This window comes from Drosophila ananassae, chromosome 3R (genome assembly GCF_017639315.1).
Source record: "Drosophila ananassae strain 14024-0371.13 chromosome 3R, ASM1763931v2, whole genome shotgun sequence".
Taxonomy (NCBI): domain Eukaryota; kingdom Metazoa; phylum Arthropoda; class Insecta; order Diptera; family Drosophilidae; genus Drosophila; species Drosophila ananassae.
Genome location: NC_057930.1, coordinates 6,407,778 through 6,478,754, shown reverse-complemented (window position 1 = coordinate 6,478,754; position 70,977 = coordinate 6,407,778). Strand labels below are relative to the sequence as shown.

Sequence of the window (70,977 nt, the reverse complement as noted above, 5' to 3'; positions counted from 1 at the left end):
GTGCGCGAGGAAACTCTATATATAGCCGAAGAATTAAAAATTTTCTGTAGGCAACCGATCTAAATGAATTATATACCAATCGAAAGGTATTTTTGCAATTAGATAATTTTTGTCCAAACATATTCCAAAAGTTATTTGGTTTGGGAGAAATTAGGGTGAAAGTAAAAAAATTTGTAATCAATAAAGTGGTGGACATTTTAGTCCCTAGATAGAATTTATATATTCGCATTCTAGGGCTAAATACGCGTCGATTGGTACTTCAATCGATCCGACATTTTATTCAGAAGCTATTCGAAAAATTCGATTTTTTCTTCTTCTTCAAAATGAAGCCAGTTTGCGTCGGTTTGTCGGTTTGAAAATGTTTGTTACTATCATATGAGCAACTATTGTTCTACAACTTTTTGAAATACCTTAAGCTTACGTCAAAAAATTAAAAAAACTTTGTTAATGAAAAAATTCATAACTTAATAATTAAGAAAGATATTAAAAGAGCTTTACACCGTTGAAAGGGTTTTTTAAATATCTATTTCACTTTCCTTGAGACCAAACGTCTATATAGTACACAAAAAAAATACACTGAAAATAAACTTTTTTTTAAGAAAAAAAAATTATTTTTCAAAATTTGCTCGTTTGATCCTCGTGATTAAGTTTGCTCGTGAGATGATATATCGCTCATATCTGGCCAAATCCGTTAACTCAAGATATAGTCCTGTAAGTGCAGCTACCCATTTTGTACAGCCTCCTGTGAAGCTTGCATTTACTTATACATGTGTGTGTATTTGATTGGCAACTTTGCTTTATGGAGTCTGCATATATTTGGTCAATACCCTAAAAAATATGGAGTATATCTTTTCAGATTTTAGTTTATTTATTTAAAAATAAAATCCAAATAAAAAAGGGCTTCAAAAGTAAAACGTAAACATTGACTCAACTTGGACTCGAACCCAGGCCCTCCATGTTAGGAACCACGATGCTCTCCCTTCGGTCAACCTCGAACTTTGTTGCTTGATGGCTAATTTTGATGTAATTCTGCTTTGTGTTTCAGTGTCTCATGTCTTAATGAGAAGACTTACAAATGCACAATTTTACGATTAGAAAGCTTTATATGCATATGTTCCCCCAAAAACCAGGCAAACCAAATACTTTTCTAATATTCATTATATTATATCGCACACCCAAAATAAATTGTTACATTCAACATTAAATTGTTACATTAGTTTAACTAGAAAAACTGGAAAAACGTTCTTTTTTTTAAGTTTTATCTTTGCGCATTTATTTTAGATATAATACATGTTTATTATATGATTGATCGGATATGCCGTAACTTTGTTTTTTTTATAAGTTAGAAGGATGGGACTTTCTATGGATCTCACTTTGGCAAAAATTATCTGATCTGACAAATTTTATATAAGGATCGGCCGACTATATCCTTTAGCTGCCATATAACTGATTCATCGGAAATGCCATAGCATTGGTGTTTTTTAAGTTGGAGGGTTGCCCATCTTATGGGCAAAATTCATAAGGATCGGCCGACTATATCCTATAGCTGTCATATATTGATGCTGTGGCATGTTTTTATACCCTTGCAGAGGGTATTATAATTTTGATCAAAAGTGTGCAACGCAGTGAAGGAGACATCTCCGACCCTATAAAGTATATATATTCTTGATCAGGATCACCACCTGAGTCGATATAAGCATGTCCGTTTGTCTGTCTGTCCGTCTGTCTGTCGGTTTCAACGCAAACTAGTCTCTCAGTTTTAAAGCTTGTAGCGGCGACTGAAGAGTCATTTAAAAAAAAAAAAAAAAAAAAAAAAAAAAACCAACAACAAAATAATAATAAATAAAAAAACTAAAATTGTAAACAAATACAATCGATATACATATCGGCTTTGTAAATTGGGTTTTTTTACCGATAGTTAAAGCGAAGCTTTACTTCGGGAGTTGCCAAATTGTTAAGGCGCGGGATCAGCTGCAGCAGGGAGGCTTAGGAAAGCTGCAATATCAGCTGTTCTGCATTTCCGGTAACCTAAATGGAATGTAGGTTGTTCCATGCTCGGTCTTTTCATTCGAAACCACCCAGAAGTGCAGACGCCCAAATAGTATCTCTCTGCAAGTGTAAATTTTATCAGCGCAAGAGCAGCGCAAGTGCAGTGTTCATTTTTTTTTATTTATCAACTACCAAGTAAGTTGCAGATCATGCGTATGTTTTTTTTATTTACATGCATACGCTTATCTAGATTTGCAACGGTGATAAGGGCAGCCTAAGCCTGTGTTTGTGGGTTTTTTTGTTTTTGTTTCGCGGCTTTATAAAAGCGCGACCTCGTGGCGGCCTTATCAAAATTTATCAGGTGAATATAAAATATGTTTTCTAATACCTCCAGGGTACTTATTGTGGCCGTTTTAAAAATTCAGGCGGTCCACATCAAAGCACCCCGGGAGCGCTCCTGGTGGAGGCTCCCAGTTCAGGAGCGGCTTAACCTCGATCGGGTAATCCGTCTCCCCCCCTCATCTTCACCACCATCTTCATCATCATCTTCATCTCCTAATACATTGGTGCCGGGAAATTAACACTCAGTGGCCGGAAAATTAACCGTAGGGATGGTGTAAAGAGAATTTGCAGACCCAACGAATTCAAGACCCGTTAAGTGAAAGGCCGTTGACCCCACCTGCCATGGAATAAGGAGCAAAAGAGAAATTATTAAAACCGCTAGCCCAGCCGCCCAGCGCCAAACTCGTGGCGATCATTTTTTTCTCTCTTTTCTCATCTACATTTCATCCCCCAATTCACATGCGTTATAAAATGTTTTAATTTTATTTTCTTTTAGTCAATAGTTTTAGTTATAAATTTAAATTTAAATTAATTACAGGCTTTTAGTGAAGTGGAAAAAACGGAATTGGAAAATATGAAGATAATATTTATTTTTTTTTAAACTTTCGCGAACAAAATGGTTGTCAGTTTAATTTTAAATCGTTTAATTTTAATCCTCGTGCGAAAATAAGTTTGTTTTAAAATTCTATGGTGTGCAAAAGCCTCATTACACTCATTTACAGCAACCCAAAGCAGAGATCGATCTTTCGCCGATGGATTTACAGTGAGTGGATTATTTACCTTTTACATATACACTGGAAAAAAAATGTTTTGAGTCCCACTGAATTTTAATATTATATTTATTGCATTCCTCCTTCATCTTAACAAAAAAAAAAATATAACAAGAGCACGAATTTCATTTAAATGATTTAACTGATGACTAATGAATACCCTATCCTAATGAATTTTAAATATTATCATTTTTTCTAATACCCTTATTTTGAAATTTATTTATCCCAAAAAAAAAAAAAACGATATTTACTCATACCAAATTTTATTATATTATATATAAACCCACATTTCTTTAAACATTTACATTAATTTACATATTTTTTTTTTATCTTACTTATAAGCTTTCCTCCCGTATTATTAGACTATTTGTTCATGCAAGCAAACAATTAGGAATAATGTCGAACACCTCTTTAGCCTTAGCCAAATTTTTATTAGTTTTAATTTTGAATTAAATCCGTTTTATAATGAATTGAATACCTCCTGTTTGAACTGAGCTGATGACTCCGCGGTTGTAGGGTGTGAAAGGGGTCACTAAAGCAATGCTTTATCGGACTGTGACCAAAGGTAGGGTGGGCAGTACGCGAGCCTATTTACATCTATGGCATCGCAAACTTTCTACTTCTCTCCTCTCTCTCTCTTTCTAACTCCATCTCTTCCGCGTCGAATTAATTCTTCCGCTCTTCCGGTTTAGCATCTATCTGTCTATCTTGTCGCCAGCACGCTCAATTCTGGACTTTATTTAATATTAAATGTGGCCGTGTTAGGATTTGTACGAAGCAAGATCTCCATCCCCAAAGCCGACGAGCTAGAGCCGGACTCTATAGCGTGCCCTCGCAAGTACGAATCCTTCCTAAACAGCTCAGAATACCGTTACACGCTACAGTTATAATTAATTAATTATTAAATAAAGAAAAGTGGCGCCCAACGTGGGGCCTTAGTGGAATTGTTTTTTTTCATTAAGACTCCAGGATAAATTAATTCGATTTTTCAACCTTCTTTTTCTTTCTTTCTCAAAATTTCTCTTTGTGTATTAAATTTTTTGGAAAGCAGTTAAATGATTATTAGTGTTCGTCACTGACCAGGATTTAAAAAAAAAAAAAACAAACGAGAAATTTTTCTAAATTTGGCAGAAAGGTCCACAATGTGTTGGAACCTGAGGAAAACAGATATCGCGAGCTTAGGGTCGAGTTCTGGCCCGGGCTAAGACACAGTGTCACCAATCTATCAATCTCTATCATTCTAAAAGCGAAATGAATTTCACCGTACGGAATGTGGTGGTACTACTCCAGAGTAATGCCCCATCCAGAAGTTCATAAGCGTAGAATCCTTTTGGGATTACTTGAGGCTTCCGTTATGGTCTTTTGGAATACATATGAATCTGTCGGAAACAGGTCGATGGCCAAGACCAAACTAGAAGCTGGGAGAAGTAATCTCTCTAGTCCTTGAAAGAAAGGAGTAATGACCTTACTACTTCTAACTAACTATCTACTTTTATTTTCCTGAGAAGTCGAAGAAAACAAATACCTTACAATACGTGTGACATCTAGCATCAGTTCAAACACTCTTTTGATTAGATTTTTTTTCTCTTTTGTTGGTTTAGTTGCTGAAGGCAACGTATCCTTAAGTAAAATATTTTGTTTGCTAGCAACAAGCTGAGCAGCGAGATTTTGATAATTCTTTTTTATTCCTTTTGGTGATACCTTCGTTGTGGAAAAGTTAAGATTTTTGGGAAGATGGGGATAGACCGGTCTCCAGATAAAGGAGCTGCAAACAGTTCCAATTCCTGTTGTCCGATTTGTAACGCCGAGGTAAACGCTGCCGAGGTCTACGTAACGGCATGCCAGCATGAGTTTCATAGGAAGTGCATAGAAGCTCACTGGAAGAAGAGTTTACAATGTCCGGTTTGCAAGGCGGTATGCAGACCCAAAGGAGTTAAAGTAACGGAGGATCCGGAAAGACGAACTCGAAGTCAATCCAGGAATCAGCCCATCCCCGATAACGTCGGGAGACTAACGACAGACGACATAGCTACTACTTCAGGGTCCAATCCCATTAGCAGCAATGAAAGCAGCATTTCGGCGAACGCCACAACGCTACTAGCTATGGAGCGGAGATTGCTGGAGTCACTTTCAGGAAAGATGGCCGAGTTAATCCAAAACTCAGTAGCTGACGTTTTGACTAGGACATTAGCAACTCAGAATCACAGTTCGGGAATGAGTCACCCGTGTTTACCTCCATCAGAAGAAAGTCTGCAAAACAGGATAGACCTAGAAAATAGCAGAATACCTGGGAGAGATCACACATTAAGTCCGCGTTCCCAAAATTCTCAGGGAAGCAATACGTCGCATATCCTCAACGGGTGGAAAATTAAATATTCCGGAAAAGGAGTGTCTGTGGACAACTTCATATATAGAGTGGAAGCACTGACTAGGGAGACTTTAGGAAATAACTATACGGTACTTTGCAGAAATGCAAGCGTTCTTTTTGAGGGCAAGGCCAATGAATTTTATTGGCGATATCATAAAGCCCATGGCGAAGTCCAATGGGACAGTTTCTGTTCAGCTTTGCGGCTTCAGTTTCGTCAGGTTAGGGATGACGCCGTCACACTGAAGAAATTATAAGAAATACCAAACAAAAACCCAACGAATCGTTTGATTCATTTTACGACACCGTGTCAGGTCTGGTCGATCAGTTGGATCACCCGTGGACACAGCAGAAGCTAGTGAGAGTTATCAAAAATAACCTTCGTCCCGAGATAAGGCATGAGATTTTAAATCTCGATATCCAAACAGTCAGCGAGTTAAGAGGAGTTTGTCGCAGACGCGAAGCTTTTATGGATGAGGTAAAGAGATCTCAAGGATACTCTCGAAGCACGCCTTTCAAACGCGATATCTCTGAGTTTGGTGAAGGCTACGATGTTCCGGAAACGGAGCAATCCGATGATGAAGCAGGAATAGAAGCTTTCTCCCTGTTGTGCTGGAATTGCCGCAAGGAAGGTCATAGGTATCAGGATTGTATATCGGATAGGAGAGTTTTTTGTTACGGTTGTGGAGCTCCGAATACTTACAAACCAAACTGTAGTAAGTGTTCAAAAAACTTCCAAGCCGGCACGTCGAAGTCGCAGTTCAGACCGAAAGCTCCGAGTGCCGTAAGAAGTCAGGCCACAATGACCGAGAAATAGAAGAGGTAGTGTTGGCAACCTCAACCCCTTCCATCGACAAACAGTGCACTGATCCAGGTCCTTTGCTTCACAGCAAAATACTGAGGTTACAGGAGGAGAATATTTCAGGATTGTATCACAACCCAAACTTTAAAATGCAGCGGTCCCGAAGTTCAAGGCGGGTAAGTCAGTTTTGGGGGCGAGTAAAGGAGGTTAAACAGGGCCTTCAGTACATTAATTCCTTGCCAGCAGGATCAAGCGATCCGCGACCTTTTGTACCAGTCAAGTTTCTGAATCGTACTGTCTATGGATTATTAGATTCAGGAGCATCAATTAGTTGTGTTGGTGGTAATTTAGCTGAGGAAGTAAAAACTAGCATTAAATATAAAGTATTAGCATGTAGTGCCTCAACAGCTGATGGAAGAGCGCAGCAGATCATAGGATATTGTAAAGTTGAAGTAGAATACGGGGAAGTTAAAAAGTTAATGAAAATTTATATAGTACCCTCTTTAAAACAAGATTTATATTTAGGGATTGATTTTTGGAAACTCTACGATTTATTACCCCGAAAGTTAATGATATCTGAACTAGGGTCAACAGAAGTAAACCCAAAGCTCAACGTTGATCAGCATATTTTGTCTGAAGTGGATAAGGCCAAGTTGATGAATGTCATCAATTGTTTTCCGTCGTTCGCGCAAGAAGGACTGGGTAGGACGAATTTAATAACCCATACCATCGAGGTGGGTAAGGCTAAACCCATCAAGCAAAGACACTTTCCAGTTTCACCCGCGGTGGAAAAGGCCATGTACTCCGAAATTGATAGGATGTTAGAGTTAGGCGTTATAGAAGAGTCGGAAAGCTCTTGGTCATCCCCTATCGTTATGGTTACTAAACCAGGAAAAGTTCGAATTTGTCTTGACTGCAGAAAAGTCAACAGTTTTACAGAAAAGGATGCATATCCTCTTCCTCAGATTAGCGGTATTTTAAGTCGATTGCCGAACGCGGAATATATATCGAGCCTCGATTTAAAGGACGCGTATTGGCAGGTGCCTTTAGATGTCGCTTCTCGGGACAAAACAGCGTTTACGGTACCGGGAAGACCTCTCTATCAATTTAAAGTAATGCCATTCGGGCTTTGTAATGCTACAAGTACCATGTCTCGACTCATGGATAAAGTAGTACCAGCACACCTCAGGAACGAAGTTTTCGTCTATCTCGACGATTTGTTGATAGTTTCTTCAAGCTTTGACAGGCATCTTGAAGTCCTGAGGGAAATAGCTTTGCAAATTAGACGTGCCGGGTTAACTATTAACATTGGGAAAAGTCATTTTTGCATGCACCGGGTACGATATTTGGGGCATATCATTGGAGACGGTGGTATACGTACAGACCCCGAAAAGGTGGCAGCAATCATCAATTTTCCTGTTCCGAAAAGTTTGCGAAATTTAAGGAGCTTTATGGGACTATGTGGGTGGTATCGCAAATTTGTGCCAAATTTTGCGACTCTTGCTGCTCCGTTAACTGACTTAATGACAACCAAACGTAAGTTCAGTTTGACCGACGAAGCGCTGAAAGCCTTCGAGGATCTAAAACGATCATTATCCGAAGCGCCCGTTTTGTGTAGTCCCGATTTCGAAAAACCTTTCGAGATACACTGTGACGCCAGTAAGACAGGGGTAGGAGCTGTCTTAGTACAAGTATCTGAAGAAGGAGACGAGCGACCTATTTGCTTTATTTCAAAGAAGTTGAATAAGGCGCAACGGAACTATACAGTAACGGAACAAGAATGTTTGGCTGCAATAGTGGCACGAAAGAATTTTAGGGCTTATGTCGAAGGTCAGATCTTTAAAATTATTACAGATCATGCCTCATTAAAATGGCTGATGTCCAATCAGGATTTGAGTACACGCTTGGCTCGATGGGCGTTATCATTGCAAAGGTACAAGTTCAAGATTGAACATCGTAAGGGATCCCTCAATCTGGTTCCCGACGTGTTGTCTCGGGTTAATGAAGAAGTGATAGCCGCGTTGGACTTGCGAGACGGACTACTTTTGGATTTGAGCTCGGAGCATTTTAGATCGGGGGAATACACAGATTTAGTGAATAAAGTGAAGGCGAACGAAACTAATTTTCCTGACCTTAAGACTGAGGGAGGTTTCGTTTATCGTAAGGCCGAACACCTAACAGGAGATCGCATGCACGACGAATTCGCGTGGAAACTTTGGGTTCCAAAGGAGTTAGTTCCCGAAATACTAGCGAAAGCATACGACAGTCCTTTGTCGTCTCATGGGGGCATCCATAAGACCATCGAAAGAGTTAGGCGTTACTATTTTTGGCCTGGGCTAGTGCCTGATGTGAAGGCTTATGTGAATGCTTGCGAGGTATGCAGGACCACAAAGCCATCAAATTGCGTTTTACGACCGCCCTTAGGGAAAGCTCCAGAAAGCCATCGATTTTTCCAACGGTTATTTATGGATTTTCTCGGGCCTTATCCTAGATCGAGAAGCGGCCATGTAGGTATTTTCATTGTCTTGGACCATTTTTCGAAATACGTTTTCCTGAAACCTGTTAGGAAAATTGACACAAGTACTGTGGTTAAATATTTGGAAGAAGAATTGTTCTTAACGTATGGTGTGCCAGAAACCGTAGTGTCCGACAATGGCTCTCAGTTCCGTTCCCATGCGTTTGGCAAATTATTGGAACAGTATCGCGTAACTCACACCTTTACCGCGGTACATTCTCCCCAAGCCAACGCTTCCGAACGCGTAAATCGATCGGTGATATCGGCGATAAGAGCATACATACGGCCTGATCAGAGGGATTGGGACGAAAATTTAAGCAAAATTTGCTGCTCGTTGAGATCAGCAATGCATTCAAGTTTAGGGACCTCGCCTTACTATATGGTGTTCGGGCAACACATGATCACTTCCGGGACCACGTATTCTTTGTTAAGAAAGTTAAATTTGTTAGACGATCGAGCGCTGAAGTTAGACCGTCAGGATTCTTTGGAAGTTGCACGAGAAAATGCGAGTCAGCTAATGCAGAGAAAGCACGACGAAAACGAGAAGAGTTACAATTTGCGGTCTCGGAACGTGACTTTTAAGGAAGGACAAGAAGTGTATCGGAGAAATTTTAGGCAGAGCTGTTTCCAGTCTGGCTACAACGCTAAATTTGGACCGTCCTTCGTTAAGTGTAGGGTTCGAAAGAAGCTGGGAAGCGTGTATTACGAACTAGAGGATTTGCAAGGGAAATTGATAGGCACTTATCACGCGAAGGACATAAAACAATAGCGCCTCTTCACTCGGGATCAGTCTAGGGTACCAGGATTAGAATACCCTAGCCTGAATGTTTCGGGGGGGCTTTGTAGCGGCGACTGAAGAGTCATTTAAAAAAAAAAAAAAAAAAAAAAAACCAACAACAAAATAATAATAAATAAAAAAACTAAAATTGTAAACAAATACAATCGATATACATATCGGCTTTGTAAATTGGGTTTTTTTACCGATAGTTAAAGCGAAGCTTTACTTCGGGAGTTGCCAAATTGTTAAGGGGGCAGGATGGTTTGAGACTTCAAAAAAAATTTTTTTTCAGAAATTTTTTATATAATAGAACATTATCTTAGAAATATCCTGTGAAAGTTTCATGTCGATCGGACTAAAACTTGCTGAGATACCGATTTTCTAGTTTTTTTCTCTCCATATACTTTCCATTGCTTTTAAAACTTTAGACGCGTTTTGCTCAAAACAACTTTTTCAAGTCGGTGCGTAACGTAACTCAAAAAGTAATGCTCGGATCTTAATAAAATTTTGTACACATCTTTAATACAATAAATACTTGCGGATGAACGAACGCTTTTTTTTTTTTAAATTTTTTTTACTTTTTTTAGGGGCAAAAATGGGCGGATTTTTATGTAAAAATGGCACTTTTGACTTTGAAACCGCGCCAAAAATCCAAAATTGCATATTTTTCAAAATGGTTTCGTTCATCCGCACAAGAAACAAATATTTTAAGTAAATCAATTCAATTTTTTGATTTTAGATAACACTGTAAGGCCAGACTTTACGCACCGCAAGAGACCAATTTTTTGAAGCGACTCCGGCCGACTGCCGTCACGGAATAAATAATAATTATTTCTTAATAAAAAATATTCTTAAATACTCTACAAATATAGCCATTTATCGTGTAAAAAAATTGGATCATTTCATTCACTCAGAAATGAGAAAAAAAATCGCAAAAATGTGCTTTTTTTCAGCCCCTGAAACCATCCTGCCCCCTTAAGGCGCGGGATCAGCTGCAGCAGGGAGGCTTAGGAAAGCTGCAATATCAGCTGTTCTGCATTTCCGGTAACCTAAATGGAATGTAGGTTGTTCCATGCTCGGTCTTTTCATTCGAAACCACCCAGAAGTGCAGACGCCCAAATAGTATCTCTCTGCAAGTGTAAATTTTATCAGCGCAAGAGCAGCGCAAGTGCAGTGTTCATTTTTTTTTATTTATCAACTACCAAGTAAGTTGCAGATCATGCGTATGTTTTTTTTATTTACATGCATACGCTTATCTAGATTTGCAACGGTGATAAGGGCAGCCTAAGCCTGTGTTTGTGGGTTTTTTTGTTTTTGTTTCGCGGCTTTATAAAAGCGCGACCTCGTGGCGGCCTTATCAAAATTTATCAGGTGAATATAAAATATGTTTTCTAATACCTCCAGGGTACTTATTGTGGCCGTTTTAAAAATTCAGGCGGTCCACATCAAAGCACCCCGGGAGCGCTCCTGGTAGAGGCTCCCAGTTCAGGAGCGGCTTAACCTCGATCGGGTAATCCGTCTCCCCCCCTCATCTTCACCACCATCTTCATCATCATCTTCATCTCCTAATACATTGGTGCCGGGAAATTAACACTCAGTGGCCGGAAAATTAACCGTAGGGATGGTGTAAAGAGAATTTGCAGACCCAACGAATTCAAGACCCGTTAAGTGAAAGGCCGTTGACCCCACCTGCCATGGAATAAGGAGCAAAAGAGAAATTATTAAAACCGCTATTTTTTTCTCTCTTTTCTCATCTACATTTCATCCCCCAATTCACATGCGTTATAAAATGTTTTAATTTTATTTTCTTTTAGTCAATAGTTTTAGTTATAAATTTAAATTTAAATTAATTACAGGCTTTTAGTGAAGTGGAAAAAACGGAATTGGAAAATATGAAGATAATATTTATTTTTTTTTTAACTTTCGCGAACAAAATGGTTGTCAGTTTAATTTTAAATCGTTTAATTTTAATCCTCGTGCGAAAATAAGTTTGTTTTAAAATTCTATGGTGTGCAAAAGCCTCATTACACTCATTTACAGCAACCCAAAGCAGAGATCGATCTTTCGCCGATGGATTTACAGTGAGTGGATTATTTACCTTTTACATATACACTGGAAAACAAATTTTTTGAGTCCCACTGAATTTTAATATTATATTTATTGCATTCCTCCTTCATCTTAACAAAAAAAAAAATATAACAAGAGCACGAATTTCATTTAAATGATTTAACTGATGACTAATGAATACCCTATCCTAATGAATTTTAAATATTATCATTTTTTCTAATACCCTTATTTTGAAATTTATTTATCCCAAAAAAAAAAAAAAACGATATTTACTCATACCAAATTTTATTATATTATATATAAACCCACATTTCTTTAAACATTTACATTAATTTACATATTTTTTTTTATCTTACTTATAAGCTTTCCTCCCGTATTATTAGACTATTTGTTCATGCAAGCAAACAATTAGGAATAATGTCGAACACCTCTTTAGCCTTAGCCAAATTTTTATTAGTTTTAATTTTGAATTAAATCCGTTTTATAATGAATTGAATACCTCCTGTTTGAACTGAGCTGATGACTCCGCGGTTGTAGGGTGTGAAAGGGGTCACTAAAGCAATGCTTTATCGGACTGTGACCAAAGGTAGGGTGGGCAGTACGCGAGCCTATTTACATCTATGGCATCGCAAACTTTCTACTTCTCTCCTCTCTCTCTCTTTCTAACTCCATCTCTTCCGCGTCGAATTAATTCTTCCGCTCTTCCGGTTTAGCATCTATCTGTCTATCTTGTCGCCAGCACGCTCAATTCTGGACTTTATTTAATATTAAATGTGGCCGTGTTAGGATTTGTACGAAGCAAGATCTCCATCCCCAAAGCCGACGAGCTAGAGCCGGACTCTATAGCGTGCCCTCGCAAGTACGAATCCTTCCTAAACAGCTCAGAATACCGTTACACGCTACAAGCTATCGAGTTGAAACTTTGCACACATCCTTCTTTTCCTTGCAGGTAGTACATAAGTCGAACCGAGATCGGTCGAATATATACTATAGCTGCCATATAACTGATTGATCGGAAATGCCAGACCTTTGGTGTTTTTTAAGTTAGAGGGTTAAGACTTTTCACACATGTTATTTTTGACCAAAATATCTTGTGTACAAAATTTCATAAGGATCGGCCGACTATATCTTATAGCTGTCACAGAACGATCGGAATTGGCATAACTTTGTTGTTTTTTAAGTTAGAAATATGGGACTTGGTACAGATTCTATGTTGGACAAAATTATCTGATTTGCCAAATTTCATAAGGATCGGCCGACTATATGCGATCCGCTATATACATATCTAATAGTATAAGATGCGTGGCGCCACCTAGCGGACTGCGACTCAACTGCAAGGGTATATAAACTTCGGCTCCGCCCGAAGTTCCTTTCTTGTTGTAAATTACTCAAGGTTTCCTTCAAAAATTGAAGACTCTTAAACTTAAAAAACGCGTAACTTTACTACCAGTGCATCTAACTTTACATGCTATACTTCGACAGATAGGTTTTTTAAATATTTTATTATTTTATTTAAGGTCAAATTTCTAAATCGTAAAAAAAAATATCATGAAAAGAAATTTTCAATTTTTTTTTTCAAAATTGTGGGAGATAGTATTTCAGACAACGCAACTTTTGATATATTATTCATATCTGGGAAAGTTGTTTACTCAAGATGTAGTTCGATTAGTATAGCTGCCAATGGTGCTGGCTTTGGAGCTAAGGTACATATTCAAAGCATTACATAATCTTATTGGGTTGCAGATTTGCTTTTTTAGTTTGCGAACATAAAAAAAAATATATAAATAATTAATTAAATTTATTTTATTTAAATAAGAAGTTCTTTGTTAAAAACTGGCCCCTGGGCCGCGACCCGAATAATCCCAAAAAATTCAATAACAGCTGATGGCGCTTTGCACTGGCCGCTAGTGCAAAGCACCAAGAGCTGTTTGTGAATTGTTCCAACTCCGAAAAAAATATCCAAAGAAATTTGCAGTTTTTTTTCCCCCCGGAAGAGGGGCTTTTAGGCCGACACGAGCTTCTAACTAATATACATATGAATGAATGATTACATATGAAGCATATGAATGATATACATATGCTTGAATTATAACGCCCAAAGTGCCCAAAAAATTTAAGTTTTCCAATTTTTATGTTACTCTGTAAAAGTAACGCATAAATATTGATTACCAATTTTTAGCAATCGATTTTTTTTCCATAATAGTCAAACAGTAACACTCGGTAGCTATTTTAAATTCGAAATCGACAGGGGATATATAAATACCGCTCTTTTTTTTGCTGAGCTTGTACAATGTCAGGCCGCGATCAGCCAAAAAGAAGAAATAAAAGTATCAGGGACCGTAATCATTATGAGTTATATATTAAAAATCACAAAAATACACAATAATCGAAAATAATCATTTTTCTCTGTGGGCTATGTATTAACTTTTTTGGACATATTAGTGCATATCTCAAAAAATGCAATATATGTATAAAACAAGAAAGGAAAGCTAACTTCGGGCGGAGCCGAAGTTGATATACCGTTGCAGTTCAGTCGCAGTCCGCTAGGTGGCGCCACGCATCTTATATTATTAGATATATAGCGGATCGTATGTAGTCGGCCGATCCTTCCGAAAATTGGCAGATCAGATTGTTTTTCCCAAAATAGAATCTGTACCAAATCCCATCTTTCTAACTTAAAAAACACCAAAGTTATGCCAATTTCGATCGTTCTATGACAGCTATAGGATTTAGTCGGCCGATCCTTATGAAATTTTGTACATAAGATATTTTGGTCAAACATAACATGTGTGGATAGTCCCAACCCTCTAACTTAAAAAACACCAAAGTTATGGCATTTCCGATCAATCAGTTATATGGCAGCTATAGGATATAGTCGACCGATCCCGGCCGTTCCGACTTATATACTGCCTGCAAAGGAAAGAAGGATGTGTGCAAAGTTTGAACTCGATAGCTTTAAAACTGAGAGACTAGTTTGCGTAGAAACAGACAGACGGAAAGACGGACATGCTCATATCGACTAAGGAAGTGATCCTGATCAAGAATATATATACTTTATAGGGTCGGAGATGTCTCCTTCACTGCGTTGCACACTTTTGACCAAAATTATAAAACCCTCTGCAAGGGTATAAAAATTACATTTTAAAAATATTCTTATCCGGCGCGTGAAACAACAAAAATAAACCTTATAAACACGTGCAGCTAAAAAATTTTAATATGTAATTTTTTACACATATATTGAATTTTTTCGTCACGCGAGATTTTTAATTGAACTGTCTGATTGTCTAATTTTTCTGAACCACTTAAGACACATGTTTCCACTGACCACCAAAAGACCATTGTGGGATTTATGCCAGCATCAAATATCATAATTATTACTAATTAATTATCTCAATGTAACTAGCCGCAGCGGGCCACTAATTGCCCGTTATCAGCTGTTCCATATTCTTTGATTCTCCCAGATTCGCATTCGCTTTGTTCTTTTGTAGCGCATGCACTTTGGGAGCTTTGGTGGAGCTTCTGTGCAAGCTCTTAGGTTTTTATGCACTTGTTATTCGGCATTGTTTTGGATCGGCCGCGGAATTTGTTTTGGGGTTAAATTGACCAATAATAAATTGAAATGCAAATTAAACTTCGCCTTATTAATTCGGTCGCTATCAAAACGCTGATAGCTCACAACCACAAAAATACAATTTTTCAGAAATCATCTCTAAAAATTAATAAAATTATATTAATACAACCATATACACATTGAATTTTTATCTCTTTAATATTTTTGTGGCCCTGAAAAGGGCCCCTTCCAAGTAAAAAATAATGCTTGGAGGTGGTATTTTTAGTGACTAGATGGTTCCTTCACAGAAAGCCTTGGAAGAGTAGGTGCTTAAATGTGTGGATTTTCAGATAAATAGTGATTTATCTGAAAGTGCTTATTGTTGTTAGGCACCCATTCTTGATCCTTGCTTGAACTACTATTAATAAATAGTTTTATACACCCCTGCTACATCTCTTATGAGTCATATGAGTCACAAAAAGCCTCATATTCCAATCAGCTCAAATACGAGTGGGATATCTGATCGCTGTATCCGCTCCAAATCAATTTTAAGAATGGACCTGCCTCTATTTGCAGCCGGTTCTACGTTATCGTGTTAGTTACATTCCCTGCCATAATCAGAATTCCAGTTTTAAATGGCATAGCTTGCTTTTCTTCCACCTTTACTTATCGTTCTTGATTATGTTTTGTAATTTAATTTAAAAAATATATTAATATTTTTGTGTAAATGATTTAGGTTGAATCTAATTTAAGTAAACTTCTATTTGCTGTGCCAAATTTATAGTTTTTTTTTATTTTTGATTATTTGTTGACCAAAATTTAAACTTACTGAAACCAACTATACTAATTTTTGTTTATCCTAAAAGGTATAACTTTTGAATATAAAGAAAATTTTTGTTGACTAAACCCAGATTACACTTCCAAAATTAACACAACACTTGCGTCATTCCTTTATGCACTCGTCCAGATGGCAACAGTCAAAAATAAGATGCCATAGCATGTACTTGATCTGATTGCAATGTTGATTAACATATTCCTTCGACTCCTTGTCTATATAGACGGTAATTTCCATGTTAGTTATGTCGTTATATACCACTTTTGAGGCATAATCCGGGCTACAAGAACTTAACTTGTTTTTGCTAACAACACACCACTTTGAAGTGCTTAGGCCGGAGTTTTGGCATTCGAAAACGCTGAATATTCGACATAACGACTCTTTTACAACCATTGGCAATACGAAAGAGCATCGCACTAACTGGAAATGCTTAATAAATGTCGAACACCTGTAGGGCGGGCACATGGTGCTCATGGCTTGCAGAGTCCAGTTCTGAGTATCTAAATCGCGGCTTACAATCATTAAGGAGCAATCGAAGCCGACTGCTGGCGTACATTCCGAAAATTTTAGGCTATCTGCGTATTCGCAATTCTCAAATTGTTGCACCAAGAACTTCATGAGGCAATCGAAGTTGCAGTCTCCTGGATCATTGTCGTTGACAATTATAACTCCGAATCTCCGATCCTCTGGCAAGACAATTGAGTAGGGTGGTTCAGAATCCCTGATTTCATCGCAACATTTTACTTCACAAGGATCGTTACAACTGCTCTGATCAGAATTGTCTAATTCGGAATCGTTTACCATGAACGAACTGCCGTGAGTACTCGGCAGACTATCATTCAGTCCACCACTAGATCGCAAAGCACAAGTACTAAAGCTCCCAGAACCTTTTAAAGTTGCGAAGAACTTGTCCTGGCACTCGTCTCTGCTGTTAGTCTGCTCTGCCAGATCAAAACTATGCGATATGCAGATTTGGGGCGGTCCACAGGCTAGCTCCGCAAAGCACCTTAAGCTGCACATCATCTTATCTCCGAAATAAACTTTGATATCCGAGTCGCGACGATCACTCTCAAGTGTAAATCCTGTCTTGCTGAGTTCTCGCGAGACGGTAGAGAGCAAAAAGTCGTCTCCCAACAAGTTCCCTTTGAAGTAGGCATTCAGTTTGTCAACTGGCACTTGAGTTATCTGAGCAAGTCGCAACTTAAGATCCCACAATTTGTGGTCATCTCCATACTTGAGCAATGGAGCACGACCGGGTCCATGTGAAGAAGGCAAAAAGATTTTAAAATACATGACGAAAGAAAATTTGTAAAAATAAAAATGAAAAATTTATCAAAGTATTAAAGACGAAAAATTTTTCAGGGCACTATGAAAATAACTGAAAATTTTGTAAAACACGAATATATATATATTGAAATGAGAAAACTAGAAATGTATCGCAAAAATTTGTCACTGGAAATTTTTTTTGTTAACACTACAAACGATATGTGTAAACTAAAGTCAGAACGGATACAGCCTGGTAAGGTTGACATTTTAAAATATCAATCATAAGCCCGCTTGATTGAGTTTTGGAATATAAACAAAGGAAATAGGTCAAAAACAGGGATACAAACTTAAACGAAATGTGAAATTTTAATCGAACTCACCAAGAGTTAATTGATTAATATATGTCGTAATTTGTCCTTTATAATTTCAAGACTGACGGTCACTGCCTGTTGTTTTCCGTGGTTTATAGAACTGCGAATGCTTCACCGCTGGGACCAAAATGTATTCCACCCATCCTGGGGTCATTTCTATCGTTATCTTCATCATTAACATCAAACAACGTCATCGACTCCCATGTCCTTCTCGCAGGATTTGGCGCAATTTGTTGCTGCACTTCTTGCTCCCGCTTCTGCCGACGTCTAAGTGGGCGTGACTGTCTACCATATATGAGAACCGGAAATTAGCACACTGCTGACCCGCCCTCAGATTTCGAACCGCCCGAAATTGGGGGTGGAAATGGAATGAGTATGCAGTACTTTGGGAGTATACGCATTTGTCGTAAATTTGGTGTCGTTCCGAGATGGGAACAGGGCCTTAAATGCGCTATCCATCTGTCTACGTTAGCCCTACGTGGTTGCTGGATCTAAATTAACAAAACACCTCAAATTAAAGGCTAATAAGCCACTTTGTTCGCTGGACTCGGACCATGAGTTGGCTCCTCTTCATGTTTGCGGTCACAAATGGATTTATGATGCATGGCAAACAAACCCAAAACTACTTCAGAAACTTCTCGCACATTTCAATTAAAATGCCCAACCATCTTAGTCGGGTGGTGTAGTTGAGGGTGGTGAAAGCAGGGGGAAACTGCGAGTATAACTTTAATTCTAACTTTTTAGAAGGATCAGGTCAGTTCTTAATGGTTTGTCTGGTCCGATTTCAGAGTTATATTAAATTCTAGTCTTTTAAGTGAATTTTTTACTGTTTTTTAATGTTTCTAAAAATTTTTTATGTTTATAACTTATATATAAAAGTTAAGAACACTATTATCAAAAAAAAAATGTTAACTGAATAAAATTCAGTTGAAAAAGTTGAAAATTGAATAAAAAAGGAGGGAGAAATTATAAAGATAATGGAAAATTCTTTGGTTTATTTTCACATATTCGTGTAGCCAGGATTACTTCTTACAATCGCCTACCCTCGACATCCTTGAGGTGAAGAAAAAAGTGTACTTTCGAAAATGCTTCCAGAAAGGGAGTACCGAGAAAGTTTCTCTGCACTGACGTACACACACACGCTTGCCAAAGTAAGGCATAAATCCAAGCTCGAGTCCCGAGCACAGAGGCAACTTTTCTTGCTTTTGTGCAGCACGCTTTTGTGCGCGCAAATTCGTTTGCGCCCATTTGAAATTCAGAAATGCGAGAGTGTGGCGGTGAGTGAGTGGCCGAGTTGCATGTGTGTTCGGGTGGCATATATTAGCATCTCTTGTGTTTGCTGCATACATTTAAACGCGGGTGCCTGAGAAAGAGGAAACGAACGCAATGCCATGCACAATAGCTTATGAAATTGAGCAAACAAAATTGCGGAGCTCTGTAAAATAGAAGCTAATGAGCCAAACTGCACTCCGGGTTAAATTGCAGTGATAGATTGAAAGTGCTGAGGGGTTTCCGCCACAGAAAAACCCTCATATATACAGGCTAAAAATCAAATAGAAAATTATCAGGTAAATGCTTAAAACCATTTGGTTTAATTAATGCTTTGATTACCTTTACGTTAAGCTTTTCAGCAAAAAAAAAAAAAGTTAAGTACTTTTATACCTAGGAGTACTAAGGAGACTTCTCATCTTTATGTGCTTCAAAAGAAAACTTCTTTAGTAAAAATCCAAAAGGAAGTCCGTTTCAGTCCTTTAGTTCGTTTCCTTAAAGGAAAGTTTCCTTTTTTTCGTGATAAACTTAAACACTTAAAAATATTGATGAAGCCATGAATAATAACAAAATAATTCTTTGAGGAAATAAACTCATTGAAAGGTTTCTGGCCAGTCAACAACTTTGAGCCACAAAACAATCCATTAAAAATGTTTAGTACATCGACATGACAGAGACAGCCACAGAAAAAGCAACTGAAACGACAGGTAACTGCCAAACAAGTCGAAGTTAAAAAAAAATAACAAACAAGAAAAGAAAGCTAACTTCGGGCGGAGCCGAAGTTTATATACCCTTGCAGTTCAGTCGCAGTCCGCTAGGTGGCGCCACGCATCTTAAATTATTAGATATGTAGCGGATCGTATATAGTCGGCCGATCCTTATGAAATTTGGCATATCGAATTATTTTTCCCAAAATAGAATCTGTACCAAATCCCATCTTTCTAACTTAAAAAACACGAAAGTTATGCCAATTTCGATCGTTCTATGACAGCTATAGGATATAGTCGGCCGATCCTTATGAAATTTTGTACACAAGATATTTTGGTCAAATATAACATGTGTGGAAAGTCCCAACCCTCTAACTTAAAAAACACCAAAGTTATGGCATTTCCGATCAATCAGTTATATGGCAGCTATAGGATATAGTCGACCGATCCCGGCCGTTCCGACTTATATACTACCTGCAAAGGAAAGAAGGATGTGTGCAAAGTTTCAACTCGATAGCTCTAAAACTGAGAGACTAGTTTGCGTAGAAACCGACAGACAGACAGACAGACGGACAGACGGACAGACGGACATGCTCATATCGACTCAGGAGGTGATCCTGATCAAGAATATATATACTTTATAGGGTCGGAGATGTCTTCTTCACTGCGTTGCACACTTTTGACCAAAATTATAATACCCTCTGCAAGGGTATAAAAAGGGAGGGCAAAACACAAAATTGAAGGAAACTGTTTAGTGGAAGTTTAGCTGAGTTACGGTGGGAAAAAGTTATACAAAAAGCTCACCAAAAACAAGGCTAAAATTGAGAGTCCCCCTGTGTCCCCGGGGCACAGTTGCGGGGCCGGCCGAAGCCCACACCATCTGTCACCTGTTAAATGCCGCCGCCGGCTGCTTTGACCGTAGCCGAGAGTCTCTGAAGCTTCTATGTTGGGGAGTGGGAATGTCCCTTCGAGCCCGGTTCCTGAAAATTGAAAACAGTCGCCAAACAATGTTAAGACAATGAATGGGGCAATGAACTAGGGCTCTACAGTGACTTTGAGCAAATTTATATCAAAGTAAAAATGAACTGTCGCTAAGGATAAATGGTCGAATGGTCTGAAAGACCTTAATGACAACAGGTGAGATGATCTTCTCCTCTATGTGAGTATATTATAATAAAATTTACAAAAACCCTGTTTTAATATGCATTTTTTGGGCAAATTTTTAAAGCTTTCATTGCCTTAAGTAGATGCAAAAATTGTGACGCAAAAATTGTCACATTGTGTGAAAAATGTGACGTTTATTTTGTCTTTGCGTTTGTGCAAAGAGTAATCTTTTATTTAGAATTATTTAATTTTTATTTTATTTTACAACTATTTTAGGCAATTAAACTAATTTGGTTAGTTAATCAAACTAACTAATTTACTTACAGTCTTCACTGCGGACTTCAAACCGCTGGAATTTATAGAGGATTTATATATATTTTTATTCTGATTCCCATATTGACTTCCAGTATTTTAAAACGCTTGAATTTTTTTGAGATAGAGCTATCCGATTCGACATTTTGACTCCCACAATAACCAAGCATATCCACTTTGTGGCAAAATTTTGCCACGCCCCCTTTCACCCCCAAAATTAAAATCTTACTAATGCCTAATTTATAACTACAAAACAAAATTCAGCTAAATCGGAAATATTATTTAATATTAGTTTTTAAATATAACGGTTATATTCAATCGTATCAAAATTTTTTAGAAAAGTTATTAAATTTTGGAGAAATTTGCGTGACGAAAAAGTCACGGCCAAGTTCGGTTCACTATATCCTAGCCATATAAGTGAACGATCCAAAATGCCACAACTTCGGTATTTTTGAAAATAGATGTTGGGAACTTTACTAAAATTTATTTTTTTGATAATATATTATATAGTGAACCTCTCATAAGGATCGGCCACTCGTCTGATTATTTGTTTAAACAATTTGGTTTCCTACAACTACGAAACAATTTTGGATTTTTAATAGACTTTTGAGCAAATTTTTAATAAAAATTTTTAAACTAACCAAATTCCAAAACCTTTGTAAATTAAAAATACGTTTAACTTCAGAACCAGTGAAGTTATCGAAACATTCTTTACATCTTTGGAAAGTTTTTTAATTATTCCACTTTCTTCAATGTCAAAATCTATGGAGGAAATAAAAAGAGATTTTTGGTGTTTATCTTTACATATAAACAATTACTAACTGTGTGAATCACCTGTCCAGAATTTACTTTAATATTCTATATATAGGAAAGCTAACTTCGGGCGGAGCCGAAGTTGATATACCCTTGCAGTTAAGGTTGTTCCATTTTCGATCGTTCAGTTATATGTCGTCTATAGGATATAGTCGGCCGATCCTTATGAAATTTAGCAGATCGGTTTATATTGCCCAAAATGGAATCCGTAGAATTTCCCAACATTCTAGCTTAAAAAACAACAAAGTTATGCTAATTACGATCGTTCAGTTATATGGCAGCTATATGATATAGTCGGCCGATCCATATGGAATTTGGAAATCGGATTATTTTGCCCAAAATAGAATCTTTCTAACTTTCTAACTTTAAAAACACCAAAGTTATGCCAATTCCGGTTGTTCTATGACAGCTATAGGATATAGTCGGCCGATCCTTATGAAATTTTGCAGATAATATAGCTTAGACAAATTTATGTCAGATTTGTGCAAAGTCCCAACCCTCTAGCTCGAAAAACACAGAAGTTATGACATTTCCGATCAATCAGTTATATGACACCTATAGGATATAGTCGACCGGTAAATATACTATCTGTAAGGAAAAGAAGGATGTGTGCAAAGTTTCAACTCGATAGCTCTAAAACTGAGAGACTAGTTTGCATAGAAAGCGAAAGACATACGGATATCGACTCAGACGGTGATCCTGATAAAGAATATGTATACTTTATAGGGTTGGAGATGTCTCCTTCACTGCGTTTCACACTTTTGACCAAAATTATAATACCCTCTGCAAGGGTATAAAAACCTCTTGACGAGGTAAAATACCGGTGACGAACCAGCATGCGAAACCCAAAATATCTGATATCAATTTTGGTGACGAAAATATGCTATCTAGGTGTACAAAATTGCATATAAAAAATATTCTTGTTTAACACGTGCAAGAGAAACAATAAAAATCAGGCACGTGCCGAATAAGAATATTTTTATATGCAATTTTCTACACCTATGTATATATCATATTTTCGTCACCAAAATTATTATTAGATTTTGGGCGTGACATGCGTGTTCGCCACCGCTATATCCCACCGTTATATTACTAGATATAGATTTTTTTTATTTAATTTAATAAATATGGCACGGCAATGGACGTTTTAAATTTAGGAAAGTGTGGAAGTCGAAATCGTAGAGCAGATAGTCGAGGCCACCCGAGCATATCGAAAAATAAACTTCAAAGAATTTAACATCTACCTACTGACCAGGAATGCCCCCAACTTGTCCGCTTTCGATGTAATCTGTACAATGCCAGGGCAGAGTTTTAATTGCTATGACACTGCAAAGACACGGGTGACTGGATAAGAGAAACAGGACCCCTGGCAGCATTCGTCGGTCAGGATTAAGAGCTATTAGTTGTTGTTGTTTATGTCGTTTTCTAATTTGATAAAGATAAAAATCATTTTGTAAACGGCAGCGTCGGTGGCACCGATGTACTGTACATGTCCCTGACAGACAAGATACAGCATACAGGTCACTCTTAGTCTAAAGCACACTCTCGCAGCTCGTTGGCAGCCTCTTAATTGAATGCTCAATTCAACGGGATAGGATTCACGTTTCCACCTCTCTAGCTTTGCCGGCATTAATTGCACTTTTATTTCATTTTCAAGCAATTATCGCCAGTTCGTGTGCAAATTCCATAATTTGAAGTTGAGAGTAAATGTTCGGTAAAAATAAGGGAAGGAGGATCCTACAACTACAAAATCCCTTGTAAAAAATCAATTTCAAAAGTAAAGCAAAATCGAATTTCTTGGAGTTTTAAACAGTTAATAAAAATAAGATCAAAATGCTCCCCATATAAAATTTTATATACCAAAAGATTATATTTGAACACATCCAGCCGAGTCAAAAGGTCAAGGGTGTCATGAGTGTAAATCTTCCTTTTCCAACTTGTTGGCTGTATGTATGTCTGTGCGGTCGTATATATCTCGAAACGGTAATTAAAGGTAGCCAGGACTTGTAGCCAACTCCTTTCCAGCTACTGGTAACCGGTTATATTTATTGTCTCTGCTGTGTTTTCCGCTTCCTTATGGTCAGGGTTACTCCCATTTGCAGTTGAAGTTGCAGTTACCACTGCTGTTCCAGTTGCTGCGAGTTGTTAGCAAAGCAATTAGCATGAGTTTGTTGTTTCAACACACGGCAAGAAGTCGGCAAGCGCCAGGACCAATGTGCCCGGCACCTTTAGAACCTTTATTGAAACGGCGATGCCCTAGAGCTGAAAGCCATCCGTTTGTGAGTGCCAGAAAATAAGAATTTAATTCATTTACTCAGCAACGGGTAAGGTGTTGGCAATTGGCCATGTACAGCTTGTAGCCCTGTGTTTTACCATTTAAAGAGGCAATTACTAAAAAGTTTGTCAAACAATTTGGCTCCCACATGGTAATTCAATGATGTTTTTAGTGTTTAATATATATATATATATATATATCACTTTTATATATTTATATATATGATTTGACATTCTCTATAGCCCGTTGCATTATACCCTTACAAAGGGTATTATACCTAAAGGATATTATACCTACCTAAACGCATTATACCTAATTTTGGTCAAAAGCGTACAACGCAGTAATGGAGACATCTCCCACCCTATAAAGTATAATTCTTGATCAGGATGACTTCCTGAGTCGATATAAACATATCCGTCCGTCTAAGTAATTTTTTTTCCATTTTTTTTTAGAAAATGTCAAATTTTTATTAGGATTGGCCAACTATATATACAACGATCCGGTATAAATATGATAATATAATCTGCTACTTAACCTCAAGGGTATATTAACTTCGGCTCCGCCCGAAGTTAGCTTTTTTATTCTTGTTTGCAAATAATTCATGCCATATCTCCGCACAAAAGCTATGATCCCCAACCGTTAAGACGAATAAGTAGTGGACTGTAGAGTTACATGTTCTTGTCAGCAGCTAGTGCAGCTTATGGTCAGCAGCTAGTTGCTCTAGCACTCTGACTGCTAGAAATGGTGCGCATGATGTTCCATACGTCACCGTGCATAGTTGGAAGTGCTTGATAGGATCTGACGGATCCTCTCTCCATACTATTCTCTGATAGTCTCTATGTTTTTCGCTCACCCAGATTTGACGGAACATCTTGACTATGTCCGCTGAAAAGACGTATTTGTACATACGGAATCGCAAGCACACAGCAAATAGGTCTCGCTGAATACTTGGTCCGATCGAGAGCGTGTCGTTTAAAGCCATGCCTTTGGCGTCTTGATATGATCCGTCGAAAACCACTCGAAGTTTCCGACCCAATACGGGATGATGTGGCAGGTAGAAATTCCTACCCTTGGGAATTTCGCTCGGTGGGATTTCTCGTATATGGCCTAGCTCCAGGTATTCCCTCACGAACTTTACGTAATCGTTACGTAACTGTTGATTCTGCGCCAAACGTCGTTTAACTGATTTGAACCTCTGTAGCGCTCCTGGAAGTGTATCTTGTTTGCTCTAGTGTGTGTTGCAAGAAAGTGTTTCTCCACCTCCTCGTCTTCAGGTTGAACTTCTGCTTTGCGTTGTATGCTTTCCAGTTCCCAGAACCTTCTGAGATAAGCATCGATGTCTATTGTTGTTGTTAGTGCTGTAGCGCTGCATGCGCGTGATGAAAGCAGTGATGTAATTACCCATCCGAAAATTGATGATATAGCAATGAGCTTTCCTTTGTCGTCGTAGATCTTTCTCCCAGTTATAACACTCCAAACGTGTTCGCTACCCAAAAGAATATCAATTGGGGCATTTGTGCTAAATTGTGAATCTGCCAGTTGCAGATCGTTGAAACCTCGAAGTGCAGACGCGTCGATGGCCTGCCTTTCCAATGATGACGTAATTTTTCCAAGCACATGAGCCTGGACTACCAGCTGATCTTGCGAAATACGGGATTGGATGCTTATAGTGCTGCATCCCCTTGTAGTGTCTGCTTTGGTTGATGAAATTCCCGTAATCAGTATGCGTGATGGCGTACGAGCCAAACCAAGTGTTTGTATACAGCGTTCAGATATGTACGACAGTTCTGAACCCGTGTCCAATAGGAGTCGGCATGCTACCAAATCTCCCTTTGCGTTGCGAACGTTGACCATGGCCGTCGGCAAGGTGCTCCTGTTCCATCCAGTTGATTGTTGTGAATTTGCACTGCCTTGTGCACATACAATTGCTGCAGAGCCTTCTGCTTGTGCGATGTGACTCGTAGTTACCGTTGAGATGTTTGCGCTAGGATCCTCCTGATCCTCACCAGTTTGTGCGATTGTTCCAATAGCCTGTTGCGTGCGTTGCAGGTGCAACAGTGAGTGATGCTGACCTTTACATTGTCTGCACTTGAACGTGGATTTGCATTTCCTGACCCCATGACCAGGTTTTAGACAATTGTAACATAGAGCGTTTTCCTTGGCAAACGAAACCCTCTGTCCTGCTGACATATCCAAGAATTGTTGGCATCCATACAGACGATGCTCTGTAGAATGACATTTGCTGCACTGGTTTCCTTCAAGTACAACCAGCGAATGTGTGACCTTCCTTGTCTTGTCACCGATTGAGGCTGTAGTCTTGCCTCCGACGTGCATCCAAAAATTTGAAGAATTCCTTTAGTGAGGGTGAGTCTGACTCCACACTCTACATTGGCGTTGTTGTATCCTACCTGGTTGTTGTTGGCAGCTTCATAAGCTGCTCCAATAGTGAATTCACGATATGCCGTGGACGATTATACCTTTCATTAAGTCGCTCCCACGCAGTGTTGTAAGCTGAATCCGTAATAGCCAAATGTCGTACCAGATTCGCAGCTTCGTCGATCAGAAGAGATTTCAAATGATGAAATTTGTGCGTATTTGTCAAATTCGCCTTGTTGTGAATTGTGCTCTCATATATGTCTTTGAAAGCTGGCCACTCTGAATAATTGCCAGCGAACCGTTTAATTTGAATTTTAGGCAATTCGCTTTGAGCTGATGCCCCTACCATTTGAGCACTACCTGAATTCGCCGTGTTGTCCTCTCCTCCTTCAGGTCTCGACATGTTTGCAGTGGCTCGATTTGCCGCCAACTGCTCGAAGAGTTGTTGTTGTTGTTGTAGCAAACTTATTATTGCGTCGTTGTTTTGCAGCACGCCGCTGCCGTTTTCACTATTCACAACTGATGGACTAGGTCTTGTACCTACCATCGCCGAAAGTAATGCATGCGCCCTTAGATATTTTTCCTCGTAGAATATGTTGTCATGCTCCGGATCCACATAGCCATCTACTTCGTCGAGCATTGCTATTTCATCACCAAATCTATTGAATTCTTTCCATGTTGTGTTGAGATGCTCCAGCCGCGAAGACACCTCTGCCCGTGTGGCGTTCGAATGTTGCGCGTCCTCAGCCCAAGCCAAGCTCCGTGTGATATTGGCCTTGAGTCTGGCGCGCCCTTTTGTCAATGCTTTTAATTGCTCCATGCCGAGAAACAATTACAAATGAGAACCAATGCACAGAAAACTACAAAACAAATCCGGATGCGAAGGACCAAACAATGATCCCCAACCGATGAGACGAATGAGCAGTGGACTGTAGAGTAATATGTTCTTGTCAGTTTCGCTGTCTAATTGGTACTAAGAAAATTTACATTTGTGGAACTTAACGATAGGTGTGTGTGTGCATACATGTTGTGGATTGTAAAGCTAGTTGGTATAGAAAATATAAAGATGACAATATGGGATAACTTATAAACTATGTATCGATAGTCCATTCCTAAACAAGCTATTTTATACCTAAAGGTTTATTTTCAAACGACACCTGTTCATTTGATCTGGACCATGCGGTTATTTTTCAATCATTTTTTTTGTTGCTCCAAAATCATACCCCATTTTCTTCAATCTCTGATTAAGTGCATTCCGGACCAAGCCCCAAAGTCTGTTCTATTTCCCTTCGCCTAGGGCAGGTTACCTTCGGCACCTTTTAAGCTGCTCGGCTAGACTTTCAATGCTTCAAAAATCCCATTTCCCATCCCATCCCAGGGGAATCTGTTGCTTTGTTATCACTGCCCCTCTTTCATTGCATTTTATTCATTTGATGGTGAGTTCCTTCTTTCCGCAAAGGATTTTGCCAGCTGCATTTTTGGTCCTAGTCCGGATGAGGAGATGGTTTGATTTCGGTTTGCTCCTCTTGCCACCACCAGCATCGTCGTGGATTATGCAGAAAGTTTTTCATTAATGTTGGATTTTGATATTTTTTCACGCTCTGTAACGGCTGCTTCCTTCCTTCGTTCTTTCCCTGGTGAGCTGGTGAGCATTTTTTCGCACAGTTTCCTCGATTTTCACCCGCTTTTACCCAACTCGGATTCCCCCGGATCACAGCTCTTCTTTTTTCTGCGTTTGGTTGTTGACAACGTAAGTTTGGTCCCAGGATACGTTAACTTTTGTGCACTGCACTGAGTCGAGCATCGGGCTCACAGCGCAGTGCAATGAAAGTTGGCACCGCAAAAACACAGATACGTTGGAATACGTAGATAGATAGAAAAGCAGACAAACACTTAACAACAGGTCCTGTTGGCCACAACATTCGCTTTTCCAGAGCAGGCAAATTAGGCGGAGAGAAGAGGTAGGGAAAGGACTTAAAACAGCTTTAAATTGTACAAATGTGTTTCAATTCTACTATTTAATTGATACGTTTTTCACTTGCATTATTATTAAATATGTCTGTACGAGACATCGGTGATTTACATATCATAATAGTTAACGGTAATGACTTCTGTATGACTTTTGAGGTGATTCAAACATCAATTTAGATTCAATCTTTTGCTCATTTTGCTCAGTGCATGACAGAGTGTTTATATTTTTTGTAACATGCGTTTCTTTTTATCATTGTAACATAACTCGAACTTTAATTTTTTCTATGTATATACAAAGATATCTGGTCGGTTGCGGCGGTTGTTCTTTGGAGACACTTTTGCCGCTTTGCAGTGCAAATTGTTGGGTTTTGCCTTTGCTTTTTTTCATTTTTATTCTTACAGGATTTTGTGCGGTTTTTATTTTCTTTTGTGTTTTTCGATTTGTCTGTCGGCAAGGATCCTGGAGAGGGAAGCTTGGGTTCTTAGCCAGAAGAGGCCGCTCTTCCGCGTTTCAGTATTTATTTGAGTGTGTAAACTTTTGCTACTTGCATTTTTTGGGGATTTTCCTGTGGCAATTTCACAGTTGGTCCTGTCCCACCCCTTGCCACGCCAACTTTGATAGTTTTGTCAAAAGTTTTTATTGCGATTTGTTGCAGCTGCAAGTTCAAGTCTTGTAAAAATAAGGCTCATCCAAAAAGCGAAAAGACTGCAGTTCCCCAATTGATATTTTTGTGTGTGAACTTTTGTAGAACAAGAGGCTTTGAGCCTGCCACAAAATCTTTCTAAAATTTAAAGAATTTTAGTGAATATATAAAAATTTAGAAAAAATCGAAATAGGCCTTTAATTGTAGAACTTATTTTAAATATTGAATTTATTAAGCATGAGGTATATACGTGAAGAGCAATATCTTGCATTATTTATCACCTAGTGGGAATAATATTTGCCCTTGAGGCCTCACACATCACTTGTTATCACAATTCTCGATGACCACAACGTCGCCGTAGTTCGGAGGAGGGGTCTCTGGCCGGGGCGCTTCCACTATGTCAGTGTAAAATCTGGCCGTGGTACTAAGAGGCGTGGAGGGACTACTGGGCTCCCGATCGCGACTGCTAAAAAGGTTGCTCCGGCTCAGGCGCCGAATGAGGGTGGCTGTATTTTGATTTATGGTCCGGACGTACTGGCTCCGTGCCGGGCGGCCAAAAAGCCGGGACACAAAATTGTCCTGCGGGCCATATGGCTGGCGGACCAGCGTACGTGAAGGATTTCGGCTGCGAGGACGCTGAGGGTTGGAGTGTCTCGGATGGCGTGTCCTTTGCGGTGTCCAGGTGTGAATGGTGGGCAGGTTTTCCTGTGAGGGGTCCGGAGCTTTAACGAAAATAGCAATTAAGTTAATAACAATACACATAAGCTCAATGTTTTAAAGCTGAGTTTTTAGAATCTCATTCTGAAATGTAAAGACAATTAAAGCAACGCCAATTGACCGAAAAAATCCTTCTTTTGGTGTTTGAAAAACAATTATACGATTTCAAAGATTTTAAATAATGTTCAAGATCACAGAAGTTTTTTAAAGCCACAACCTTATATAAATTGAGATTATTGTTATCTTAGCAAATTTCTTCTTTTGATTCGGTTTTCTTATATACTGCAAAGGAATGAAGGATGTGTGCAAAGATTGAAATCAATAGCATTAAATCTGATATCGTGTAGTCAGACGGACTGTCCGTCTGCCCCTCTGCTTATATCGACTCAGGAGGTGAACCTGATCAAGAATATATGTACTTTTAAGGGTCGAAGATGCCTCCTTTAGTGCGTTGCACACTTTTGACTAAAATTATAATAACCTCAGCTGGGGTATAAAAATGGAGTTACTTAATTCATGGCTATGTGCAAGGGGTTTTAAAAGCATAATGCAATCATTAAATTCAACATAAAATCATGCTGAAAAATAAAATAAAAAAATGTAAGGGGTGTGTGCCATATTGTAGTTCATATACACTTTAAAATTTTTGGATCAATTTGGTATTGTGTATATTGTGGTAGACTCAGTTATACGAAAGGTTATAAAAAAATCTAAGATGGGCGATTATTAAAAAAAAGCGGTATTATCAATATTTCCAAGCAAACTCACCGGAATCCTCGCTTGCCACCTCCTGGCCAGCCTTACTTTTGCGCATCTCGCAGCAGCTTTTCAGACAAAGTGCAAAGGTTATAATGAATATGACCATGCAAACTCCAGTGGCTCCTCCCACTACAAAGGCCAACTTGAGGTCATCCTCGTCGTAGGTATGTGAAGGGATAATTTCGTCGGTGAACTGAGAACTTCCTCCAGCAAGGAGCTCGTGACTTACGCGCTCCAGGCACGTTTTGTACCTCAGGCAAAGTTTTTCTCGGTTTCCTTCGCAGACGTCGCTCAAAGTCGCCATCTGGCCATTGTCCTGTTCATTGCTGTCCTCCTCGCTGGAGTCCAGCTCCCGCCAGACGGCCAACACGGATTGAGGTCCTGGGGAAGAGAAGGCCGAGTGCTGCTCCAAGCGTTCTGACTTTTCGGCCTGGAATTCTAGGACTTTCACATCCTCCGACTGTCTGGGACCCACAGCATCTTCCTCACAAGCATTCAAATGGATCTCCACTCCTCGCTGCCGTAAATTACTCGCCACCTTAACAAGTGCCCGATCGCAGTTAAAGGGGTTCTCTTCCACATTTATGGAAGCCAAATACCGTGGGGCATGAAAGTCCGCGGCGCTCAAGGTCAGCAGCATGTTTTGGGCCAAATCCAAGTGTCGTAATTGTGGCATGGCACTGAGGAGCTCCGTACCCAGCTGATTGACCTGCGAGTTACGCAGTTTTAAGGATCGCAGGGAGGGGCTTCTTAACAGAGGTCCTTTCCCCAGGCTAGCCAGTTTGTTTCCCTCAAGGTTAAGGTATATGAGCTGGATGTTGGACTCCAGAAGGTGCTCGTCCACTTGCTCCAAGCGGTTGTAGGACAAGTCCAAGTGACGGAGTCGGCGGAGCTCCGAAAAGGCATCCGCATACAAGGTGTGAATTGCATTGTGAGATAGCGTTAAGTTCAGCAGATGGATCGTCGTCTTGGCGAACGGGGGGATGGTTTATATAAATGCCATTATATGATTGGAAAAAATTATGATTAAGCTGATTAAGATATTTTTTTGTAGTCATCAATCTAAGCAATGGAAAATTTAGGAAATTTATACGGATTTCTAGCTTATTTTCTATTTATAGTCACACACAATTTGATTTATCAATGAAGAGTGACCTAGCAAGATAAACTTATAAAAATTTAGTTTATTACTTTATTCATATTTAAAATATTTCTATTTCAACATTTTTTATGACGGTAAGACAGATTTTTGGGGTTGAGGAGGCGAATTGACAATTTAAAACAAACTTTAAAAGCGTGCGTATTATAGAAGTCTACAGCAAAATCGTAAAGGTCTATCCCTTATAGTCTCTGAGGTAAAGGTTTTATAAAGAAAGATGGTTTCGACTCTGCTGTTGATGCAGATCATATATGTATGTACAGACTTTATGGGTCGGAGATACAATATACACTTGTACTCTATGAGTTCCGGGTAAAAAAATACCCCCAAAATATTCACATTGAAAGATAATAGATTTGAGAAATTAACCAATGACCTACTTTAAGGAATAGGGTACAACCATTGTCTGGGCAACCACTCACCCATTTATCGACTTACTTGGAAAGAGTCATCCTCTATGCTGGTTATATCATTGTAGCTCAAGTCCAAAAGCTCCACTGACTTGGGCATTTCGATATTGGCGCTTATCAATCGCTTGGCACTGCACAAAAAATGCACAACATTATTTCACATTCTCTCAAAATGTTTGTCAATACTAGCCTGCAAACGGCTCTATTTCGCTGCAGATGAAAGTCACAGTGGCAGACTGTAGGACAGACTGCCTGCGACTGCGTTTTGCTTCTGCAAACTTGCAGGACAACACACAGGATTAGGCCCACGTAGAGCAGTATCTGCTTGAGGCCCAGCCACATCTTTGGTTTTATAACGCATTGCAGCGCCATAGGAAAAAAAAAATCACTTTCTTTAGCTGGAAAGTCTTCAATTGGAGTGTTTTTTCATGTTTGTGGATTGCGTATGTCTGTTCTTCTTAGAACGCCTGCTTATTCTGGACTGGCCTAATGCCTGAACAACGTTTTCCTGCATTCTCGCCGTGACTAATAGACGCACTACCTTTTTTTGGTAAGGAATATTGGTTTGGAAAAAATATTGGTGCCATGTGCTAGTCACCGAATTATTCTCACGTCTTATATGCCCGATTTTCTAACCTGCTATTCCAGTATGATAAGATAACTGTGTTCCTTCTTATCTAATCAGCCGAACTGGCTTTATTCGTTTTTAATGGAAGGGAGTCGGTGTAAGGTTTTAGTTTTCACTTTTTTGAAAAATATATTGTGCACTCAGGTGAGATGACTAATAATACCCGGTACTAGTAGAGTATACCTACATATATTGTATATTGTATTTGTATATACATACCTATATTGTAGTCGTGTTAATGTATCTATTTGGGGGAGTGAATCATCTCCGAGACTATAAATTATTTATATTCTTCATCAGCATCGTAAGCTTAGTCGATATATCCATGTCCCTCTGTCTGTATAAACGCATCGTAGGTCAAGTTTGTTTCAAACATGTTTGTTTCTTGAAAAAGTTGTAATGCCAAACTACTCCAATGTCTAATCACTGTGGACGGAAGTCCAGGAGGTGACGACCTGCATGCCTAGGCGTGCGCGAGGAAACTCTATATATAGCCGAAGAATTAAAAATTTTCTGTAGGCAACCGACCCGATCTGACATTTCATTCAGAAGTTATTCGAAAAATTCGATTTTTTCTTCTTCTTCAAAATGAAGCCAGTTTGCGTCGGTTTGTCTGTTTGCACTATTTTTTCCTTAAAAATCCTGAAAAAAAATTGAAAATTTTTGTTACTATCATATGAGCAACTATTGTTCTACAACTTTTTGAAATACCTTAAGCTTACATCACAAAATTAAAAAAACTTTGCTAATGAAAAAATTCATAACTTTATAATTAAGAAAGATATTAAAAAGAGCTTTACACCGTTGAAATGGTTTATATATATATAAATTATTATTTATATATATAAAATATAAATTTCATTTTCTTTGAGACCAAACCTCTATATAGTACACAAAAAAAATTACACTAAAAATAAACTTTTTTTTAAAGAAAAAAAATTATTTTTTCAAAATTTTGTTGACTGATCCTTTTTATATTGCACGTATAGATAGCTTTTGAGATGACGCAACTTTTGATATATCGCCCATATCTGGCAAAATCCGTTAACTCAAGATATAGTCCTGTAAGTGTAGCTACCCATTTTTTACAGCCTCCTGTGAAGCTTGCATTTATTTATACATGTGTGTGTATTTGATTGGCAACTTTGCTTTTTGGAGTCTGCATATATTTGGTCAATACCCTAAAAAATATGGAGTATACCTTTTCAGATTTTAGTTTATTTATTTAAAATAAAATCCAAATAAAAAAGGGTTTAAAAAGTAAAACGTAAACATCGACTCAACTTGGACTCGAACCCAGGCCCTCCATGTTAGGAACCACGATGCTCTCCCTTCGGTCAACCTCGGGTCAATTAGCTTGATGGCTAATTTTGATGTAATTCTGCTTTGTGTTTCAGTGTCTCATGTCTTAATAAGAAGACTCACAAGATTGGTACTTCAACCGACCCGGTCCGACATTTCTTTCAGAAGTTATTCAAGAAATTCGATTTTTACAGTTTTTTCAAAATGAAGCCAATGTGTCTGTTTGTCTGTATTTTTTTCTTGGCAATCCTGAATAAAAGTGGAGATTTTTGTTATTGTCATATGAGCATTTATTGTATGGTAGCATTTATTATATTATTGTATATTGGAATCTGTACCAAGTCCCAGGATATAGTCGGCCCATCCTTATGAAAGTTTGTACATAAGATATTTTCAAATATTTCAAAAATAAAATCCAAATAAAAAAGGGATTAAAAAGTAAAACATAAACATTGACTCAACTAGGATTAGAACTCAGGCCTTCCGGTGTTAGAAACCATAACGCTCTCCACTCGGCTAATCTCGAACTTCGTCGCATCATGGCAACTTTTGATGTAATTCTGCTTTGTGTTTCAGTGTCTCATGTCTTAATGAGAAGAATGCAAAATTTTATGAGTAGAACGCTTTATATGCATATGCCCCCACTGAGCATATAATGCATATAAATAAAACTCTGCTTTACTTAAATTGAAGCCACCCCCGTTTTTGGGCCAAATCATGGATTAAAAAATCATGGATAAAAAAACTAGGCAAAGCAACTCCGCCAATACTTTTCTAATATTCATTATTTTATATCGCACACCCAAAATAAATTGTTACATTCAACAATTGGTTTAAGTAGAAAAACTGGAAAAACGTAATTTCCAATTTTTTTTAACTTTTTATCTTTGCGCATTTATTTTAGATATAATACATGTTTATTATATGATTGATCGGATATGCCAAAACTTTGTTTTTTTTTATAAGCTAGAAGGATGGGACTTAGTACACATTGCATTTTGGGAAATATTATCCCATTTTCAAAATTTTATTAGGATAATTGGCTTATTTTTGTTGTTTTTGAAGCTAGAATGATGGGACTGCCTACGGTTTCCGTTTTTGGCAATCTAATCCTATGTTCATAAGAATCGGCCAACTATATCCTATACCTGCCATATAACTGAACGATCGGAAATGGCACAACCTTTCTATTTTTAAAGATGCTTGGGGCTGTTTCCAATATTTTTATTAGAAATTTTCGGAAGGATCGGACAACTATATAGGATCCGATATATATAATAATAATATAAGCGTCTGACTTTCTTGTGTTTTTTTTTAATAATTTATTATATAGTGGAACTCTCTGGATAGGCCTCCCATCTGTTAATTTGTTAAATTAATTTGGTTTCCCACAACTACGAAACAATTTTGGATTTTAAATACATTTTTGGGCAAATTTTTAATTAAAATTTTTAAACTAACCAAATTCCAAAACCTTTGTAAATTAAAACAAGAAAGGAAAGCTAACTTCGGGCGGAGCCGAAGTTGATATACCCTTGCAGTTCAGTCGCAGTCCGCTAGGTGGCGCCACCCATCTTATTTTATTAGATATATAGCGGATCGTTTATAGTCGGCCGATCCTTATGAAAATTGGCAGATCAGATTGGTTTCCCCAAAATAGAATCTGTACCAAATCCCATCTTTCTAACTTAAAAAACAACAAAGTTATGCCAATTTCGATCGTTCTATGACAGCTATAGGATATAGTCGGCCGATCCTTACGAAATTTTGTACGTAAGATATTTTGGTCAAATATAACATGTGTGGAAAGTCCCAACCCTCTAACTTAAAAGTTATGGCAAAAGTTATAACTACCAAAGTTATGGCATTTCCGATCAATCAGTTATATGGCAGCTATAGGATATAGTCGACCGATCCCGGCCGTTCCGACTTATATACTGCCTGCAAAGGAAAGAAGGATGAGTGCAAAGTTTCAACTCGATAGCTCTAAAACTGAGAGACTAGTTTGCGTAGAAACAGACAGACGGACAGACGGACAGAAGGACATGCTCATATCGACTCAGGAGGTGATCCTGATCAAGAATATATATACTTTATAGGGTCGGAGATGTCTGCTTCACTGCGTTGCACACTTTTGACCAAAATTATAATACCCTCTGCAAGGGTATAAATACGTATAACTTCAGAGCCACTGAAGCTATCGAAAAATTCTTTACGTCTTTGGAAAGGTTTTTAATTATTCCACCTTCTTGAATTTCAAAATCTATAGAGTTAAAAAAAAAAAGAGTTTTGATGTTTATCCTTACAATTAAAGTATTGCTAACTGTGTGAATCGCCTGTCCAGAGGTTACTTCCATATATATATATTCAATATATTATGCGTTCTGTTTTAAATTATTGAAGATCAATATATAAAAAAAAAACAACTGATATCATATAAAAAACCTCTTGACGAGGTAAAGTACCGGTGTCGAACCTGCATGCGAAACCCAAAATATCTGATATCAATTTTAGTGACGAAAAACAAGAAAAACAAAAAAAAAATCAGTCACGTGCCGAACAAGAATATTTTTTATATGTAATTTTGTACACCTATATAGCATATTTTCGTCACTAAAATTGATATCAGATATTTTGGGTTTCGCATGCAGGATTAAAGTAACATATAGTTGGGACAATAGACAATAGACAATATGCAACTTGACAATAGACGTCTTTTTTTGTTTTTTGGAGATGGTTAATCATAAACTCATACATCCAATAAATTTTACTTACGGTAATTTAAGCAAAAGTATTGTTAATCAAGATAATAATAACTAATCAGTAACATTTTCAAGCCGATAGCACAAAGACAGTTACATTTATGTAATTTTTCCAATGAGCTAATAACCTTCTAATCTGCTTTACAAAACAAAAACGTGTTTAGATTTGATTGAATCCTCTATCTTACAAGAAGCTAATTTTCGGAGAGGCAATTGTAATCGTACCCTTATAATATGTTCAAATAATTTATTACAAAATAAAGTTTTTGTTGAAAAAAATTACAATTGAATGGGGCACTTGTACATAGTATTGAGCCTATTCACGTCGGTTCCGCTCATAATAAGACGCTGACCCATTAGAGCTTGGCCCTCTGGCTTCAGGGCCACGATGGTGGCCTCTCCATTGATCGAAAAGGCTAATGAGCTATAGTGCAAAATACTGCCATAATCGTAGGCCTGATCAAAGTCTTCCACTTCGGAGGCTTCGTATTTCACAAAGTTCTTCTCATGTCCCTCCGAAATATTTTCCTGTACGATTCTTACGTATTCGTCTCGATCCGGGGAGCACTGTTGGTGATGAAAGCCGAGGGTGTGGAGCAGTTCGTGTTGAATAGTTCCCAACTTAAAGCAACCCGAGTCTAGTTTATTTGGCTTCAGTTTAACCGTCCTTATGCCAGGCTGGTAGCCCACATTGGAACTACATCCTGTTGAGGAGGGTATTACCGTAACGTAGTTTTCGTCCTCTTCCGTGGCCGGTAGAAAACGAATGCACGATGATCGCTCAATTATTTCCATGGCGAGTTCAATGTAAGCCACTTGCGGAGCCTCTATTATTTAAAAAAATTATTTTATTAAAAATAGGTACCCGAAATGAAAGATGAAACTTACCAAACTCCTCCGAAATCGTATAGGGCACTGTAGCATTTGGCCAGCGTCTTGACTCAGAAATCTGTCCGTTTCGGGCGAAGTCAACCTCCATATCACCCTGGAAGAATCCTGCCGTCAGTTCGGGATCAGTTTCCTCATAACTACCTCTAAAGGGAGCCGCAAGAACTGGGGAAAGACAGAGAGTGCCAAGTAAAACCACGTTAATCCACGCTGCTATCATGTTCAACTAAATAAAGTTCGCCTAATATATAGGCTTTTATCGCAAAAATGCGGCTTCTTAATCCCCTACTTGTGATCGATTGCTATCAATCACACATTGGCGATAAGCATTCGCGGACCAGTCTTATGACTTTAGTATCAATAAGCTAATCTATTTAAATTTAATAACAGCTAACACCACTTTAAAGACTCATAAGCCAATTTGGTAATTTATGTAAATTTAGGTAAAAACAAGAAAGGAATTCTAACTTCGGGCGGAGCCGAATTTAGCATTAGGATTTAGTCATCCGATCCCGGCGTTTCAGACTTACAAGGTGCGTTCCAAAATAAACAGGACTTAAAAAAAAAGACAGAAAAAGTTGTTTTTTCGGCAAAATCAATTTATTTTATTTAAAATAGTCTCCTTCTGCTTTAATACAGCTTTTTGCACGGTCCACGGCAACAAACGCCAACTTCCATCTACGCGATATTCGGTTTCTCTCTCAGTCTCTCAGTTTTAAAGCTATCGACTTCAAACTATGCACACATCTATCTATTGTTAAGAGCTAGTATTTTAAGTTTAGCTCATATTGATTATTATAAATAATTATTTATATTTTTTCGTATTTAGTCTATTGATATTGATTCTAAGTCATCATTATTAATTGAAACTTACGAATAAACGGATCCTTAAGTAAATACTGAAACTCGAGACTACTTATCAACAAAATTGTGTTTGGTTACTGTTGGGACTTGTGCCAGCATCAAATAACATAATTATTGCAATTTAATTCTCCCAGTGTAACTAGCCGCAGCGGTCCACTAATTGCCCGTTATCAGCTGTATTATATTCTTTGTTTCTCCCAGATTCGCATGCGCTTTGTTGTACTTTTGTAGCGCATGCACTTTGGGAGCTTTGGTGGAGCTTCTGCGCAAGCTCTTAGGTTTTATGACTTGTAATTCGGCATTGTTTTGGACCGGCCGCGGAATTTGTTTTGGGGTTAAATTGACCCAATAAAAATATTGAAATCGAATTGTGGATTGTGTATTAATTTGGTCACTATCAAAATTCTGATAGCTCAACATTGGTGACCCCGACGTGATCGCGCTTTAATTGATTTGTGATCATTAAAGTGCTTAAAGGAAATCTTGCAAAGGAAAACTTGTTGCTGTTGTTTCCATTGCATTGCACCTTGCACAAAAACAAATTGCATAATGGAGTCTGGAGATGTAGCTAGTGCCTCGGTTCCTGCAAGCAGGGAAAGGCTTTTGCGGCGAAGAGCAGAGGTGACCTACCAGGAGATGGAAGCCCTGCATAACAAGGTCAAGGCTGCAGTTCAGAAGGAAGATTTGACCATCATGGTACTGGAGCCGTTGGAAATTGCGTTGCGCAAGAAATTTACCACACTCCAGGATGAGTTAGAGCGATTGAGCTCTGTTGAAGTTGGGAGTGAATTATGCTGGAAGTTCTCCCAGCTTGCCGCTGATGTGCGCTTTGACATTCAGGTGGGAATGGCAAAGCACTCCATGAGGGTACCTGCACACTCCACTTGTCTCGACGGCCCCAATGGTCCCACTGCTTCGTCAATGGCAGAACCAACCATAGCGGTGGTGAAGGTGCAGGATGGTCTGTTGGAAAATCGTCGCTCATGCAGTCAGGATTACCCGCTGGACCGCGACATCCAATCGGGTTCTCGGGATTTGAAGTTGGAACAAACCTTGAACAACGATCACGATAGCCAGGACGTGGGCCATTGCGTCTCATCAGTGCCCCTGCTATCCACCGCTCCCCCCGTGGTCGCTATTTCAACGTCGCATCTGGCAGTTGTCTGCGATGGATTTTCTGAAGCTGCTATACTTAATCCCTCATCTGGCCCGGGATTTGGATTATTGTCACCGTTGCCGATTAAGTCAGCGCCCAGGTCTGACTCCATTCTGGACTCTAGCCTGCACCCTTCCAAATCGCTGCTGCCGCCGTCTGCAGCTGCCAAGGTGGCTGCTGCTCCAGCCGTGAAGGCTCCCGATCCTGCAATCGAAAGGTGCGCCTACGCGCAATTTCGGAAAGAAGTTTCCTTCCACTTTCGCCACTCTATTGACGCCTGGTTCGAGCGTCCTCTGGATCTGGATGGACACGGCAGCCTGCAACTGAGAATTATGGCCCTTGATCAGCAATATTATGTGATGAAGCTGTCCCATGCCCTAAGGATTTTTTGTTGAAAGATGGAATTCAACGGGGGGAGGATGTTGGGACTTGTGCCAGCATCAAATAACATAATTATTGCAATTTAATTCTCCCAGTGTAACTAGCCGCAGCGGTCCACTAATTGCCCGTTATCAGCTGCATTATATTCTTTGTTTCAGTACCACTTCAACCTCCGAAGAGACAAGTCGTATTAGGACAGCATCGATCGCGCGTTCGTAAAACCTATTGAACTTATCAGTAAAAGTTGAAAAACAAATATTAAGCACAAAACAAAACCTAAAAAACAACAACAAAAAACACACCATTTCTTACCACTCGAGTGCACTCGGGCGCAAGCCCTTTACAAACAACCATGCACGAGCCACCAGACATACCTAAATACACTACGAGATCGTATCAACTAGGAGAACCCAAATTCATTGTCATCAAAAGTAAAAATGAATCCTCATTTAAAACCGTTTCACCTTTCATCATCGAGAAATCTGTGGACTTTGCCTGCGGAGGAAGAGTTGAATCTGTCAAAAAAACCAGAGACGGCGGTCTTTTGATAAAAACAAAAAACAACACACAAGCCACCAAACTTCTAAAACTTACCAAAGCTACCGAACACAAGACACTTAATTTTTCAAAAGGCGTTATCTACTGTAATGACCTTAGATATATAGATGAAGAAACAATCCTTCGAGAGCTAAAACCACAGAAAGTAATTGAAGTAAAAAAAATAATGAAGAGACAAAACACCATCAATAACACCAACACCAACAACTACAACAACACCAACAACTACAGAAACACCATCAACCACAACAACAACAACAACCTAATAGAAACCGGACTCATAATAATTACATTCGAAACCCATCAACTCCCTGAAATACTGCGTGTCGGCTATGAAACGGTTCGCGTACGCAACTACATACCTCTCCCACTGCGTTGCAGGAAGTGCTTCCGCTTCGGACACCCTGCACCCATATGCAAGAGCACCGAAAAATGTTTAAACTGCTCAGACGAAAAACACACCAGCGAAGGAGAACTCTGTAAAAACGAAAAAAAATGCCTAAATTGCGTAAACAATCCGGAAATAAACTCCCAACACAGCCCTTTGGACCGCAATTGCCCCACATTCCTTAAACAAAAGGAACTCACTGCCATAAAAACCACCGAAAAAGTCGACCATAGAACTGCTCTGGGTATATACTTTGAGCGACACGGATACAAAACAAGAAACACTTATGAAAATACACTCACAAAAACCACAACCACAAATACGCTCCAAAAACCTTTAAATACACTCCCATCAACATCTTCTAATGCACAAACTACATCCATATCCTGCGATCACAACCAAACTAACACACCATCAACCTCATCTGCACCAACCAAAACTACACCTGCACCGGAAAAAATTCTCCAAAACCACGACCAGGACGACACCGAAGCCATGGAAACGGACAACACGAACCCCACCAGAATATAAACCTCATACGGATCTCAACTCACAAAGGATCTTAAACTAAAAATTTTCCCTAAAGATAAGTCTAACCCTCTTTGTACTAACTTCAAACCAACAAAATCAAAAGCCAAATCCTCCAACAAAAACAAACAAACCACTAACAGCGACAGCGAATCTGTTTAAAAGCCACAGATCTCCCATTCTTTAAGGTTTAACCTTAGAACCCCTAACTCTACCAGAATGTCACTAATTACAATTCAATGGAACATTCAAGGATACACTAATAACTATAATAATCTCCTTATCCTGATAAAAAAAATTCTCTCCGCACATCATTACACTTCAAGAAACACACATACAATACACTAACAATATACCAACTCCAATAAATTACACACTACTAACAAACATAGCCACCAATAGATTTGGCGGCGTAGCGATATTAGTACACAAGTCAATTCAATATTCTATAGTAAACATTCCAAACGACCTTGAAGCTCTAGCAATACACATAAAATCCAAAAAAAACATGCTCATAAAGACAACATACATTGCACCAAACAGAACCTTCACAAACCAAATCCTTGAAGACATTTTGTTCAATAACCAAACACCATCACTGATACTAGGAGACTTTAACGGATGGCACTCTGCCTTCCCCAAACGCTAATTCCCGAGGAAAAACAATACAACAATCCATTGACAACACACAGCTAATCTTACTAAATGACAAATCTCCCACACATTTCTCAACACACAACACATACACACATATTGACCTTTCACTCTGCTCAGCAACACTAGCCCCACACGCCAAGTGGGAAATACTTAATGATCTCCACGGCAGCGACCATTTCCCGATAGTAATCTCTCTATTTCCTCCAAACACGATAAACAAATTTTCAAAACCATTTTTTATATCAAAAAAGCCAACTGGGAGCAATACCAGACTCTCACACACATAAATAACGAAATATTCCCCACTTCATTAAACGTCAACAAAGAAGCCGCACAACTTAACAAAATTATATTACACAGCGCAAACATTTCCATCCCACAAACCTCAACAAATACAAAGCCCTACACGGTTCCTTGGTGGAACAAAAAACTAGCACAGTTAAAAAAAGAAAACAAATTAGCTTGGAAAGAACTTAATCGCAACATCAACCTTACAAATATTATAAATTACAGACGCTTAAATGCCAAATACAAATTCGAAATTAAAAAAAGTAAAAGCGAAGCTTCCAACTCCTTTACATCCACCATTCAACCAGAAACTCCATCATCCAAAATATGGAGCAACATAAGGCGTTTCTGCGGGCTTAACCCAAGCAAACAAATTCATGCCATACATAATCCCAATAACAACACAACAACAACAGATACTCTCAAAATAGCCAACTCCCTCTCGCAACACTTCTCAGATCTCTCAAGCGACCTAAACTTCTCGGATGAATTCCGAAATAACAAATATAAAATCAACTCAACCAATTATACACCGACCCCAACAGCCAAAAATATCGAAGGAAACATAACTCATCTTGAATTAATAGCAGCATTACAAACACTTAAAGGATCCACTCCAGGATTAAACAGAATCTCTTACGAAATGATACGCAATAGCCCCCTAACCACAAAAAACAGAATAACAAACCTCTATAACCAAATCTTCGACAGCCACATACCTCAAGCCTACAAAATAAGCTTAGTCATACCCATACTTAAACCTAAAACTGACAAAACAAACATCTCTTCATACAGACCCATTTCCCTCAACTGCTGCCTAGCAAAAATACTTGACAAAATCATAGCGAAAAGACTATGGTGGTATGTGACCCACAACAATCTCCTAAACACTAACCAATTCGGCTTTAAAAAAGGCAAATCGACTTCGGATAGTCTCCTATACGTAGACCATCTCATAACGAAGTCAAAGAGACACACCTCCCTCGTCACTCTTGACTTTTCAAGAGCCTTTGATCGAGTAGGTGTGCACACTATAATTGACCAACTCCAGGAATGGAAAACAGGCCCTAAAATAATCAATTATGTCAAGAATTTCATGCTCAAACGTAAAATAATTGTCAAAGTCGGTGCGCACATGTCAAACTCACTCCCATTATCCAACGGTATCCCACAAGGATCACCTATATCGGTAATCCTATTTCTCATCGCATACAATAAACTATCAATCATAATATCTTTACACAGAGAAATTAAATTTAACGCATATGCCGATGATTTTTTCCTCATTATAAATTTCAAAAACAACAAAAACCTTAATTTCAACCTAGACAACTTATGACATGACATAAACAGCTGGTGCTCATACTCAGGGGCATCTTTTTCCCCTGCTAAATGCCAACACCTCCATATTTGGGACACACACATAAAATCACTCCTTCCATCACTACACCAAAAAATGAATATCATAAAATGCCTCTCCAACCTCAAATTCAATTGCAACACACAAACACTACTCCATGTCGCGAAAGCAACAGTCATACCAAAAATGGAATATGGACTGTTTCTATACGGACAAGCTCCAAAAAGCGTGCTAAACAAAATAAAAACACCATTTAACACTGCAATCCGTCTAGCACTTGGTGCCTACCGAACCACACCCATAAATAACTTGCTATATGAAGCGAACATCCTCCCATTAGAGCAAAAACGGGACCTTCAAACAGCCAAACTCATAAAAAACCTTATATTTTCCAAAGATACACCAATACACAAACTTGTCAAACAAAATAAACCAAAAAAGAACCTATCAATCATAGACCGCACAATAAACCTTTGCCAAGCACTAAACCTACCCTACGAACCAGTTAAACTTCAGAAATATCAGCCACCTTGGGATCTCCCAAACCTCATAGACACAACATTTAGAGTGCACAAAAAACAAACCACTCCACCAGACACATACAGCCATAAAAAACAAAAATTCATATTTACGGACGGATCAAAAATGAACTCCACTATATCATATGCTATCACAACAGATACATATATTATTAAATATGGTATCCTACCCCCACACTCATCAGTACTATCCGCAGAAATAATAGCCATATTAGTAGCGATCGACAAAGTCAAAAACTCAAGGGGAAAGTTTATGATCTGCTCTGACTCTCTCTCAGCAATAGACGCCATAAAAAACACAAACAACAACAATTTTTACTCCAACAAAATCAGATCACTCCTTACAAAACTAGCCCCAAAAATTAAACTATTGTGGATCCCTGGTCATGTAGGCATAGCAGGCAACGAACTAGCCGACCAAACAGCTAAATCGACATGCAATATGCCCCTTATTTACACCCCAAACATTAATTTAACAGACATAAACAGACACTTAAAACAAGAATTTCTAACAAGAAATAAACTAAACATAGAACAATGCAATCAATGGTACAAAAACATTAACAAAGACAATTCAAACATCGACAGTTATGGCAGATCCTTCCATCCCAAATCAATCCGACTAGACCAAATTAAAATAACACGCCTCAGACTAGGACACACTAAACTCACACACGAGCACTACTTTAACCAAAACCAAACCACACCTTGCCCCTTCTGCCAAGGCGACAATACCATACTACACTTATTTAATTCATGCCCATCACTCCTCCCTATAAAACTATCCATCTTCAAAAATACAAACCCATTAAATCTCCTTAACGAACTCAACCCTGATAATTTAGAAAAAATCTTAATCTTCTTAAAACTTCAAACCTATACCACAAAATTTAAAAATACTCAAAATGTACATAAATAAAATCTACCAACTAAGTAGCCTAAATACAAAAAACAATATGTAATCATACTATGTAATAGACTTAAATATCATTAACCTTAAAAGCCGAAGGCCTTGCCGCCAGCGCTTTACCAACTAAGTTAGTCTAGTTTTGTAAACTTCTCTATCTTTAATAATAAATAAATGAATATTCTTTGTTTCTCCCAGATTCGCATGCGCTTTGTTGTACTTTTGTAGCGCATGCACTTTGGGAGCTTTGGTGGAGCTTCTGCGCAAGCTCTTAGGTTTTATGACTTGTAATTCGGCATTGTTTTGGACCGGCCGCGGAATTTGTTTTGGGGTTAAATTGACCCAATAAAAATATTGAAATCGAATTGTGGATTGTGTATTAATTCGGTCGCTATCAAAATTCTGATAGCTCAACAGTTACAGCTCCAGAAGCCGGTTTCATGCTTAGTCCTTGGCTAAGATGAAAAGGCTGCATTGCCACTTGCCTAAATCCCTTCATTCCTTTTTGGCCAGCTTACGACTTCGCTTCCGCACTCGGTTTGTTGGGTTTAATTTATGGCACTGGCTCAGACGACTGTGCCTCTGACTGAGACAGTGAATGGAGCTGTGAAATTCTGTCAGTCACACAGAGGCTTGATCCGTGGTCGTCACATCCGCTATTTTCCGGGATTGGGATTTTCCACATTTTCACCCTTACATCGAACAATTGCCACAATGTTTAGCAGAAAGGAAAACTTTTTGGTACACAGACTTGCACAGCTATTCTCGCCAGAATTTTTCACTTTTTCAGCCAGAAAGTTGCAGGACCGTCGGAAATAGTTAACTTTTATATGCATTTCAAATCGGAAAGTTTCGCATTCAAACTTTATTAAAATTAAGCTCGATGGCCGTCTGATTGTGCCAGCTAGTTACATTTTTCCATCTCGTAACGAAATTCGCTCGTTTACTTATTAGACTGTTTTTCAATTGAACAGCCAAAATTGTCACGAAAGGTTTTGTCCCTCATTTTTAAAATTAGTAGATAATACTTAGGCTATTAGGCTATAATTAGATAATACTTAAGCCATTGCTTTGAGTTGGAGTCCCCCTGTTGGCCAATAATATATATATAGAGTGTATAACTTTTTAGCGCTTATCATAAAAATGCTCAGTCCTTTGGAAATTATCTGCCAGATTACATAATAAAAACTCCATAAATAATTTTGAATGTGCATTCTATTCTATCCCCAGAACACTCAGAAGCGAAAGCTTAGCATATCCAAACACACTCCTTTTTCGGCACATTTGCATTGTTTTTCCGATTGCCGGCGCCTTTTTGTGGCGTCCTTTTCCCAGTTCCCGCACTAATGACCGACATTGCTTCCTAATTACAAAAGTTTTGCATGCACTCGTTACCAAAGGGTAGAGGGCCGAATTGCTGGCCGAAAATGCAAAAAATTAAACGAAAACTTTTAAGTTTATTTTATTTCCTTTATTTAATATTTGGTTGGTTTAAAGTTGGACTTTTCATTTGGTTTTTAGTGGCTCTAACTAACGACTCCATTAACCCAAGGCAGCCGCATACACATGATGGGCCAACAAACCAAAAAATGGAACAGAGATGCCCGGGGGGAATGCCGAAAAAAGAATATTGCGCACAGGCCGTGGAGGAAAAGCTCTCAGGACATTCCAGTTGCACATATGTCATGTGACACATGTGCTGACCCGGAACTGAAACTGGCCGAAGCCGACTCCCGTCCCATTTACATTCCGGAACCCGATCCAGCGTCGGGGACGTGGAGTGTCGCCCACATCTCTGCTTGGGTCTGGGCCGCACTTAATGATAAACAATGCTTGCGGTCAGTTTAACATGCCGCGCTATTACCCTACCACTCAGCCGCTCCTTCGCGCCCCTCTACCATTCACTTGTGGCACATTCTGCCCTTCCCGCTGTTCCTCACATAACGAGTGGACAATTTACACGCTGGAACTGGACGGCAGCGTGAGCCCAACAGGCGGGTAGACTAATTGATACCTCAGTTCTTCGGGGAAACACGCTATTGCGAAATGAACACTCAACATGCATAATTGAATAAATAAAGAACGAAGTTTCGTTTTCGCTCCTTGTAGAACTAAAGTATAATTTGCAATATCAATTTTTCTCAAAGTAGATTTCACAGGGCGTGTGTGTCCCAAGCCGAACTAAAATTTATTTGGAAACTCCATGGGAAAACTTCATTTGTAGCTTATAATTGTGATTATTTTATTGAACTTAAAATAGTATTTATGAAATTTATAATGTGTACAATATAAAGTTACGCAAAGTTCATTTTTTCCAATATTTCCTATTTATGCGTATACACAATGTCAAAGTATTTATTAAAAAGTTAAGCATAAAATTTTTGACTTTAAATTAAGTTAAATTTTGCTTTTTATTCCAATACGTTAAGCCAACCTGGAAATAAGATAAGTCTCCTTATACAAGAACTAATTAAAAGTATTTTATTTAAAAAAAAAGTTTTAATTTTTTTAAGCTACATCGAAAGTCTGATTGTCTGATTGATAAACATTTAAGCCTTTGTTCCGGGACAAAATATGATGATTATTCTAATGATTTTTATTTATTTTATCCCAAATAATCATAAATTTATGAGCGAAAAAAAATCAAAGATGGTCATTATTTGTGCTTTTAATTTTTTTTTAAGATTGCAGGCTGTTTTTAAATTTTCTGGTTATATGATTCCATATATCTTTAGATCTAGTCTTGGTGCAGAGGTGTGATCGTGGAAAAATCATGGTATTTATAAAGTATTGATAAATTTTTTGAAAATTTTTTGACAATAAAACTCAGTACTTACGGTTCCTGATTTTTTTACTATTCTTTTAAATTCAGAGGTAGTCTTGGAACCGTAAGTCCAAGATTCCAAAACAAATCCTTGTTTGCAGTTAATAGCAAAACAAGGATAAGAAGAAACGACAAAAACAACATGCTTAAAAGAGCAGTAAATGCGAATTTATTCACTTGCAGACCAACGCAACCCTCAGCCCTTCATCCTAGTTTTATTCCCTAAGAGGAGGGCCAGGAGAGGAGAAGGGGAAGTCCAGGGAATGGCACTGAATTGGCGGACACACGCACATCGTAAAGTTTTAATCGGATGTTGTCCAGCTTTACATGACGCCATCTACTGGCTTAGAGTGCAATATCCTGTGGCACGCGATAACATCGAGCAAAAGAGTTGGGCGGCAGAAACAGCGGACTAAAGACCTCGGAGAGTAGAAATCGGGAGAGAGAGGGGAGAGGAAGGATACGGGAATCGCAACGGTGTTTGTATGAAACGCCTGGTAAAAGGGCATCTGCCTCCTTTTGCTTTTTGATACCGCCACGCGTAGCATAGGATTCTGGGCTGAGGTTCCTGCAGACGGAGTCCAGCAATTCCATCCCAGGAACACAAAGCCGGCACAGTTACAGATACAGAAAAAGCATTGAAGGCTGAAGGCAAAGCAACAGCCGCTACAAAGGATTAAAAAGCGTTCGGGTCGAAAAAATAGTGGACGGACCATTCAAATGCGGGGGGCATCAGTAGATGGAGTCCCAGAAAGTCGAATTATGAAGTAACTAACAAAATCGAAATGATTTTGTGCTTGATTAATATTAAATGTGCTTTAATAAAACTAATACCTAATACTTACATGTATATATATATGTATATGTATGCAATGTTCGGCTTAAACAGAAATGTTTCTTGTGTGATGTTTTTATTATCCACGCTAATTATTTTAATTTATAGTGTTACTTCCTGTTAGATATTTACCGAATTGCTGGGGATATTATTTTACACTTTTTAATGTTTGGGCTGCGGGTTGGCAGACCGCATAAGGTTTGAATTGTATTCTACCAGAAAAGGGAATGCGAAGTTGCAGTGAAATGTGTGACGCTCTTGTTTCCTGGGCTTTGGTCAGCCGCTTCGGTAGACGCAGACTTGGCTGTCCGGAGTGGATCCATTCCGGCAAGTTGCGTAGCCAAACTACCGAACCACCAACCAAGCAACAAAGCTCGTTGTCATTGTCGTGACAGGAAATTAAGATGAATGTGGCGAGCAAACTACAGTTTCTTCGCCGGAGTTGCATCCCCCCATCCCTACTTCCCTTTTGCCGTTTTTCTATTCCTTTAGACGGGGCAGAGAAGGACGGTTGTCTCTTAAAATATTCATAACACAAACTGTTGCCACTATCACCAGTCCTGTCGAGTTTACATGGGGTGGGTATAAATGGCACCGGGAAGTAATCGGCGAAAGCATGTGAAGAGGGCGAGAGTCGCGTGTTTGACTTAATTGATTTTTATGAATTTATTAACTGAGTTTTTTATGGCGGGAGACTTTATAACTGAGTAAAAGTTGTGTGACCGAGAGTGCGAAAATACGTTAGAAACCATGGGGAGTTTGTTAAATTTTTCAACTAAATTACTTCTGACAAATGTGTACAGTATACTTTTAATTTAATAAGTAAGATTTCAAAAGTATTGTTTCTCTTTGTAACGCTGCCAGAATTTTGATATCTCCAAATAGTAATTCAAGGTAATAATCATAAGCTACAGTTCGATTTCAATATTTATTTGGGGTTAATTCTGCACAATAATGCAACGATGCGGCCGGTCAATATTAACTCTATAACACAAATGCACAAGTACAAGAAACTCTAGCAAAACCTCCAAAAGCACGTGCATGCTTTTGTAGCACGTGCGCTACAAAGAAAAATAAAGCGCATGCGAATCTTGGCGAATCAAAGTAGTTGGAAATGTTGATGACGAGAAAATAGTGGACCGATGCGCTAGGAGAACTAATGGAACAAGTCCCAACTTCCTCCCCCCGATGGAAGTTCAACTTTCAACAAAACTCCGGAGGGGCATAGGGCAGTTCTATCAGATAATTATTTCTTATTATATCCTATGGCCTATAATTCTCGGTTAAAGGCAGTCGCATCCATCCAGTGTAGGGGTCCGGTTTTGAGAGCGTCATAAACCAGATTCATTAAAAGGTCACTGCAGTCAGGCGATAACGTTAATATTCAAATTTATCTGGGAGAATAGCGCGCTGCCTTAAATTCTTGCACCTATGTAGAAGATTAGAAGCACAATCGTAAAAATTGGCTGAGATCTGGCCAACACTTCAAGTAATGGCTGCCAGTGACGCAGCTTGAAGAAAGGGGACATTTGGAGTTTGCGATGGGCTTGGCCCCTGCCATCTTGGTAGAAGCCGCACATGAAGTGGTTCTAGTGGAGGCATTGAGGGCTTCACTTTTATGAAATTTTTACAATAAGTAATAAAAGCTGTTAAAATCCTTACATTCTTCGAGCCATTAACCTTGGATTGTCGTGTTTACATCATTACCTGCCTCCAACTATACCTACAAATGAAATTTAATTTCCACGGTGCTGCGATGTAAAAGTACCGACTCAAATATTTAAGGACGAGCAATTACATCGCAAATGACGCAATTTTAATGTGAAACTTTCAAATGTTTCCATTCGACTTGGTTAGGGGGATAATAACTTAATTGAGCTATTGCACGCATGGGAGAGTTCATTTAAAAGTTGAGAAACTGTCATCGTCTGAGAAACTTGACTCCTTGGGGTGCATATATAATAGTCAGACGGAGTCGGGCAGCAGACACTATTCCATAGAGTGAATTCCATTATGGTTCGTTACGTGCCTCGCCTGCCTGATGGCCAGAAGGTAAATTTGGCCTGGCCGCTGGCTGTATTTCGATTGAACCACATATTCTGGCCCCTGGATCCGAGCACTGGAAAATGGGGCCGCTATTTGGATAATGTATTAGCCGTCTTCGGATGCCTTATATTTCTTCAGCACAACGATGCGGAATTAAGGTATCTACGGTTCGAGGCCTCCAACCGGAATTTGGACGCTTTTCTCACCGGAATGCCCACGTATTTGATCCTGGTGGAGGCGCAATTCAGAAGCCTGCACATTCTCCTCCATTTTGAGTCTCTACGAGTATTTCTACAGCGCTTTTACGCCGATATTTACATTGATCCACGAAAGGAGCCGGAGATGTTTTTCTCTGTAGATCGCCAAATGTTGATTAATCGCTTGGTTTCCGCCATGTATGGAGCCGTGATAACTGGCTACCTAATTTCTCCAGTTTTTTCTATTATTAACCAGAGCAAGGACTTCCTGTACTCCATGGTATTTCCCTTTGACACCGAGCCCTTGCCTGTATTTGTTCCTCTTCTCCTAAGCAATGTCTGGGTGGGCATCATTATCGATTCCATGATGTTCGGCGAGACCAGCTTGCTCTGCGAGTTGATTGTTCATCTCAACGGCAGCTACCTTTTGTTGAAAAGGGACTTGGAGTCTGAGGTTCAAAGGATTCTGTCCAAAAGACAGCGTCCCCACATGGCCAGACAGCTTAAGGATCAAATTGTTCAAACATTGCGTAAGAATGTGGCACTGAATCAATTTGGTGAAAAACTGGAGCAACAGTACACCGTGCGGGTCTTTATTATGTTTGCATTTGCGGCAGGACTTTTGTGTGCCTTATCCTTTAAGGCCTATACGGTGGGTAATTGAAAAGTTAAATGAATTGAAGTGTGTAAAATTAAATTTATTTAAATTCCTCTATACATTTTTAATTTTTTCCTTCAGAATCCCATGGCCAACTATATTTATGCGATATGGTTTGGAGCCAAAACGGGGGAATTGCTATCGCTGGGACAAATTGGCTCGAACCTGGCACATACGGCAAGTAAACCATAAGCTTTCATTAATAGTTTTTGTAGAGATCCCCAATACAGACAGATTCCCTAAGCTCAATGTATTATCTGACCCATTGGGAGCAAGTCCTCGAGCATTCCACCGATCCCCAGGAGAACCTGAGACTCCTGAAACTAATCAACCTGGCCATCGCAATGAACAGCAAACCCTACTATGTAACTGGATTGAAATATTTTCGTGTCAGTCTGCAGGCTGGCTTAAAGGTGAGTCTGCAGGTAGAAATGTAACCCTGTTCATCAATCCTTTCTGACTCTCGCCCTCAGATTTTGCAGGCATCCTTCTCGTATTTTACGTTTCTTACCTCGATGCAGCGTCGTCAAATGAACAATTAAATTATTCCGATTTTTAATGGCGCATCATTCACCATCCGCATTGATGCTGGATCCCGAAGACCCGTCCCAAAAGCCTAGTCCACTGATACAAATGATTGCATATTAAAAGTCAATTATTGCTGAAGTAATTTTAATTAAATAAAATTGATAAAAGGCGCCGGCTCACACGCATCATTGACTCCTTCCTTCTTGGTGTTTTTGTGCATATCTTTTTGCAAGTACTGTGGGCGTGGGTATACGGGAGTGTGCGTGCGAGTTGTGTGTGTGCTTTCTCGCAAATATGCAATAAAATATTCATGATTTCTGTGCTGCTCGAAACTTTAAAAAGTTAATAAAACTTTTGCCATTGCTTTTGGGTAATGAAATTAGAATATCACAAGCGACCGCAGATGAGGAAAAACGAATAAAATAAAATTTTCAGTTTCCATGTTTCGCCTTCTCCAAAAATGATCAGCGGCCATTGAGTCAGGCGGAATATAAATATGTATGTATGTATATGTGTGCCCCAAGACTGCTAGACGGTTCGGTCGTGAGCCATAAATCTTCAGCGGCAAGGAGAAGATTCCTTCCCCTTATGTTTCAATTTCCTCTGGCACGAACATTTCGGTAAATTAATCCATTAAAGTTTTCCCATGAAAATGCAGAAAACTTTTCACATAAACTTTATGTCATAAAGAGCTCGTCTCTCTCATTCGCACTCACTCGGACTAATTCCCTCATAGCGCAAAGTCAAACTTCGACAGGCGTCTCGTTTATTGATAATTAGACCCATCTAAGCCCCGTGTTCCCCGAAATGTATTGACCCGTTCCATTAGCCAATTTGTACTTCATTAGCGCCCATGTTGTTAGCCGACACTACAACGTCCCTTGGAGTTCCATTATGGTAGCTGGATGGCTAATGACTTTTATTTGCACTGCCCATTGGAGCGAAAGGGTTCACGAATTCTGCAAATTGATCGGTTTCAATTTTTCACCTTGTACTTAGAGAAGAGTACAAAGGGTATATTGTATTTGTGTGAAAGTATGTATAGTATATAAGTATATTTAAGTACAAAAGTATGTATATTTTTGATCAGAATCAACCGCCGAGTCGACATAGCCATGTCCAGAGAATGAGCAAAACAATTTGGCGTATATAAAATACCCTTAACCCCATGAAATTCGATGGAAAATTTGGCCTTATTGGCTACATTGGCTTCTCCCCTAAATGATAACCCGTACTTCTTTCGAAAACTCCTTGTCCTTCTTCCAATAAACATTTCTTACTGAGGTAATAACTTTTAACGGAAAACTTTTAAAGTTTCAAAAAAAATGCAGCCAATTAAAAATATCTACTCATAATATCCTGAAGTATAATCTTACTACGTTTAGCTATTTACATATAAAAAGACTCTTTGTATAAAATAGTGGAACCCATAAATCTAAATGAAAAGTCCTAAACTCTATATTTTATGGTCTCTGAGATCCCTGTATTAAAATAAGTATTGGGGGTAGATTAACGCTGCTTATGAGGTGCTATTAAGGTTACTAATGAGGTTGGAACTATTTCCATAAAATTCAACCAAAAAAATATACTCGTACATGATAAAATCAGAATAAAACAAGAAAGGAAAGCTAACTTCGGGCGGAGCCGAAGTTTATATATCCTTGCAGATCAGTTGCAGTCCGCTAGGTGGCGCCACGCATCTTATATTATTAGATATATAACGGATCGTATATAGTCGGCCGATCCTTATGTTTGGCAAATCAGATTACTTTGCTAAAAATATAACCTGTACCAAGTCTCATCTTTCTAACTTAAAAAACAACAAAGTTATGCCAATTCCGATCGATCTATGACAGCTATCCTTATGGCCGATCCTTATGAAATTTTTTAGACAAGATATTTTGGCCAAATATAACATGTGTGGAAAGTCTCAACCCTCCAACTTAAAAAACACCAATGGTATGGCATTTCCGAACAATCAGTTATATGGCAGCTATAGGATATAGTCGACCGATCCCGGCCGTTCCGACTTATATACTACCTGCAAGGAAAAAAAGGATGTGTGCAAAGTTTCAAATCGATAGCTCCAAAACTGAGAGACTAGTTTGCGTAGAGACCGACAGACGGACAGACGGACATGCTCATATCGACTCAGGAGGTGATCCTGATCAAGAATATATATACTTTATATGGTCGGAAATGCTCCTTCACTGCGTTGCACACTTTTGACCAAAATTATAATACCCTCTGCAAGGGTAGAATAAAACAGATACATTTTGATTTTGGAAAATTTATCGTGATTTTTTATTTGTTCTTTAGTCCACCATGAGAACAAAAATAACACAGGCCGACAATTTCCAACTTTTTTTTTCCTCCACGCATAATTTTACCTGCTCCATAATCTTTAGGCTCCCCTGAACCAAAGTCCAGAACAAACATAGGTTCTATCACCCACCGTTTCCGCGGTACACCTAAGAGAAGAAATTGATCAAATTTTACCATATATTGAATTATGTAGGCCGTGAAATGGCTACGACCATCATTGTTTCCAGTACATATCATTTTTGAAATGTATGTGTACCAATTAAAATTAAAAAATGGTATCTAGCAGTTACCATATCTTTGGAATACTCATCCAAAGTTGAAATCTCAGATTTTCTACGTTAATTTTTGCTCTTCTATGATTTTTCCCCAAACATTTTTCTATGGAAGATTTTTATTTTCTTATTGAAATCAGTAGATCATACCATGTTTTAATTTTGGATTTAAGGAAAAACTCGAAATAATTTTATTGAATTTAATATAGGTGGTTCAACAATATTTTCTTAAATTAAATTGGAGTTTTTAATCTCATATTTTCAAAAAGTCATGGCTATCTACAACTTCTGTAAAGCTTTACTAAACAAGCTGAACCTGCAATAGATACGTTTTGAATATAGAAACAGTTTTAGATAGCCATGACTTTTTGAAAATATGAGATTAAAAACTCCAATTTAATTGAAGAAAATATTGTTGAACCACCTATATTAAATTCAATAAAATTATTTCGAGTTTTTCCTTAAATCCAAAATTAAAACATGGTATGATCTACTGATTTCAATAAGAAAATAAAAATCTTCCATAGAAAAATGTTTGGGGAAAAATCATAGAAGACCAAAACTTAACGTAGAAAATCTGAGATTTCAACTTTTGATGAGTATTCCAAAGATATGGTAACTGCTAGATACCATTTTTTAATTTTAGTTGGTACACATACATTTCAAAAATGATATGTACTGGAAACAATGATGGTCGTAGCCATTTCACGGCCTACATAATTCAATATATGGTAAAATTTGATCAATTTCTTCTCTTAGGTGTACCGCGGAAACGGTGGGTGATAGAACCTATGTTTGTTCTGGACTTTGGTTCAGGGGAGCCTAAAGGTTATGGAGCAGGTAAAATTATGCGTGGAGATTTTTTGCTGTTGGCCTGTGTAATTGGATACTACTTCTAAAAATGAATGCTTGTAATCTTATTTAATTAATCTTAATTAACTTGCAATAGTGGTGCAAAATTTGAAATGGCAGCCCTGGGGGGGGGTTTTAACTTCGCAAGGCCTTATCATTTCCTCCGGCTGGGATCAACTTTGCACCAACCACTGAAGTTTTATATTTATGATTGTGTTGCCAACTGAAGCTAATCGTAAGACCAAATAGCAGAGGGGATGTTGCACCAGAGAGATGGGTGGAAAATGTGTAGTAGGAAAAGTTTTGGCGTGTAATTATCATTAGCGATATTGTGTCTAAACTTTTTAAGCAGCGCATGAAGCAACAGTATGCGAACGGCGAAAGAAAGAAGACTTTTCCCCTTGAACGCCCGGAAAACTTCCAGCGGCCTTTGATTTCTAGGCTCTAAATCAATTAAAGAAACAAGAAGAAACTTATTTATTGCCAGATAAAGAAGCCCAGTATTTTCTAGCCCCGGGAAGCGCGTCATGCCATACTACGTTTTTAACTGCAACCGTCGCATGCCTAATTAATTTTAAATGCAAAAGTTAATACGCAATTCTCATTCGAAAAGTCAACTGGGAAAAATAATTGAACAAAAATATTTAGCAACCTTTAAGCCAACTTTCACCGTGTCAGAAAAAAAGCAAACAACTGAAAACGAACGACCCGAAAAGTGGAAAAATCCTGAAACGGGAAAGAAAGCCCATTCATGTGTGACTGCATTTGTCAGTCTCCGGCCCAAAGTCCTGGCACTCACAGTCGTTGGCCCAGGACCGGTGAGTTGTGTGTATAATTATGTCTGAGATTATGCCCACAGTCATGCCGGTGTTTCTACAGTTGTCTGTTTCTAATATGCCGTCGCAGGCTTTATTTCGTTTCATTTCCTTGCAGTGTTGCTAAAAAAACCAGTAAACAAAAAAAATTAAATTTTAATCCTCGTATTTTTTAAAATAGGCGACAAAGTAGGTTTGACTTATATTATTTAATATGTTAGGTATACCGCCTTTGTTTGCTTCTGGCTTATTTTAAATGTCTAAAATATTCGCCTCGTAGAATTTTTAGCCGAAAACTGCCATTTTGACATTTCTGGGTTGTGCCTGTCGTCGCCGTCAAAAGATTCTGTGGCTTTAGTCCCGCATCTTGGCTCAGAACCCTTGATGTGTTGGTATTTGCTTTTCCTTTTAGTCACTGCTGGCTTTAAGTGGAGGTCTTGAGATATTTTTTAGGGCTTCTTGCCTTCACTGCGTTGTTCATATGCAGTTCTTGGGCAGCACTGGGAGAAACTTTCAATATTTTATAAAATTATCTTAGCATGCATCGATTTTAGGAATCGAGTTTTTATTGAGTAATACTCTCTATTATGTTCAATATTGATTATTGAGTTTTGGGGCAAATAAGGCATGTTTAACGGAAATATTTCCTACTTTTATGAACAATATTTCAATACATTTAAAGATTTGAATTAAAGTTCCCAAACAATAGTTTTACGATAAAATGGATGTAACATTGATGGGCCTTAATCGCAGTGCATGGCTGCTTAAGTATTCTCATTTCCCTTTAGCTGGCGTTGGAGCTGGTGGGTTTTGGCTTTTGCCTTGGCTCGTAAAGTCGCAGGAAGTTATTATCCTAAAAACTTTACCCCTGAGGGCAATACAAACAAAGGCGTAGCAGGGCAACAAAGCGCAGCATTCATGTCTGACTATGAAATGGCAATGGCTGCTCTCGCCCGTCCGCCCATTCTTCCCTCAGACACACACATGCGTCTAGTTTGCTATGCATGAAAAAAGAATGTCATAAAATTAGAACGATCATAAGCAGGGCGGGGATAGAACTAAGAATAGAGAACATAAGCACAAAGGAAGCCGGGAAAAGAAAGCGAAACGTGGCTCTCCAGGCAGCCAGTTGGCTGCTGACTTTTTTACTGCTCTTGGCGAAAAGTTGATGGCCAGGCGTCCCAGTGGCCGCCTTAACCTATTAAATTCTCTTTATTATGCCAGTAATATTTTCTCAAAACAAAAAATCATAAAATTCTCTAAGAAAATATGCCTTAAAAGCGTGAAAATCGCCCTGCGATGCTGGGATAGAATAAATTTTATGAAACTTTTACTTAATTGGATCAATGGTTATAGAATATTATTTTCTTAGTCAAGACTAGATAAGTAATTCCTTAAAAATAAATTGAGTAACACGCATACAAAAAAAAATGATTTACGTTACAAATGTGTTGCTCATTATTAAAAGAAATTTAGCTATTTCAGTCAAAAAGTCACTGAAGTTAAGCAAACGTTATAAATGCGTCATCTCATTGTGGAAAGCTAGAACAGCCTTCGACTCTGATACCGCCACCGATAGCGGGACCCATTCCGTCCTGTCCTGGGTAGACGCTAGCCCATCTTCAGTTGCAACTAAAAAGCCAAATGCACTGCTTGCATAAATTAAATGTTTACGACTTCCGTTTTGTGGGCAGGTAGCTATGGAGGAGCTTTGGCTTTAGCACAATTTGTGCTATTAAAAAACCAAATATATGTATGAATATGGGAGTCCTGGTGTAGCAGGCATGGTGGGGGCGCGGTAGACGGGTCGCTTTACGGGTGTTGGTTGTAGTTTTTTGGAGCTTGGTTAGTTTCCCGGCGCGCTAATTTTTAATTACGACCACTAAATATTCAATTTTTAGTTGCCGGCAAAGGCAAACACTTCCTCTGCGGGCCGGGCTTTTTGTTGTGCAGATTAACGCGAACAGGCGGGGGTTTTTCTTGTTTCCTGTCAAGTGTTACAACTAGTTAGAATTGCAAATGTTGTGATTATTTGCGGGAGGATAAAGTCAAGATAGATATATAAAAATAACACATTTGAGCCTGCCTTTCTTGTTAATGTGTTATTTAAGTTAAGCTTGGTTAAAATATAATTTTTATAGAAAGTGCAGGACTAGAATTTTAAAAATTAAATTTCTTAACATACTCGTATTAATTATACTTTTTACAAAAAGCGTCTTTTGAAAAAAATGTATTTAAAACTGTTCAAAAATGTATTTAAAAATAAAAAACTTTATATACTATATCACTGTGGACGGCAGTCCACGAGGTAACGACCTGCATGCTTTGAAGTGCCCGAGGAGACTCTTTATATCTGAATCTATCCGATTTGAATGAATTATATAACAATCAAAAGGTATTGTTTTAATTAGATAATTTTTGTCCAAACATTTTTCAAAAGTTAGTTTGGTTGGGAGAAATTAGGGTGAAAGTACAAAAATTTAGAATCACTGTTTAGTGCCGGAGGCCGGAGGGGACATTTTAGTCCCCAGATAGAATATTGAGGTCCCCTGGTACCTCAACCGACCCGATCCGACATTTATTTCAGAAGTTATTTAAGAAATTCGATATTTACACTTACTAAAATATGAGCAACTATTGTTCTACAACTTTTTGAAATACCTTAAGCTTACGTTAAAAATTAAAAAACTTTGTTAATTACAAAATGTAAAAGATATTAATGTAATGGAAGAGTATTAATTATTTTCGTCCAAAAAGTATGCCAGTAAGTATTTTTTTTGGTGTATATAACTGTTATACGACACTGATAACAAAAATTTAACTTAGATTAGATTCACCATAGGCACTATTAATTTTAAAATAATAAATAATATTGATAAACAGTCTTAAAACCCTCTTTTATAACGGATTTAAAATTTTCTGAACAGTTTTCAATAAAACTTCTTGCGGTCGTCATGTACTATTACCATATACTATCATTGAATTTGGTACTAGTCACCGGATGCAGAACGGCACCGGCTGAACGGGATGAAATAAATCCGGAACTGACATCTGGATTTATAGTGGGTGATATGGTGCCCCGAGAGTCCGGGAGGAACATTTGACGCAATGAAACATACAGATGACCCAATCGGATTGTATACTATCATATAAATAGTTAAATACATAGGTAAGGTGGAATAAAGTAAGTGGAGTTGGTTTACTAAACTTACACAGTGTTTCTTTTTTTTAACTAATAGACGAAGATCATCGAAACCAAATTATAAAAGGAATTCAAAAAATTGAGTCCATTTCCTGTCTGACTTTCAAGAAAGCGACGACCGATCAAGAGTACTACATAAACGTGACCTCCGAGGACGGAGGAAGAGTGAATGTTTCTCCTACATTGGTTACCTTAATCGCGTTCAACAACTTAATCTGCAAGACTATGAAATATAATAAACTGGCTGCTTCCATCTCTATACAATTGTCCCAGAATTCCTGCATGCCCTAGGCTTCTTCCATCAACAGAGTGCCGCCGATCGTGACCATTACGTCCAGATTGTCAAGGAGAACATCACCGAGGGAATGGAGTTTAATTTTGACAAATACAGCGAGGCGACGGTCAACTATTTTGGCGAAAAGTTCGAAAAGGACAGCGTCATGCACTACGGTACTTATGCGTTTTCCAGGAACGCAGAGCGCCCCATCGTGACCTTGGACGATGACAAAGAAGACGCTATAGGCCAGAGAGTGCAACTGAGTGAGACGGATACAGGTGCTCCCATGTGCAGGACTCTTTTTAAACGCTCCTTTCACTCCGAAAATTGGTTTTTTTTAGTATTTTGTAGCTTAATGATGATAAATTTCGCTCATTGTTATTTCTGCCACATGGTTGCCCGTTCGTTGTATGAAAAATATAATCGGTGTTTTGCGTTGACAAAGAAAATTAGTGTCAACGTTTGTCTTTCTTTGGATTGTGATTTATTTTGGGTTGAAACTTTCTAAAAATTTAAACTGCTTTTTGATACAAATTTAATCCTTTTTATAAATGAAGATGCATTAGTTTTGGAAAATATGAATTTATGTGAATGTGAGTTTATCAATTTTAAACGATGCGTTAATTTTTTTTCGAAATGGGACAAAAATAAATCTCCCTTTTTATATAAAACAACAATGTAGGAAACTCTGAGTTCCACCCCACAAGTGACCAAACACTCGTCGTTCTTACTGCCTCGCCTGAAGATTACGTATTCGGCTGTAAACGCTTAGATAAGATCTTAGTGGTCATTCTTGGCCAATAAGCTGGCTATAAAAATATAAATATGAAGTTCAGCAAATACCATAAATTATCCAGTGTCAAAGAAAACCGGCTAACTTTGCCACGGCTTTTCGAAAAACAGTTTTTACCTGAACTTGGACCGGCTAACATGCAGACCTGTGCCGTGACGGTGGCGATTATTTTTCTGGCCAGCAGTTGCTTGGCCGCCCCTGCTAAGCAGGAAAGAGTCGAGACCGATCCGGAGCTGACAGCTGGCTACATTCAGGGGGATATGGTTCCCAGACCCGATGCTAGAAATGGTCTGCGTGATGAAACCTATAGGTGGCCAAATAAGATTATCTACTATTATATCAACAGGAATATTGGTGGGTTAAAAGTTTGACATTTCTATAATGTATAGTAGTATGATATACTATAGAAGTATTAACTATATTATATTTAAGTAAATATAATATATTTATTTATTCTGTGGACATATGAGGATATACATACATATACATATAGAATTTATCATATTAAAGAGTGCTGTTGACAACCTACAGATACCGATCATCGCAACCATATTCTTCGAGGCATCCGAATCATTGAGCAGAACTCCTGCCTGAATTTCAAAGAAGCCACCACGGATCAGGACTACTACATAAACGTCACATCGGAGGCTGGCGGATGCTACTCCTACGTGGGCTACCTGAATAGGGTGCAGCAATTGAATCTGCAGAATTACGATCTGGATGCCGGTTGCTTTCGCCTGGGAACCATTGTCCACGAGTTTCTCCATGCCTTGGGATTCTATCACCAGCACAGCACGTGGAATCGGGATGAATATGTCAGAATCGCAGAGGAAAATATAACCGAAGGCACTGAGGGAAACTTTAACAAGTACGACAACGAGACCGTAGATGATTACAACGAACCCTACGACTACGGAAGTGTCCTGCACTACACGGCGTATGCATTCTCCAAGAACGGCGAGATGACCATCGTCCCGCTGCAGGAAGGAGCCGAGGAGCTCATGGGTCAGCGACTGCAAATGTCCCAGTCCGACATTAATAAGCTGAACACCATGTATAAGTGTCCAAGACAGGTTTAAAACTTTCAAAATATATTTAATGCCAAAGGTATAGTTATCTAACTTAAATGATAAATACGATATACTATTTGTAAAAACTATATTTTTGTAATTAGAAAAATCTTAAATGATCCAACAAATATGTGTAATAGAAGTGGTAAAAGGTAAAATACCGGTGACGAACCTGCATGCCAAGCGCAAAATGGCTAATATCAATTTTGTTGAGAAAAAAATGCTTGTTGTATTTTTGTATATGGGTATTTCTCCAGAAAGGTCAACCGCGACAAAAAAATTTGAAGTCAATAAAAGAATGTTTTTTTCACACATTTTTATAGGGAACCTATAAAATTTAACTAATTTAATTATATTTCAGCGGCACGATTTGTTTTAAATAATTTTTGTAAAGAGAGTTAAATTGCATTGATATTCACTATTTGTAATATCGGTAACCAAAGATTACAACAATAATGTAAAAAAATCGATGTAAAACGACGATGCTAATTACTGTGAATTTCTTATAAGATTACACTAGTTTACACTCAAAATGCCTTTCGTTAATCATTATGATTTTCTGATGTATGTTGGTCTACTAAACACGAAAATGACTTTCATAAATTTTTTTATGGTAAAATTTTTTTTTTTTATTCACTTTTGAACTTTTTTTTTGGATTTTTGGAGATGTGCAGACTTTTTTAGGTATACCTCGCGTGCGCCCGATTGTTCTATGACAACTATAGGCTTGCCCAAAGAGTCGGCCGATCCTTATGAAATTTTGTAGATAAGATATTGGCCAAATATACCATGTGTAGAAGCACCAACCCTCTAACTTAAAAAACACCAAAGTTATGGCATTTCCGATCAATCAGTTATATGGCAGCTATAGGATATAGTCGACCGATCCCGGTTCGACCGAACCCGTTCCGACTTATGTATATACTGCGTGCAAACAAAAGAAGGATGTGTGCAAAGTTTCAACTCGATAGCTTTAAAACTGAGAGACTAGTTTGCGTAGAAACTGACAGACGGACATGCTTATATCGACTCAGGAGTTGATCCTGATCAAAATTATATATATACTTTATAGGGTCGGAGAAGTCTCCTTTACTGCGTTGCACACTTTTGACCAAAACTATAATACGGGTTAGGGTATAAAAAAACCCGAGCGTTCAAAAATACTGCAAGTCAATATGTATTTACATATGTATGTGTAAGTAACAACCAAGCTTCACAGGTGGCTGCATTTTTTTGCTTACTATAACAATTTTTAATTCTTCGGCGAGATATACAGTCTCCTCGCTCACGCCAAGGAATGCCTTTCGTCACCTCGAGGACTGCCGTCCACAGTGAATTTAAAAAATTCGTTATAAGTCATCAATTTAAATTCATTGATAAAATAAAATTAAGCCATAAAATATGCTATGCTCATGAAACATTGCCTTAAGTAAATTTTATTACACTTTGAATATATTTTTCGACTCTTGCGTGCCGTGAAAATTTGCGCCCGCTTCAACAAATCCGTTATAATAATAAAAAAACAAGAAAGGAAAGCTAACTTCGGGCGGAGCCGAAGTTTATTACCCTTGCAGTTGAGTCGCAGTCCGCTAGTTGGCGCCACGCATCTTATATTAATAGATATATAGCGGATCGTATATAGTTGGCCGATCCTTATGAAATTTGGCATATCGAATTATTTTGCCTTGAAACTCCCATCCTTCTAAATTGAAAAACAACCAAATTATGGCATTTCCGATCAATCAGTTATATGGCAGCTATAGAATATAGTCGGCCGACCCTTATGAAATTCGACAAATCAGATTGTTTTTCCCAAAATAGAATCTGTACCAAATCCCAACCCTCTAACTTAAAAAAACCCAAAGTTATGGCATTTCCGATCAATCAGTTATATGGCAGCTACAGGATATAGTCGACCGATCCGGCCGTTCCGACTTATATATTTACTGCCTGCAAAGGAAATAAGGGTGTGTGCAAAGTTTCAACTCGATATCTCTAAAACTGAGAGACTGCGTAGTTTGCGTAGAAACGGACAGACGGACATGCTCATATCCAGTGGCGGCGCGAGCCTCGTTGGCGCTCGGGGCGAAAGGCGCTTTTGCCGCCCTTTTTTGATTTTTTTTAATTTTTTTTTGCTAAAATTTTTAAATAAAATGGCTTTTTGCACCAATTTTGCCGCCCCTTAGTCTTGGCGCTCGGGGCGACTGCACCTTTCGCCCCCCCTCGCGCCGCCACTGCTCATATCGACTCAGGAGGTGATCCTGATCAAGAATAATATATATATTATAATATATATAATATAAAGTATGTACTTTATAGGGTCAGAGATGTCTCCTTCGCTGCGTTGCACACTTTTGACCAAAATAATAATACCCTCTGCAAGGGTATAAAAATTATTATAACTTATTTGAAAGATTGCAATCTTTATAATCTTATTGTTTATTTATAAACAATTGTTTGAACGTAACCATACAAACAAGATATAAAAATTGTGTAATTATTCATCAACATTTGAATAAGAACATCTCACAACATGAGAAGCCAATTCGTAATATCCGCATGTTTTGTTTTATAATTTTTCGCAATCTAATCCCATAGTGACGCTAATGCTTTTATCTCTGGACATTTATAGGAAAATGACATTGAGGAATGATTTTAGTTACTTAAAACACTCCGCATGGATCAATAAACCAAGTTCTCTATACCTTTGAAAGGAATGGAAATGATCGAACGGAAAAATTTGCTTAAAGGATTAAAGATTATCCGCATAAATAATCGCAAAACTGGAATTCGATTACGGAAGTCACGATTGTCCAAAAAATGCTGGCAAATAATTACTTTGTTTTTGCTGCAAGTCCCAGTACGAATGCTGATAAAATCGCAGTTGCTTCTTGTAATGCCGATAATAAAACGGCAACTGAAGGGAACGGTTGATCAACTAAAGATAAAATTTCATTTACTATTGAACATGATAGCTACTATCTTAATTAAGCTTTTCATTAAAAATAATTAAAAAGGCCAGGAATATAAAAAACTAAAATGTATTTATATCATTGTGTGCAATCCGGTATATGTATTTGAATACAAATATGTTCAATGTTGTTAATAAAGACTTTTAAAATTCATTTTAAAACAAATCAATCGACGTATTTCTGCGAAAGTACATTATAATGTTTTTTATCAAATATAATATTTAAATGCCAAGCCAAATATAACTAAAAACTCTATAGTTTCGCTTAAATTAAATATTAATTTATATTTTTGTCATCTCTATCTTATAAAAAAATTACTTCTTTTTTTATTAAAAGCTTGTACTGTAAAGTGCGATTTTTTTACATACGATAAATCGGTTTGTATATTAGTGTAATACATAGTAATTGGTTTTATATTAGTTGGTTGTACAGCTAACAATAAATTAATTTCCCGTAATTGGAAAACTTTCAGAGTATTGTTAGAATTACCGTCTGACGTCTTAAAAAAAAAGGTCCAGTATATATTTTTTATCATAAATATTTTGTAATGAAACTAGAAAATATTCTTTATTAAATGCTTAATTTAATATCTAGTGTGACAAATCAGTTAACGTGGCATTAAAACTTATTTTGCATCATTTAGTTTTAGTTTGAGTTTAAGCCTTCAAATGTATGCATTGATGGTGCCTGTGCTTTGGATAACTGTAACAGGAGGTCTTAATTATCCTTTCGATGACCCCGAGCTTTCCCCGGACTTTTTCCAAGGGGATATCATAATTCCTCCCCTGAAGCAAAGAAATGGGATGAATACAGCCCTGCATCTGTGGCCAAATCGTACGGTTTGGTTTGAGATCGAACCAAATATATTTGGTAAGTACACAGAAGGCTAAAATCTAATTGCGTAATGCCAGAATACGGTCCACATAGGAGACGACCACATGGTATTAATCCGCAAAGCCATGAATACGATCCAGGAAAACTCATGTGTAATCTTTCGAAACGCCACTGAAGCCGAACGGAATTTTTCGCTTCTTATAACATCACAAACCAAAGGTTGCAGCACTCTGATCTTGGGATTCAGAAACTCCACGAATAAAATGAACCTTCAGCTCTTTGATCCTGGCAGAGGATGTTTCCGAATAGGTTCACTCATCCACGAGTTTCTGCATGTTCTTGGTTTTGAACATCAGCACGTGGCCCACAACCGGGACCAATTTGTTCGCATCGAGTGGGAAAACATTCAACCAGAATTCAAGATAAATTTTATAAATAACGACAAGCTATCAAATTTTACCAGCTTTGGGGAAAGCTACGACTACGATAGTGTAATGCACTATATTCCCACAGCCTTTTCCAAAAACGGAAAGCCAACCATTACACCTTTAAAGAAAGTTGGTCAACGAATGGGACAGAGAGTTGGCATGAGTGAAATTGATATTAGAAAGTTGAACAAAATGTATAAATGTCCTGGCTATGTTTGAAATATATTAAATTTTTATTACAGGTCTTAAGTCTGTTTAAGCATTTCTATGGAGTCCGAATGAGTACAGTTTTTACCCTTGCATAGGTTTTATATATTTATATATAATGATGAGGATCTCTTTCTAAATCGATATAAGCACGATTGTTCATCCGTGAAGTTGGACCTGCAGGAAAACTGCTCAGTCCGGAGTGTGAATTAGTTCTATGAAGAGACTGGGGTAGATTTACTGGAATTGTCCGGAATGCGGTCCTTGGTTGGACTGTTGAAATAAGTATCCTGCTGGTGATCATAGAATGACGGAGCAACGTGCAGAGCAGAAGAAGAGGAACTGAAGTACCGCGGTTGTTGTACTGAGTAACGAACCCTATTCGGTTGTTGTTCGAGTCTGACTTTATTCTGACTATTTGATGTTCACTGTCAATGCTTATTTTGGCGAAAAGTACATAAATATGAATTGGTTATTAGGTCATTGCATGTTGCTTGGTCAGATAGTTCCCGGTCATACGATCCGTCGGTTGAATCGGTGAATCAATGTATTGCCGATACGAGCATTGCTTCCAGATAATAGATTATACCTCAGTTATTAGTCTTGTGGCGGCTCGGGTTGCTATGGTAGAGGGTCTCTGAAGGGAATGATATGTGCAAAGTCAGTAGAAGCAGATAGAAAGGCGGAAAGACATGATATAAGCTGATCAACAGCAGGCCCGGCAGGACATGTTCGGCCCGAGTGGGTAGTCAACTAGTGACAAGCGGTGACCGGGGCGAGGCGGGGCAGGAATTACGCGAAATAAACTCATTTACGAGTTTTTCCAGATCGAGCTCGTCGGTCTTATTTGAATAAATATGTAGAAGAGCTACATTTTTCAGCCGATTTTGACGATATATGGTATTCCATTTTTTCGAGTGGGTAATTTTACTACTCGGGATTTCTCGAGTGGGTCTAGCTACCCACTCAACCCACTACTCCTGCCGGCCCTGATCAACAGTACTTTGTGTGGGGAGAGATCCTTCACTGCGTTGCATAATTTTGACCAAAATTATTATACGCTCTGCAATGGTTCAGTAATATAAAAAAATTGGAGATACATAATTATAGTCAGGAAGATTATAGTCAGAAGAAAAGAGAAAGTTGGGTATAAAATATGAAAAATGCACACCGACTGGGAAATGAGCTTGATAAAGAATGTTATTTTTAATGTTATATACAAGGTGCGTTCCAAAGTAAACAGGTCATTAAAAACTAAAAAAATATATAAAATCAAAATAGTCTCCTACTGCTCAATACAGCTTTTTTCACGATCAAAAGCATGTCGAACGAGTGTATGCCGGTGCCAGTGCAAGCCTTATGATCAGTCACAATATTGTAAAGGAAGTTTTTGTCCTTATTGACCTCCTTAATGAAGTCCTTCGAATTTTGGATTCTGAGCAATTTTGCTCGTTAGTCCATTTGTTCGAAACAAACCGTGCACAAACCGTTTCGTAAGCCCAAAATGTTTCGTCAAAATGCGATAAATCGATGTTCCATCAATACCATTTCCATCAATTTCAATGATGATTTATGAATTGAAACGTTTCGGTATCAGTTTAACCAATTTGAAAACAATATTGAATGATTTTGTCAATTCCTCTTTCTTCATTCACTCATTTCCGCACCGATAATACAAACATACTGTTTTTTTCCGAAAAGGAAAAAGGTTGTAGTGGACAACCGATAAAGATATCAGATTTAAAAGCGCCTACGATACCCGTATGCTCTTGACATGCGGATTGTAGATAGTTTTGTTTGTAATTTTTAAAAATGTAAATTGTAAATGTAAATTGCAGAAATTGTAATGCTATTGTAAATGCATTGCCTAGCCTTTTTCCACAATTTTTTTTTTCGACTCTATGATAAGGAAATTTGAGGGGCTATCAACGAAGCTAAGGGGTGATAAGAAGACGATCAAACACCTGAAAGACCGCGAAGAAGAAACTTGTGTTCTGGAAAGCGATTACGCGTGTTGAGGTTGTCGAGCCAATCGGAGAATTACTCATTGGCTATTCTTTAATTATATATTTCTTTCGTATTTTAGAAGCCACTTGAGAATTTAATCACTGTGCCACTTGAGTTTCAGTTCTCCTCCATAATACGCTATCATACTCAATGAATTTCGGCAATCCCAAAATACCTATAATTTATGACGTAGCCCGATAGATATATCGGCAAATTACATGACTAATTTTTGCAGAACATTGGACAGGTGACTGTAAACCTTGATTTGATTGGGTGTTCCGTCCGTCATTATCAATGTGCAAAATAAATTTACTCAGCATGTATCTAATCTAAGCGGTACGCCACCTCGCTCATATTTTTCAGATTTTATATATTTAAGTGCCAGTGCTTGCTTGGCGTATTAGTTTTTTGCGAGTAATACAACTGGCCAGATGTCGAAAGTGGGAATAGTGACTTTTCTACTGATGCAAGTCCTAATCAGCTGGGGCAAACCTTTGCCCGCAGGGGTCTACGACCCGGAAGAGGCTGGTGGCTTTGTGCAAGGCGACATGATGTTAACGCCGGATCAGAAAAATAATCTCGCATTTGGCCCCAAGGCCAGGAATGGCGTCATAAATCCTGAGAAGCGGTGGCCTCAGAACTTGGTGGTCTACAGAATTTCCGATGACTTCGATAATTCGCACAAAAAAGCCATCGAGACTGCCATTGAAACGTTGAAGCAAAACACCTGCATCAAATTTCGAGAGGCCACTGACGCGGACACAGCGTATCTAACGGTTACTGCAAATCCAGGAGGTTGCTACACTGCAGTTGGTTACCGGGGAGCGCCGCAGGAAATGAACCTTGAAGTATATCCACTGGGAGAAGGATGCTTTAGGCCAGGAACTATTCTGCACGAATTCATGCATGCCCTGGGATTCTACCATCAGCAAAGTTCAGCCATTCGGGACGGATTCGTAAATGTGGTCTACGACAACATCGTGCCCGGCAAGGAGTTTAACTTTGAAAAGTATTCGGACTCAGTGGTCACAGACTTTGATCTGGGGTACGACTACGACAGCTGCCTACACTACAGACCGGGTGCCTTCTCCATCAACGGCGAGGACACTATAGTTCCTCTGGACTCCAGTGCTCAAATTGGGCAACGCTTGGGTCTTAGTTCCAAGGACATAGACAAAATCAACATCATGTACAAGTGTCCTATTTTGGTATGATCCGCAATAGATTGGCTTTCTTTACCTGTGATATGTTCCAATTGTATACATATATACATTTTCACCGACTGGAGCGATTAGATCGGTTTTATAGATCCACGCTGTCATTGTCGGTGGTGCATGTTCTATATTTATCAAAGCGTAAATTAAAGCAACTTACTTTTTTATGATTGTGTCGTGTCTCTGATAATTCTTATCTGCAAGGGAAAAAAATTGTGGAGTAGCACAGGGAACCTTCAATGAGCCCACCTAGATAATTTTTACCAACTCTGAGCGTCTTGTAATTGCGGTCTGCTAATGCGATTTATATGCGAGATGCAAATGGCTGCAAAGGAAGCATCTGGCTTGGAAATGGAATTGGCACAGGCTCTCCAGGCACAATTCAGGACCCACTGCTAGCCCATAAATTCGATTTTCGTTTCGTTAGTTTCTCCAAAATGGTTCCTCTCCCTGCCACATTCTTACATATTTTGAACATGTGCCATGTCTTCCTCGCACATTGTTTTATTCGAAATTAAGAAAGGACCTGCATGTCGGGGAAAATTAGCATACGAGAAGCAGAGTTACAAATTTTGTCAGAATTAAATTGAACAAGGGAAATTGGGCAATTTCCCGAATAGACAGTTGGGACCCAGAACCTGGCTACAGTAATAATCTTAGACGGGTTTCTACCAACCAAAAAAAGTTAATTTTTTTAAATTGAATTCTTCCATACGAAATGCATTTCGGACCAAATATTATCTGCATTTGCCTTGAGCCAATTTGTCGATGGGGCCAAAAAGAAGGGTGAGCTAATCTAGTTATCAACGGGAATACTAATTAATAGAATAATCGCAGAGTGTTAATTTCAGTTTTTGCGATTAAAAAGTCATTGAGATTTCGTTAATGGAAGCAATTATTTGATATTTTAAACATACATACTACATACATATACATACATATGTATATTTATGTTTGAAATGCATGCTTCAAAATACTTATAAACAAGATAAATGTGAAAATAAATTTGCAATTTTTACAACAATTTTTACAACAATCAGGTACTTAAGAAAGTCAATTCTGGGATAGATTTCATAGAGGCATTTCCAGTTTCTTGAGACTCCGATCCGAAGAATTTTCTCACCTTATGAATCAAGTACTGTAACTTGTTAAGATACAAGGTTCAAAGTCAGGAATGATGAAATTAATAATTTATGGAATTCTTTCAGCAACACAGTGAATATTTGATTTCGTATATTTTCTAGTCATG

General features: G+C 38.4%; 7 protein-coding genes, 2 long non-coding RNA genes and 1 pseudogene across 10 annotated transcripts; 7 read left to right on the top strand and 3 right to left on the bottom strand.

Moving 5' to 3' along the window:
* The first annotated feature begins 2,063 nt into the window (after positions 1-2,063).
* On the top strand, positions 2,064-4,008 carry LOC116655420. 2 transcript variants are annotated; one of them, XR_004310513.2, is made up of 4 exons: positions 2,064-2,184; positions 2,240-2,489; positions 2,870-3,094; positions 3,794-4,008. It is a non-coding gene; the product is annotated as an uncharacterized LOC116655420 (long non-coding RNA). The 2 variants fall into 2 exon arrangements; XR_004310512.2 differs by lacking the exons at positions 2,870-3,094; positions 3,794-4,008 and having other exon boundaries at positions 2,240-2,350; positions 2,415-2,812.
* A 6,639-nt stretch (positions 4,009-10,647) lies between these two features.
* Positions 10,648-12,533, top strand: LOC116655421. The gene is made up of 4 exons (XR_006507391.1): positions 10,648-10,766; positions 10,822-11,071; positions 11,418-11,642; positions 12,342-12,533. It is a non-coding gene; the product is annotated as an uncharacterized LOC116655421 (long non-coding RNA).
* Positions 12,534-16,121: 3,588 nt separating this feature from the next.
* On the bottom strand, positions 16,122-17,306 carry LOC6496705. The gene has a single exon (XM_001967310.1). The coding sequence runs from the start codon at positions 17,304-17,306 to the stop codon at positions 16,122-16,124; it is 1,185 nt and encodes a 394-aa protein (XP_001967346.1).
* A 12,025-nt stretch (positions 17,307-29,331) lies between these two features.
* On the bottom strand, positions 29,332-32,661 carry LOC6496704 (amphoterin-induced protein 1). Its single transcript, XM_001967311.4, has 4 exons — positions 32,357-32,661; positions 32,195-32,297; positions 30,607-31,564; positions 29,332-29,843 (listed from the first exon to the last, which is right to left on the bottom strand). Exons 1-4 carry the CDS (start codon positions 32,536-32,538, stop codon positions 29,440-29,442), a joined length of 1,647 nt encoding a protein of 548 aa, XP_001967347.1. The 5' UTR covers positions 32,539-32,661; the 3' UTR covers positions 29,332-29,439.
* A 4,430-nt stretch (positions 32,662-37,091) lies between these two features.
* Positions 37,092-37,986, bottom strand: LOC6496703 (seminal metalloprotease 1). The gene is made up of 2 exons (XM_001967312.3): positions 37,747-37,986; positions 37,092-37,685 (listed from the first exon to the last, which is right to left on the bottom strand). Exons 1-2 carry the CDS (start codon positions 37,964-37,966, stop codon positions 37,138-37,140), a joined length of 768 nt encoding a protein of 255 aa, XP_001967348.1. The 5' UTR covers positions 37,967-37,986; the 3' UTR covers positions 37,092-37,137.
* Positions 37,987-51,008: 13,022 nt separating this feature from the next.
* On the top strand, positions 51,009-52,567 carry LOC6496730 (odorant receptor 35a). The gene is made up of 4 exons (XM_001967313.4): positions 51,009-51,926; positions 52,014-52,109; positions 52,163-52,345; positions 52,406-52,567. The coding sequence occupies exons 1-4, from the start codon at positions 51,045-51,047 to the stop codon at positions 52,472-52,474; spliced, it is 1,230 nt and encodes a 409-aa protein (XP_001967349.2). The 5' UTR covers positions 51,009-51,044; the 3' UTR covers positions 52,475-52,567.
* Positions 52,568-59,653: 7,086 nt separating this feature from the next.
* LOC6496731 lies at positions 59,654-60,853 on the top strand (annotated as a pseudogene).
* A 246-nt stretch (positions 60,854-61,099) lies between these two features.
* Positions 61,100-62,397, top strand: LOC6496732 (seminal metalloprotease 1). Its single transcript, XM_001967315.4, has 2 exons — positions 61,100-61,350; positions 61,528-62,397. The coding sequence occupies exons 1-2, from the start codon at positions 61,134-61,136 to the stop codon at positions 62,073-62,075; spliced, it is 765 nt and encodes a 254-aa protein (XP_001967351.1). The 5' UTR covers positions 61,100-61,133; the 3' UTR covers positions 62,076-62,397.
* Positions 62,398-65,674: 3,277 nt separating this feature from the next.
* On the top strand, positions 65,675-66,549 carry LOC6496733 (seminal metalloprotease 1). The gene is made up of 2 exons (XM_001967316.4): positions 65,675-65,908; positions 65,966-66,549. Exons 1-2 carry the CDS (start codon positions 65,707-65,709, stop codon positions 66,517-66,519), a joined length of 756 nt encoding a protein of 251 aa, XP_001967352.1. The 5' UTR covers positions 65,675-65,706; the 3' UTR covers positions 66,520-66,549.
* A 2,354-nt stretch (positions 66,550-68,903) lies between these two features.
* Positions 68,904-69,895, top strand: LOC6496734 (seminal metalloprotease 1). The gene has a single exon (XM_001967317.4). The coding sequence runs from the start codon at positions 68,946-68,948 to the stop codon at positions 69,726-69,728; it is 783 nt and encodes a 260-aa protein (XP_001967353.1). The 5' UTR covers positions 68,904-68,945; the 3' UTR covers positions 69,729-69,895.
* The last annotated feature ends 1,082 nt before the right edge of the window (positions 69,896-70,977 follow it).

Bases quoted from the DNA above. Each gene is read 5' to 3' on its own strand.
- LOC6496704 (XM_001967311.4), bottom strand. From the start codon at position 32,538: ATGGCGCTGCAATGCGTTATAAAACCAAAGATGTGGCTGGGCCTCAAG. The intron at 32,298-32,356 runs GCTAGTATTGAC...TTTTTTGTGCAG, and splicing joins CGAAATAGAGCCGTTTGCAG to TGCCAAGCGATTGATAAGCG. The intron at 29,844-30,606 runs GTGAGTTTGCTT...TTTTCGTTAAAG, and splicing joins GGTGGCAAGCGAGGATTCCG to CTCCGGACCCCTCACAGGAA.
- LOC6496733 (XM_001967316.4), top strand. From the start codon at position 65,707: ATGTATGCATTGATGGTGCCTGTGCTTTGGATAACTGTAACAGGAGGT. The intron at 65,909-65,965 runs GTAAGTACACAG...CGGTCCACATAG, and splicing joins GATCGAACCAAATATATTTG to GAGACGACCACATGGTATTA.
- LOC6496730 (XM_001967313.4), top strand. From the start codon at position 51,045: ATGGTTCGTTACGTGCCTCGCCTGCCTGATGGCCAGAAGGTAAATTTG. The intron at 51,927-52,013 runs GTGGGTAATTGA...TTTTTCCTTCAG, and splicing joins TATCCTTTAAGGCCTATACG to AATCCCATGGCCAACTATAT. The intron at 52,346-52,405 runs GTGAGTCTGCAG...TCTCGCCCTCAG, and splicing joins GTCTGCAGGCTGGCTTAAAG to ATTTTGCAGGCATCCTTCTC.
- LOC6496703 (XM_001967312.3), bottom strand. From the start codon at position 37,966: ATGATAGCAGCGTGGATTAACGTGGTTTTACTTGGCACTCTCTGTCTT. The intron at 37,686-37,746 runs GTAAGTTTCATC...TTTAAATAATAG, and splicing joins TACGATTTCGGAGGAGTTTG to AGGCTCCGCAAGTGGCTTAC.
- LOC6496732 (XM_001967315.4), top strand. From the start codon at position 61,134: ATGCAGACCTGTGCCGTGACGGTGGCGATTATTTTTCTGGCCAGCAGT. The intron at 61,351-61,527 runs GTGGGTTAAAAG...GACAACCTACAG, and splicing joins TTATATCAACAGGAATATTG to ATACCGATCATCGCAACCAT.
- LOC6496734 (XM_001967317.4), top strand. From the start codon at position 68,946: ATGTCGAAAGTGGGAATAGTGACTTTTCTACTGATGCAAGTCCTAATC.
- LOC6496705 (XM_001967310.1), bottom strand. From the start codon at position 17,306: ATGTATTTTAAAATCTTTTTGCCTTCTTCACATGGACCCGGTCGTGCT.